This window comes from Pyrus communis, chromosome 1, assembly GCF_963583255.1.
Source record: "Pyrus communis chromosome 1, drPyrComm1.1, whole genome shotgun sequence".
Taxonomy (NCBI): Eukaryota; Viridiplantae; Streptophyta; class Magnoliopsida; order Rosales; family Rosaceae; genus Pyrus; species Pyrus communis.
This window is the reverse complement of record NC_084803.1, coordinates 18,522,609-18,594,697: the sequence shown is the minus strand read 5'-3', so window position 1 is coordinate 18,594,697 and position 72,089 is coordinate 18,522,609. Positions and strand designations below refer to the sequence as shown.

General features: G+C 37.7%; 3 protein-coding genes, 1 long non-coding RNA gene and 1 other non-coding gene across 9 annotated transcripts; 2 read left to right on the top strand and 3 right to left on the bottom strand.

The window, feature by feature from the left end:
* Positions 1–14,578: 14,578 nt before the first annotated feature.
* Positions 14,579–19,534, bottom strand: LOC137742182 (uncharacterized). Of its 2 annotated transcripts, none has more exons than XM_068481973.1 (10): positions 19,341–19,534; positions 19,160–19,261; positions 19,007–19,052; positions 18,673–18,748; positions 18,205–18,574; positions 17,235–17,484; positions 16,655–16,897; positions 16,456–16,575; positions 15,248–15,703; positions 14,579–14,862 (listed from the first exon to the last, which is right to left on the bottom strand). In XM_068481973.1, the coding sequence occupies exons 1-9, from the start codon at positions 19,410–19,412 to the stop codon at positions 15,255–15,257; spliced, it is 1,728 nt and encodes a 575-aa protein (XP_068338074.1). In that variant the 5' UTR covers positions 19,413–19,534; the 3' UTR covers positions 14,579–14,862; positions 15,248–15,254. The 2 variants fall into 2 exon arrangements, with proteins under 2 accessions (XP_068338074.1, XP_068338082.1); XM_068481981.1 differs by having other exon boundaries at positions 16,655–16,891.
* A 6,014-nt stretch (positions 19,535–25,548) lies between these two features.
* Positions 25,549–27,823, bottom strand: LOC137745639 (transcription factor HHO5-like). Of its 2 annotated transcripts, none has more exons than XM_068485638.1 (5): positions 27,372–27,823; positions 27,055–27,275; positions 26,547–26,958; positions 26,212–26,285; positions 25,549–26,108 (listed from the first exon to the last, which is right to left on the bottom strand). In XM_068485638.1, exons 1-5 carry the CDS (start codon positions 27,571–27,573, stop codon positions 25,821–25,823), a joined length of 1,197 nt encoding a protein of 398 aa, XP_068341739.1. In that variant the 5' UTR covers positions 27,574–27,823; the 3' UTR covers positions 25,549–25,820. The 2 variants fall into 2 exon arrangements, with proteins under 2 accessions (XP_068341739.1, XP_068341730.1); XM_068485629.1 differs by having other exon boundaries at positions 26,212–26,288; positions 27,372–27,821.
* Positions 27,824–44,863: 17,040 nt separating this feature from the next.
* Positions 44,864–44,936, bottom strand: TRNAK-UUU (transfer RNA lysine (anticodon UUU)). The gene has a single exon. It is a non-coding gene; the product is annotated as a tRNA-Lys (tRNA).
* A 203-nt stretch (positions 44,937–45,139) lies between these two features.
* LOC137711944 (uncharacterized) lies at positions 45,140–48,615 on the top strand. 2 transcript variants are annotated; one of them, XR_011065171.1, is made up of 6 exons: positions 45,140–45,408; positions 45,578–45,641; positions 45,940–46,007; positions 47,050–47,332; positions 47,821–47,904; positions 48,352–48,615. It is a non-coding gene; the product is annotated as an uncharacterized lncRNA (long non-coding RNA). The 2 variants fall into 2 exon arrangements; XR_011065170.1 differs by having other exon boundaries at positions 45,940–47,332.
* A 2,314-nt stretch (positions 48,616–50,929) lies between these two features.
* LOC137739860 (serine/threonine-protein kinase SRK2I) lies at positions 50,930–56,024 on the top strand. Of its 2 annotated transcripts, XM_068479600.1 has the most exons (9): positions 50,930–51,507; positions 51,941–52,015; positions 52,119–52,220; positions 52,317–52,370; positions 52,470–52,562; positions 52,995–53,087; positions 53,985–54,089; positions 54,170–54,268; positions 55,220–56,020. In XM_068479600.1, exons 1-9 carry the CDS (start codon positions 51,331–51,333, stop codon positions 55,499–55,501), a joined length of 1,080 nt encoding a protein of 359 aa, XP_068335701.1. In that variant the 5' UTR covers positions 50,930–51,330; the 3' UTR covers positions 55,502–56,020. The 2 variants fall into 2 exon arrangements, with proteins under 2 accessions (XP_068335701.1, XP_068335693.1); XM_068479592.1 differs by having other exon boundaries at positions 52,119–52,370; positions 55,220–56,024.
* The last annotated feature ends 16,065 nt before the right edge of the window (positions 56,025–72,089 follow it).

The window sequence follows — 72,089 nt, the reverse complement described above, 5'->3', positions numbered from 1 at the left end:
CCATTTGCCCACCCATAATCTCTGGTGTCAATGGCTGGAAATTCCCTATTATATTTTGACCAACCCGATTCCCTATTGGAAATGACAAATAATTAACCAAAATCAATGCTAACAACTGAGGGTCTGATACGAAAACCTATTCAAGTGAATTCCAGTTAAAGAAGGCAGTAGATTGCAGCATCCAGAATGGCAACCATATTTTGCCTAGCTTGCTCTGATAGGATTTGCACAACCTTATAATTGTTGGCGTATAACCCTTCAGCTAAGACTTGGAGGCAAAGAAAGAATTCAAACCCGTAGTTTAATATTTGTTTCAAGTTTAAATTAGAGCCGATCATAGTCCATATGGCAGTCTTTACTTGTATCTAGCTTACGTGATAGATTATAACAAGTGGCATCATCTCATAAGGTGATAGCAATCAAGGGCAGAGATTTAGTTTTTCTATTGATGAGTGAAGGATCTCCCTTCCTCTTCCATGTATAATGGTAACAACCTCACATGTTTGTTGTGAGGAATATTGCAATCAATTCGATCATCCTTCCATGAAATTCTCTCTACCATTTTCTGGTTTTCTCATACCTTCATCATGCTTTCATAGAAGCTTGTCAAATATTCCCATACACTAACATGGCCTCAGAGCCAGGTTCCATCATCTAAACTGGGCATGAAATCTGTGAAAATTACCTGTGTGTGATTGAGCTGAGTTTTGAGCTCAAATCAAATCTGGAAATTGTGCAATCTCTTGAATCAAGGTCTAACATGGCTAGATCAAGTACCGTTGAGCTTAGAGCTCTAGTTTTCAATGGAGAAAACTACGAGTTTTGAAGGATTCGTACGACGACTATATTGAAATTGTATGGTCTATAAGAACTGGTGGAAAATGGGTTTGAACCTCCAGATCTGAAGGATTCGAAGGGTGTGCTCAATGAAACGAAGAAGGAAACAATGAAGTTGGTGTCATTCAATGAGACCCTAATGAAAGATGTTTGTGAGCTTGGAATGATCCAAAGAGCAGTCTCGGATCAAATCTTCCCCATACACAACATGCATCCTTTTCAAGTGTTGCATCCTCAACGACACCAACGATGACTCAAAAGAAAATTTTGTAGTCACTTCTATATCTTTGCAATGACAGCAATGGTGATGTCGATTACCTTCAAGATCTCAACCTCAATGTTCCTGTTTCTTTAGGGCTACAACATGAGTATTTGAACATTGACCATGGTCATGGAATTATTTGCCTAACGGATTACTCAGAATATGCTTTTGTATGCAATCCGGCGCTAAAGGAATCCAAGCTTCTTCAAAAGTTGTGCCTAATAACTGAAATGTAATACAACTACATGTGGCAATTATTGATTGGTTAAGATGTAATAAGGAGAGATGTAGAGGATTGCCACATAAGCAAGTTAGTTAGAATTGTTGTGATATAAACTGGTACAATCTGTTGTAAACATTCATCCAATACATTTAAGTCTTTTCTTCTTCCGCTGCTAAGATCAATACTCTCGTAGTTTTCTTGCCTTCTTCGATCTCCATTTCTGGGATTTCTTTCATTCTTTCAGTTTAGTTATCATGGTATCGACTATCGAGCCTACGATCTTCCGTGGGTTGCGATTAAGCTCATCGGAATTTTTTTTTTTTTTTTTTGGAATACGATCTTCTCTGCTGCAATTTTTCTGGCGACTGGGAATTTTCTTGCGATGTTTCCTGCAATATCGATCTCAGCAACTATGGCGATCATCTCTGTCTATGCAACTAAAGTGGAATCAAAAGAAATTTCAGGTTCTCTATTTGAAGTTCTGCAGTATATCATATTTTCTTGAAATTTTGATGCAATTGAGTAGTTTGTGTTCTACATTCTTGATTTCTTTGCTGAGATAGTGTAGATTTGATAAATTTGTATATGAAATTGTGAAGGCCAATGTCATTTCTAGTATTCTTAAAGAGTTAATTTGCACTTAGTAGTTTGAGAAGGCCAAAGCCATTTACCTTGTGCTCAGTAAGAATCCAAAGGCCAATGCCAGTGATTCATGAAGCCTTTCATTTGAAGATTTGTTAAAAGTTAGTTTCTTTTTCGAAGAATGTTCAAAGATTGGTTCTTAGAGTTTATCAGACATGGCTTCTTCATCTGAAAATTGAGGGTTTACTGGGAATGTTGACTATGAAGCCGAGTGATCACAATTACACCAAATGGTATTTTCAATTCAAGTTAGTGCTTAAGGGGTATAAACTATTTGATCATTTTGATGGTTCTGCTATCTGTCGACCCAAGTTTGTGTTAAGTGCTGAAACTGAAGTTACCAAAGAAGTGACAGTTGCTTTTCAAGAATGGGAAACTATAGATTTGTCTTTGTTGAGTTTGTTAATAGCTACATTAATTGATGATGCTATTGAACACGTTATTGGATGCAAGGTTCTAAAAAGAAACTAACTTGTGTACATGTTGTGTATTTGATCAACAAGATGGTTTGTAAGGCATTACAAATGAATTCACTTTTCTTTTGTCTTTATGATAAACATCCATCACTGCAAGATTTGAAAGTATATGGTTCTGCAGTCTATCCATATTTGACGCATTATAATGACAGCAAATTCCAATCAAGAACTTCAGTTTGTGTGTTTTTAGGATATGCCTCAAGTTATAAAGAAGCTATATGTTATAACTTGCAGACCAATAAATTGATTCTATCTAGACATTCTTCATGATGAGTCTGTTTTTCTAGTAAAATGTCAACCTGCAGTGATTTCAAGTAAAAATCATGTACAAAATTTAGTACATTCAGCTCCAATTATTGTTTAGTTAAGAGTTCAAAGTATGCAAGACATAAGAGACAATGAAACAGTTCAGTCAATTTCTTATGATACTTCACTACTAGAAGCACCAGATGTTCCTTCTGCATTTACTGAAAGTTCACAAGCTACAACACAAACACAGGAATCTAAATCATAGTCATCACACTCATCTACTAACGTATCATCTGCATCAACCCTTGTTACCTATCCTGGATCCAACACAACTTCAGGTATTGCTTCCTCTCTCTATGACTGATTGGGATCAATCTTCTCATTCTACAACTAATGATGTTTCAAGATCTCACTCTATGCGAACAAGATTACAAATTGGAACTATTAAGAGAAGGGATTACACTGCATTTCTAGCAAGGTTACTTGAGTTACAATCTTTAAAAAATTGATGATGGTTCTATGTGTTATGGTGGTTTTTCATTTTTTTTGGTTGAAATTGTTGGTTATGAAGAACCAAAGAATTGTGAAGTTGCTGCAACCAATCCAAATTGGCAGCAAGGTATGTAGGATGAGTTTAATGCTCTTAAAGGGCAAGGGACAAGGACTCTTATACCTCAACCTCATGACAGAACAATCATTGGGAGTAAATGGGTGTACAAATTGAAGAAAATTCCAAATGGCAGAATATCTAGATACAAGGCAAGATTGGTTGCTCAAGGATATACACAGAAGCATGGGCAAGATTATTTTGAGACATTCAGTCATGTAGTAAGGCATAGTACAGTGAGATTAATTCTTGCTCTTGCTACAAGTCACAAGTGGGAGCTTAGACAATTAGTCATAAAGAATGCATTCTTACATGGTAGAAATATACATGAAACAACCACAGGGTTTTGTGGATTCAAAGACTCCAAACTATGTATGCAAACTTGTCAAATCCTTGTATGGACTCAAACAGGCTCCAAGAGCCTGGAATTCGAAATTCACAGGTGTGCTACCATCTCTAGGATTCACAATGTCTCAATCTAATACTAGCCTATTTGTTAAAACGGATGGCAAGGATATTATCATTCTACTTTTATGAGTAGATGATATTATATATCCTAACAGGTTCAAATACTTCCAAAATTCAAGCTTTTATTACTACACTTAGTGAAATATTTGATTTGAAAGACATGGGAAAGCTGACTTACTTCTTAGGGTTACAAATTTAGTACAAAAACAATGGTGATGTGTTCATTAGTCAAGCTAAATATGCAAAAGAACTCATTAAAAAGGCAGGAATGGAGAGTTGTAAGCCTGCACCAACACCTTCAAAACCACATACACAATTGTTGATGTTTGTGGGTCAACCTTTAGTTGATCCAAGCTTTTACACAAGCATTGTTGGGGCACTCCAGTATTTGACAATCAGTAAGCCTGATATTGCCTATTCTGTGAATTTTGTATGTCAATATATGACAAATCCAACTGATGCACACATGTTCTTGGTCAAAAGGATACTCAGATATCTCCAAGGGATTTTACAATGTGGTATTACATATTACTCAGCTTACGATTCACAAATTTTAGCATATTCAAATGTTGATCAGGCTGCTGATATTAATACAAGAAGGCCAATAACAGGATATGTGGTATTTCTTGGTCCTAATCCAATATCTTCACAATCTAAGGAGTAGTCCATAGTTTCTAAAAGCTCCACAGAAGCTGAATATAAGGTTTTGGTAAACTGTGTTGCAGATGTGTGTTGGATAAGGTCAATTATGAAAGATTTACATGAGTTCTTGAGTGCTCCAGCTTTGTATTGTGATAACGTCTCAGCATTGGCACTCAGCACCAATCCAGTGTTTCATTCAAGAATAAAACATCTTGATACAGACTACCATTTCATTCGAGAAAGAGTGCAAAAGAAAGACATCATTGTTCACCATGTTTCTACAGACAATCAGGTTGCTGATGTACTCACTAAAGGCTTGCATAGTCTTGTATTTGTCAAGCGTTGTATCAATCTCAATCTAGGAAATCCCAACTGGGGTTTTTGTTGTTGTTTGGGGGGGGGGGGGGGGGGGGTGGGTGGGTGGAGAGGGGGAGGGGGGTTTGGTGTGTGGGGTAAGATCAATACTCTCAGTTTTCTTGCTTTCTTCGATCTCCATTTCTGAGATTTCTTTCATTCTTTCAGTTTAGTTATCAGTGCCTTCGTCTCCTCCCCGAAAGAAATAAACATTGCAGTCCACAAGAGTAGCTGTGGGATTTGGTTACGATCGAAAATCGATTGCAAGGTTGTTAGATCATAATGCATTTCGAGGGTTTTTGGATTTTGTTTCACCCTCACACGGCAGAGTTGTATACTGTGAGTTCAAACTCTTGGAGAGAGGTCAAAGTTGATATGCCTAGTACTGTGGTTTGGTCTCCTTCTTCCCAAATGTACTTCAAGGGTTTTTACAATTGGTTTGCCCTAGAGCTAGACAAGCAAACCCTAGATGAAAACAAGAAAGTCATCCTGTCGTTCGACATGGATGACGAATTATTTTCTGATATATTCTTGCCAGATAATTGACAAGATACAAAAGAATTTTATGGAAGCCTTACAAAATGAGGAATGAATCTACTTCTTATGGTTGCCACAGTTGAACATGTAGTTTCCGATAATTTCGATACCAGAATGCTTAAAGAACTTCATAATCGTGGTGTGCTTATAGAACGTTTTCAAGCTTTTGTTTTTATGCATAGTCTCATTTCAGTTAAATGAGAGAATAGACTGATGGTAGAGCTAATTCTAGTAAATAGCAGTATAACTAATTGATAGGAGCATATTTATGCGACTTAAATGGCTTGTTCTCGTACATTTACGTTATGTTTCTTTAGTTATTTTAGTACTTTAAGCTATTTTCGTGTGTTTGTAGGTCCAAAGGGCTAAAGGAGCAAAAATATGCATTTTGGAGACTTTTGGAGCACTTTTGGGCTAAGGACGGATAGCTTATGCTTGAAGCCAAAGTATTGGACGAAATTGAAGACCTAATTGGAGCCAAAGTGTTGGAACCTTGTTCTCTTTAGTTTTAGGACATTTAAACCTTTCCTAATCCCAATCATGCCATGCATAACACACATCCATTCTAACACATTGTCATTGCACATGCATTTCCTTCATTAGTTAACCCACATGCACTTATCACTTATCATCACCACATATCATATCACTTAATCACTTATCACTTATCATCACCACTTAACCACTTATCATATCATAACCACATATCATATCACTTATCACTTATCACTTAACATATCATCCACCTACTTCACCTACAACATCCACCTACTTCACCTACAACATCCACTTCACCTACAACATCCACCTACTTCACCTACAACATCCACCTACTTCACCTACAACATCCACTTCACCTACAACATCCACCTACTTCACCTACAACATCCACCTACTTCACCTACAAATGACATAGCCATATGTTCCCTCCACTACTCCTATAAATACCCTTGCATTCATTCATTCATGGAGATCTCATTTCATACACAACACACCACAAACACATCCCTTTCTCTCTTAGCCGTGAGTCTCCCTTAGAATCCAAAAACCATCTTTCCATTTCCATCACTCCTCACTCCATTCCACACTTCCATTCCCCCAAACCAACTATCCTTAGACCTTATGCTACAATAAAGAGGAAGAGAAGAGGGCCTAAACGTTCATACAATTCAAGTTTGAGTTGTTGGAATGTTTAGGTGTTTCTTTGATTTCAATGTTTAATTTTAATTCTCTTTGTTTTGTATGAGGAACTAAACCCCCCCCTTAGCTAGGGGGTGATTCGAAATATATGTTTATGCTTGCATTTTGATTTGATTACTTCTAATTGCATTTCATAAGTTGTGAATTCAATTTGTTTAACTGTTTTATTGATAACCTATTTATGTATGTTTATTGAGAGTGCACGCTTAATTTTCATGCATGAATATGACGCTAGAATATAAGTGAGTTTCACCTAATAGTTATGAACTTATATTCACAAGTAGTGGAGGTTGCTTATAAACAATCGCGTTAAATCAATTCTTGGCACGAGTTTCATGTTCATCATAGTAACGAATACCTCGTCAACACTTATAGTTTTCATAATGCTTAATGATCTTTGATTGTATCTTTATTGTGCTGTTCACGTAAAGGACTTTTGGAGAATGTTGTGAATTGCGTTGCGCTAACCCATCCAATTCATTAACTTAAGGAAAACTTGACGGTTAATTTAAGCGGACCTAATTAACCCGGGGTGATGAGTTTCATAATTTATCGAAAGATCAACCGGAAATCTTTTTATTATGCAAGTGTAACATATGTGGAGATGACCCCCTTAGCCATTCTATCATCCATTCATTCCATTTCATCAATTTCATATTTACATTCTGTTTTAATTTGTTCATTTAATTTAATTTCGTATAAACTTAAATCCCCCTTTACTTTAATGTCAATTTAGTTAGAAATCATTTTAGTTTGTGTTTTTAAAAGCATTTTGAGTTTTTGGTTTGTTTTAGAGTTTTAAAGTTTAGTTTTACATTCTTTGAGTCTAATTTAGTGTTTTATATTGCGTTTTTACGTTTTTGAGTCAGTTTCCAAGAGATTAACAATCCCTCCTAATCCCCGGTCCAGAACGATCCCTACTTACACTTATACTACAAATTGACAAAAAGAGGGTTTAATTTGTGCGCGTGTAAATCCCGCATCAAATTTTGGCGCCGTTGCCGGGGATTAGAAAATTTGCTAATCCCTTGGATTGTTTATTTCTGTATTGTCTTTTAGATTTAGTTTTTTTTATTTGTGTTTTGTTTGTTAAGAACAAGATGGCACTTGATAATGCTTCTCTTTTGTCACAACTCATGGAAAGGTCCCAAATGCAAAGAGTTGATATATTTAATCTTCAATCAAGGAATAACGTGTTTTCCAATACTTACAATTCGGATTGGAGTGATCATTCAAACTCTATGTGGTGGGAACCTCAAAATGCTCAACAAGGAGGATATTGGCAGCCACCACAACCTCATATTCAATATGCCCAACCAAACTCAAGTTCGTCAATAGATTATAATCAAAAGCTTAATGAATTAATTTGTTTGGTGCAGGGCTCACAAATTCAAGACAATGAGGCTCAACAAGAAGGATATTGGCAGCCATATGAGGAGTTCTATTCAACGCCTATGCAGCCACCACAAAGGTTGGACCACTTGGATAAGCAAATTGGGCAGATCGCGGAGTTCGTAGGACAGTTTCGAGACCAAGGCGAACTCCCTAGTTCAACCATTGCAAATCCGAAGGGAGAATTTGAAACTGCCAAGGAAATCATGTTGAGAAGTGACAAGGAGGTTGGAACGGACCCTCAACCATCAAAATCAAATCACAAGGAAGAGGAATACACCCAACCCACGGAAAGGGTGGAAACACCTTTACCGGAGGCACCTATTGCTCCTATGCCATCTAATACAGGTATGGTTGTTCCAAATTTCATTATTTTTAACCCTGTTCCAAGATTCATGACTTCCAAGGAAGAAGAAGGTGAAAAAGACATCTTGGAAGCCCTTCCAAAGGTGACAAGTAAGGAATGTCATGAATTCATCAAAGAGGACGTTCTTGAAACCACAAAATCCAAAGAAGTTAAATTTGATGACATTGGACAAGTCATAACCATCACTTGCAATCTGGCCAAATCCAATATCCCGGAAACTTTCAAAGGAGTGGTGTTTGTCATTGAGTTCTCATCGAACAAAACAAGTAAGTTTTTTTTTCCAAATTCCATTAGATTTTATACTAACTTGCTATTTTTTTTGAATCAGGCACCTACACTAGAATTCAAACCACTGCCGGTTCACTTCAAGTATCACCTTCCTTTCAAGGACCAATTCCATGCCGTTTGATTTTATTTATGTATGTTAAAAAAAAAAAAAAAAAAAAAAAAAAGATACTAAACATGGAGAAAGGTGGAGCTTCACAAAGGTTGTTTGCGTGAAGCCCCACTACGAGGCGCAGAAGCGGAAGGCATAGAAGCGGGAGGCATAGAAGCGGGAGGCATCGGAGCGGAAGCCATCGGAGCGGGAGGCATCGGAGCTAGAGCATTCCAGGCCTCAATACTTGGCCAAGCGCTAGATGACCCAGGAAAAAGGTGCCTCTGGAGATAAGACGCAAGCCTTTGACGGTCACTGTGAATTCGACCCTCAGATTCTTGCAGCTCATCAAGCTTCCACTTCATCCCCGACGAATAGTTATTTGCAAGCACATGCAAACTTCTATTCTCGTACTTAAGCTGCTGGATCTCTTGCTTAAGTCTTTCCACCTCTGCCATCAACGATTCCACTTGGCGGGACCGAGCAAGCAGGCGTTGGCCCATGTTGGACACAGAACTCGCACACTGAACACTAAGTGCGAGGGACTCTTGAACGGCCAACTCATCGGACCGTCCTGACAGCAGCCTACTATCTTTTGGAGTGAGGAGGTTTTTAGCTACTATTGTAGCTGTTGTGGCGTCCTGCATCACAGAGTCTTCACCTGAAAGAGGACCGTTAGAAGATAAAAAAGAAGGGCGCCATACATTACCTTGACGGGGCGCAACCGGATCGCTGCTGAGACTCAAATCTAAGCTAAGGTTCGATGAGTTTGCCATTTTTTTTCAACGATGTTCAAAGAGAAGGGGTGGATGGAGTTAAAATTTCACAAAGGGCCGGAGTCGAGTTTCAGGAATGGGAAATCTTCAGAGTGTGTGTGTTGGGGTGATTGATAGCTCTATAAAAAGCCAAGACGACGCGTCCACCGATTCAAAGAGCCGGATTTTCCGGCGTAATTTAGGCGACGCCCCCTCGGCTTTTCAAGAAAATGCGTTCAACTTTGTCAAAAGATTTCTGACAAAGCTGAAAACACGTGGAGGCCATCATCGCATCTACACATCTTTAGCCGACAAGCGCAAAGTTCGGCGACGCTTTCTCTGCTTTTCAGAAGACGCGTGCAGCTTTGTCAAAAGGAGCCGCATCTGCACTACCACGTGTCGTTCAGAAAGCGAAGGGGCGTCGTTCAGAAATCGAAGGGGCGCCTGCTCAGAAATCGAAGAGGCGTATTCAAAGATCGAAGTGGCGCCACTATTTCAAAGAGCCGGATTTGCGGGATCAAAACGTTTGTCAACACGGGTAAAAAGTACCACCACTTGATATTATCTCTATATATGTCGACCTTCGTCTTTTATGGCAGGGCAAACCTGAAGAAAATGCCCAACTCTCCCTCACCTCTGAGGGCGCACTCCCAGCAAAGCCTTTCAAAATACTCAATTCTTTCTTCTTCCCCAAAGATGATACTAGATGCCTGGATTACATATGACCCAGGAGGAAACGGCGGATTGAAGCATGTGCTGATTCATTCACCGCTTCTTCAAAGCAAAGGTATCTCATATCATCAAGGTCAAAAGCAAAAGTATCTCATATCATGCTCTTTCCCTGTCTTTTTCTTTGTCCTTGTTCTTACTTGCATGGCAAAGTAAAAGAAGCAATCAGCCGGCACTTGGAGTCAGTCTTCCGATCTGGAGCCAACTGCCTGGAATCTATTCCTGATTGCTTACCTAGCGTTGCTCTCGAGTAGTCATCTTCAACGGTTGATACACTTCCAGAGAAGGGACCACTCCTGCAAAGATTGAACAAAGAAATAGATAACAGGAGGAAGCTCAGACCTTCGGGGGAAACCAAAAGAACCATCCTGCTGCCCAGTTCAAGAAGTAGCACAAAGGAAAATCAACGATGGGCAGAAACCAGTTCAAGAGTAAGCCTGTGGAATCACAAAGATCAAAGCCTCAATGCAATCACCAAGGAGAAGAGGGAATTTACACTCCATAACCAGATTTGCGTCCCTAAACTCTTCTCTTTGTTAATTACATTATGCCATGTTTAATATGCTTAGTTGCTTTTTGTGTGTTTACTTATGTTTTGTGTGAATCTATGCTTGAAACATTGAGGACAATGTTTGATTTAAGTGTGGGGGGGTAACTAAAGTGTTTTGATGCAAATTCGTAGGGTTTTATCCACCATAACTTCTAATGTTGTTCCTTGCTGTTTTAAGGTGTTTTTAAGTTGTTTTAAAGTGTTTTAGTGTGTTTTGTTTTATAATTCGAAAATCCCATAAAAATTTGAAAAATTGTTTTGAAAAACCCAAAAAGAGTTGTTTTAAAAGTCGTTTTTGTGTGTTTGTGTCTTAGGGTACCTTCCAACACAATGATAAGGATTTGGTTTATAATTGCATGACGGTTAGAAAGAGTTATAAACATAGAGAAAAGTTTGATTTACTCTTGGTATATGCTTGGTTATGGTTATAATGTATGACTTCACATGCAATCATAAAAGAAAAATTCGTTTTTGTAACATGCTTGAAGGAAGAAACTCAAACAAACGCTACATCCCTGTGAGACTCGAGCCATTACTTTCTTTGGAGAGTTATTTTCTGTGATTCTTTATTTTCTAAAGTTGTTGCATGATCTCATTATTCCTTGCTTGGTTGCTACTTAGAATGCAATTGTATCATGATAGAACTAAATGCTAGAACTCATGCCCATTTCATTCAAAGCATGTTATTGATTTGCATAACACATATTCAAGAAGAAGTTGTGTAGTGACCACCACCATAGCCAAATAGCCTTACTTCCCATACTTCGTATATGTTGTAAGTTTTAACCCCGTTGAGCCTTGTTTAGCCTTTATTCTTTGTTTACCCACATTTTCCTCACCTAGCCTAGTTTAGGACAATCCCCACCCTTGTTCTTAAAGTTTAGTGAGCATGACTTAAATGAATTCCTTTTGAGTTACATTATGCAAGAAAATGAGTGTGGGGGAGTAAAAGTTTGTTCTTACGTTTATATGTATGTTTTGAGATTTAAAAGAAAAAGAAGAAAAGAAAAAAAAAAGAAAAAAAGAAAAAGGAGTGAAAATAAGTAAGAATGAACTCACGAGCGTTGATGGTTGAAGAAAGGGTCCAAAAAGTTGAATATGGCCCTAAGTTTTGTGTGATTTTCCCTTGGGTGTTCAAAGTTGACTTCTGCGTTCTTAAGGGAATTCTAAGTGCCTAATTCAATACTTTGCTCACTATTGCTTTAAGAATGTTTGTTTATCCTTCACCTTTCATTGTTAGCCAATACCCTAGCCCCGTTACTACCCTTTGACTTCTATATTGAGTGTTATGTATTTCAATTGTGGAGTTTGAACTTGGTATGAGCTTATGGTGTCACTGGTTCTCGCGTCTAAGTAGTAGCATTCCATTCATGAGATCATATCTAAACATGCTTATTAACTCCAGAAAATGCTTTCCTTATTATAACATATGTGAGTGTTCGTCTACATGTTTACATCAATCTTCTCACATATACCTAGTGTAGGGTGTGTAGTCAGAAAATCTGTGTGAAAAACGAGAGTACATCTAGTAAGAAATTGAGGGAATTCTCTAAAGGCATGTTACTACATTTGAAATGTGTTTTAATTGCTTAATTGTGAACTAGTATGTGGTGACTATGATTAAGAATGTACTTAAGTGTAAAGATGGCTCAAATCTGTGAGAATAATGATTTTTAACTTGTCATGTGCATAGTCTCATTTCAGTTAAATGAGAGAATAGACTGATGGTAGAGCTAATTCTAGTAAATAGCAGTATAACTAATTGATAGGAGCATATTTATGCGACTTAAATGGCTTGTTCTCGTACATTTACGTTATGTTTCTTTAGTTATTTTAGTACTTTAAGCTATTTTCGTGTGTTTGTAGGTCCAAAGGGCTAAAGGAGCAAAAATATGCATTTTGGAGACTTTTGGAGCACTTTTGGGCTAAGGACGGATAGCTTATGCTTGAAGCCAAAGTATTGGACGAAATTGAAGACCTAATTGGAGCCAAAGTGTTGGAACCTTGTTCTCTTTAGTTTTAGGACATTTAAACCTTTCCTAATCCCAATCATGCCATGCATAACACACATCCATTCTAACACATTGTCATTGCACATGCATTTCCTTCATTAGTTAACCCACATGCACTTATCACTTATCATCACCACATATCATATCACTTAATCACTTATCACTTATCATCACCACTTAACCACTTATCATATCATAACCACATATCATATCACTTATCACTTATCACTTAACATATCATCCACCTACTTCACCTACAACATCCACCTACTTCACCTACAACATCCACTTCACCTACAACATCCACCTACTTCACCTACAACATCCACCTACTTCACCTACAACATCCACTTCACCTACAACATCCACCTACTTCACCTACAACATCCACCTACTTCACCTACAAATGACATAGCCATATGTTCCCTCCACTACTCCTATAAATACCCTTGCATTCATTCATTCATGGAGATCTCATTTCATACACAACACACCACAAACACATCCCTTTCTCTCTTAGCCGTGAGTCTCCCTTAGAATCCAAAAACCATCTTTCCATTTCCATCACTCCTCACTCCATTCCACACTTCCATTCCCCCAAACCAACTATCCTTAGACCTTATGCTACAATAAAGAGGAAGAGAAGAGGGCCTAAACGTTCATACAATTCAAGTTTGAGTTGTTGGAATGTTTAGGTGTTTCTTTGATTTCAATGTTTAATTTTAATTCTCTTTGTTTTGTATGAGGAACTAAACCCCCCCCTTAGCTAGGGGGTGATTCGAAATATATGTTTATGCTTGCATTTTGATTTGATTACTTCTAATTGCATTTCATAAGTTGTGAATTCAATTTGTTTAACTGTTTTATTGATAACCTATTTATGTATGTTTATTGAGAGTGCACGCTTAATTTTCATGCATGAATATGACGCTAGAATATAAGTGAGTTTCACCTAATAGTTATGAACTTATATTCACAAGTAGTGGAGGTTGCTTATAAACAATCGCGTTAAATCAATTCTTGGCACGAGTTTCATGTTCATCATAGTAACGAATACCTCGTCAACACTTATAGTTTTCATAATGCTTAATGATCTTTGATTGTATCTTTATTGTGCTGTTCACGTAAAGGACTTTTGGAGAATGTTGTGAATTGCGTTGCGCTAACCCATCCAATTCATTAACTTAAGGAAAACTTGACGGTTAATTTAAGCGGACCTAATTAACCCGGGGTGATGAGTTTCATAATTTATCGAAAGATCAACCGGAAATCTTTTTATTATGCAAGTGTAACATATGTGGAGATGACCCCCTTAGCCATTCTATCATCCATTCATTCCATTTCATCAATTTCATATTTACATTCTGTTTTAATTTGTTCATTTAATTTAATTTCGTATAAACTTAAATCCCCCTTTACTTTAATGTCAATTTAGTTAGAAATCATTTTAGTTTGTGTTTTTAAAAGCATTTTGAGTTTTTGGTTTGTTTTAGAGTTTTAAAGTTTCGTTTTACATTCTTTGAGTCTAATTTAGTGTTTTATATTGCGTTTTTACGTTTTTGAGTCAGTTTCCAAGAGATTAACAATCCCTCCTAATCCCCGGTCCAGAACGATCCCTACTTACACTTATACTACAAATTGACAAAAAGAGGGTTTAATTTGTGCGCGTGTAAATCCCGCATCACTAATTTCACACATCAATTTTAATGCTGTAAACAAAACCACTTAATATCGACAAACATATCGACTGTTAACATGCTAGTTTATTGATAGTATAGAATTGTCGATATTATGTCCATATACTTGTTCGTTAAAATGAAATTTTATATAAGGAAAGAAAACGTCGATGCGACGTCTTAGTATTTAGTCAGACAAGATACATAATATATTGACCCAAAACTGTTGGAGAGTTTCCATTATATCCACATCATATTAGAACCGAACGTAAAAACTACAAGATTTTACATAGGCACACAAATCTCTCCATACATAGTGGACCGGAAAACAAGACTGAAAGCTTAACTCAAAATCCAGCAGCATGGAAATCCATGCCTCTTTGGTCTCTCATCCTTCACCGGTTTGCCTTGTTTCCGAGTTTTTGAATATATATCTTCGACTTTCACCACAAATTACAGCTTGTACGGCGCTTAAACTCATTCTTTCCCCACTTCCACGTATCTCCACCTGTGTAAAACCGTGCATTAGTAATTGCTTTCCCAATGAAAAGAAAAGAGACTATTCAATCCTTCTTAATATGTTGAACCATATCCATACATCATTATCATTATAACTTGGTCGAATTTTCATATACATATGGTTGGTCATCTTTTCTTTCTTTTTCGATTATAGTAACTAACCGAATATTAGCAAAGACTAGGGCCCCGAAAGATAACCAACAGAGCAAGAGGGACTTGCCCTTTTTAATCACAATCTAGTGAACAAAACTAAGAGGTAAAGGAAATCCACTTAAGTAAAGGTCAAGGACTCGAGAGGTTATATGAGACCAACTACTGTCACTTATATAATATACAGAGAACAAATGGAAAGAGAAAGGCATAGAGACACCAACCGGAATATTAATCTGAATCAGAGGACATTTGAGAACGTGGATCTAGTGTTGCAATCATTTTCGACAGCATCTCACCCATGTCTTCCAATTCATCCTTTGCAAATCCCCAACTTCTAACTAGCTCCGCCCCAGGTGCTCCTCTAGCAATCCCACTGCTACGGAGGCCGCTCAATCTATTCTGTAAAAATGGCAAGACGGCACTGCTAGACCGTAGTCTAGCTGCCATGGGGATGAAATGGACATCAAGTGATCCCCTTGATGGGGAACCAACAATTGGCGTGCTCAAAAGTTCACCTTGTTGGCCAACAAGGTTGCCAAAGATTGAAGGAAAAGGCAAAGGTATTGGAAGAGGACATTGAGCCACTGACAGATGGCAGAACATAGGCCTTGTTATTGCATGCTCATAGGCAGCATGGACTGTGTCCTTAACTTCAGAAATTGATGCTCGATGACCTCCTGTTGAACAGAAACAATGAATTAAAATATAATAAGCATCCGGTCCACACAAGGTCCAAAAGTACATTTCATACTTTTATTCCTTCCCAAACTCATCATTAATTCTCAAACTAATTTGTTCGGATACCATGTCAAAAGAGTGGAAATTTTAAGTTTCACCCATGAAAGGCTTTGTAATTCCACAAGCACAAAACTAACATTTCCTCTAAAGTAACAAATTAGCCATCAATGAAATGCAGTACAGATTCAGAGTGTAATCAATGACAGTGAACGTGATAACAAGAATAAGATGGAAGAAGAGCGCAGTTATCACAAGAGCGACATTTTTGGAGATATTTTTTGCCAAGAAATATAGATGGATTTAAGTCTCTCCTTAGTTATCTTGTAACCTCTGATAGATGGTTTTAAGTCTCTCCCAAGTTCCAGTTAACAGATACCACTAGATTTGATTTCTAGTGAATAAAATGTCATGACCAAACAAAAAAAAAAAAAAAAAAAAAAAAAGAAAAACTTATAACCTTAAGATTTTAGATCTATTTAATGCCAACGCTCAAAGTTACATTGCTCTAGCCAGTAGCCACTAAGGCAACTAAGCGTTCATTAAATTTCATATTCAGAAAATATAATCATTGAACAATGTGCCAAAACTGCACAGTATGAAGTATCCTGAATGAGCATGTTTAACGTTCTCTAGGTACTAAAAAAAAAAAATAATAAAGAAAAACTGGTGCTTCACTGATCTAGAAAAGTACCTGATCCTAGGGCCCCATGGACTATCATGGATTCTACTGACTGTAAATCCTCGACATCTTCTGCTATCTCTGGTGTCAATGGCTGCAAATTCCCTGTTAAATTTTGACCAACCCGATTCCCTGTTGGAAATGACAATAATTAACCAAAATCACTGCTAACAACTGAGGGTCTGATACAAAAATCGATTGAAGTAAATACCAGTTAAAGAAGGGGATGGCATTGCAGCATCCAGAATGGCAACCATATTCTGCCTAGCTTGCCCTGATAGGATTTGCACAACCTCACTAATAGTCACAGCACCAGAAGCATAAGATGAGTCTGCAGTGGGCCCAAGAGGTTCCATTCGGAACGGAAGACTAATAGAATGTAGGGTAGCAGCATAAGCTGCACTGCAGTGATAAGGCTTTTCATCATTGATGCTGAGAAATCTTGAAGCTTTACCTTTCAAATCAAGTGAAGAGAATATTATTCCACAAGAAAGTGTAACTTATTCGAAACAGAGAAACAAGAGAGTATCTACTCTCATAGAAACTGAATAGCAAACCACTGGTTCAAATGAAGCTTTTAGACCTAGCCCCCATATCAATTATGCCAACACTCCTTTTGGTGGGCCATTTAACAACCTAAGCAGAGTTCCTGGCAAATAGGATGACACCAGATATCCAAGGGGAAAAAGGGCTCTAAAATCACAATGTTGGACCAACACGTAAAATGAATCTGAAGAGACTTGAAAATCAATTGAATGAATAATGCATTCAATAAGTGCAAGATTTCTTACTTGTACTCAATGAGGGTAACCCGACTGGAACAATCAATTTGCATAAGGATGATAGCTTTGAAAATGAAACTGCATCGTGAAGCTTCCTACTAACTCTCTGCTTCTGGCTTCTGGGGTCCATGGAAGAACCAGGACCACGCACAGCATAGAGCAACACTGGAGCATTTGTGTATTCATCTGCAATACTCTCCAGAACATCCACAGCTAGAGGAGAGAAACCTCCCGAGTCATCAACGATGAATTGAAAACCCTGCCAAAACACAAAGACTCAAGTTTATACATAAAAAAATTCATGTTGAACACCAACATTAAGAGGCTTATGCAAAAAAGGAGAGCTGAAAATACTGGATACTACTTCTACCCTAGATGTTCAGAAGGCTAACAAAGATATACTTACCAAAGTCAGTATTAGCCTGTGCAGCGTTCAGTCTCTAAACAATTGTCCATGTAAACACAGCTCATGTAGTTTGGACAGTGAACACAATTGTCCATAACTAGAAGGACACTATTTATACATAATCTATAGAAAGTACACGTAGAGTATATTTGACAGCAAAAGATGGTTTGTATGGCAGATGAATAATTAATACAACAACAACAAAGCCTTATCCCACTAAGTGGAGTAATTAATGAAGACCAAAAAAGGAGAGTAATTTCAGAAATATGTCAAGATCTTTAACACAATAACTTGAATGAAAATTTTAGAAGGACAACAAATTCACTCTTTGAATACTGTCAGCCCTTCCGACTTCAGTATCTACATATGTGAAATATGCATGTACAATGGAAAACGGGGTTGGTGTAGAAGCCGCTATACCAAAGTAGGCATCACACACTCCTTAGTAGCTCACTTAACTAGCACTAACCAACAGCTTTAGAGCGAAACTCAACCCCTCCACAAAACCAACTAAGCCAAGAAAAATGTAAATAGATCAAAGTAAAGGAGAATGGTTTGTGCGACAAAATATACCTGAATATGGTCGCACTCTTCTACGAAAAAGCGAAGCCTCTCACTAACTTCTTCTCCCTGTAAACCTGCTGATAAGGATTCTCTTCCAATCCCGTAATTGTCAAATTTCTGAGGATCCACCCACAATCCACTCAATTCATATAAACTCTGGGGATGATAGTGAACTTTTGAAAAGTCAGTCCAGTACTGGACCCCATTTTCTAAACTCTCCACTTTGTCACTGTCCTGAATTTCTCTTCGACAACTCTTCTCCCCAGCATTGACACCATTTCCAAGAGTCAAAAGATTCACCTGCTCTTCCTCATACAAACTTTGTAAGAACAAATTCTTCTTATGAGGCTTGGCGACTTGAGTAGTAACATTACCACCCCTACACATTGGTCCAGGGGATACTAAATTCATATAGCATCTATGGTAACACATTCAAATTCACAATTTTTTAAAGCCCTAATAAAAAAAGGGTCTGACCATGTGTAAATGTTTGATGATGCAAATGAACTCTCATCATACAACGTGCCACGTGTACTCATAGACCCGAGGGAACCTGCAACAGGCAAAAAGAATGAAAATTTACGACTTCCATACATTCTAGGGCTCGTTTGGAAGTGACTGAAGCGCTTGTAGAGAAAATGCTTTTGGTTCCAAAAGCACTTTAAGTGCTTTTTTAGAATTCACTTGCGTTTTTACTAAGAATTGGTTCCGAAAACATTTTCACCAAAAGAGCTTTCAATCTTTTCAAAAGCACTCCAAACGAGCTCCTAGGCCACCAAATACACATACCCAATTGAAGTTTTAAAAGTACCTTGAAGATCAACCGAAACGAGGCGGGGAGTGTAAGTCACAGTGCCCTGTTCATGTCAGAATTCACCAGTCTCGTAAAGATGAACCATAAGCAAAACAATTGGTTTAAACTGTCTAAATTGTATAAATTGAAAAACTAAAAAAATCTGCAAACCTGGTGCGTCTCACCAGAGCGGTAGAGCACGTCCATGTTCAAAGACTGATTCTTGAATACCGGGTCGGAGTAAGGGTCCTCCGCCAACCCAAGTAGTTCATCCTTCAAACATATATGAATATGCTAAGAAATTTGCAGAAAGAAACAGTTAATGGGTTTTTGAGTAAAGCATTACAAGTACCTGGAAGTTCCAGAAATGGGAGCCCACGAAATTTGCAAAGCTTCCAACTTGGAGAGTGACGAATTCTCTCATGGTTCCGGAACTAGAGCTGAGAAGGGGTCGGAGAGAGGGAAGGAATTTGGAGGCAACCCTCGGTGAGTCGGTTGGTAGGCCACGCCGCCACGCAGTTCTAAACTTGGACTATTTAGGTACTGAATTAACTGGAATTAATTCTCCTAAAATTTTGAAATTATATCAATTTGCATTTTTTATATATTTATCCATTAAATTGATGAGATTTTTAGGTTATATAATGCAAATATAGTTTACAGGTCAATCGAGTTACTAATTTCATGATTACCATGTCATCACTTTAATGAACTTTTAAATAATTCATTAGATAAAATGTGTAAATGAATACAATTTCAAAACCTTATTGAAAATATGAAAAAATTAAAATCTTGTGGCTTCTATTAAAAATATCCAAATTATGAAATGTGCCAAGTGCGGTTGGCCCATTTAAAATAATGAGTGCAAAAGTGTAATTTACTCATTTAGGCATTTTAACAAACAGGTTGTATGCATACATAAACAACTGTTTTCCTAGCTTTAGATTAAAAAGGTTTTCAATTCAACCAGTACAAATCCATATAGGAGATGTCCATGGAAGGAAGAGAGAAGAAAACAAATTAAATAAAGTCTGTAATTTAGAAACAAAAATGATGAATAAAGATTAAAGAACAGATTAACCCACCGAAAAGGTATGCTAAAATCAAAGAATAAGTAGAAAGTCAAGAGGTAACTTAGTACTATGGTTTAATGGTATTCTTCTTTAATTGTAAGTGAAAAGTTTTACGTTCGATTCTCGCCAAATGCAAATTTGAACCACATCATTGCTAGCCATTGTAAGGCCTTAGGCAGTGAAGGCCTCCCGCGATTTAGGGAAAATTGGTTTGGAGCTAGGCAGGCTAGATGGTCCTAGGCGGTTTTTATTTTTATTTTATTTTTTTATTAATTGTATTTTATTTTTTATTTTTTTGGTTTCATGGTGGTATACTTATGGAAATGGTGCACCGAATTTGCAAATGATGGATTTACTACAAGTTCATCCAATAGTGAAACAAATTGGAGCACTTTTGAGGGGATACATACAAAGAAAAGAAATAAAATAGATACAACAAGATTAAATAATTTAGTCTATATCCAATCCAATGCAAGGATCATAAACAAGAAGAATTTAGTTTATCATCCAAGAATCCTCCTCATTATGATTAAATGTTTACTGTTTTTTAAATATTGAACTTTTTGCATGTATATACTTTTTGTATTCTTCTATTGGCACTCCAAATTTGTGTATACTTTGTGTATTCTTCTATTGGCACTCCTCACAAGTATATTTTTCTTTTTAAATATTAATGTTTTTTAGGGAATTGTTATTGGCACTCCAAATTTCTCATTTTACACTCCAAACTTTCTATATTTAGAAAGAAAAATATACTTGTGAGGAGTGAAGAATGAGATTTTTTGGAGTGTCAATAACACTTCCCTTTTTTTAGGTGTAAATAGGCACTTATTTACAAGATATATAATAAATTTACATAAATCTGCCTAGGCGCCCGCCGCCCGACTAGCACATAGTGTTTTTTAGAACATTGCTTAGCACACTCTTCCACTCCTTAGTATAGATAATATTATTTGTTAAAAAAAAATAGTAGAAAGTTGGGATAGGAGGAGGGAAAAGGGAGAGGGAGGGGGTTAGGGTGCGCATTGAGTGGGTTGGTTGAGTTGGATTTCAACCCGTTAGCTAGTCTAATAGATTTGGGTTGCTATTATTGAAACAATTTTCCACCCAAAAGAAGGGGCAAACCTAACTCACCCAAACCACTCTAAGGCGGGTTATGTTGGGCAAGTTCTACGTGTTGGGATTATTGATATTCGCATTAGTTGGTTTTAATCGTGTTAATAATACTTACAACGCACCTATTAAACGAGTAGTCGAGTTTTCACCCAAAGTAAAATGTTAAAATTTACAACTCAACCCAACTAAATTAGCATAGTTTACTTGTATTATTATTTCGGTCTCGCTTTGTCCCCTCCAAAACCCCTTACCGCTTGTGACTTGTAATCAAAAGTGCGTAGCTCTCTGTTGAACCTTCCAAAGGCCTCAATGCAAGGTCTAACATCAATTGAAAGAATTAATTGATTAGAAAGTAAAGTGCTTAAAAAATTATATATGTTTAGTGCCAATCTAACACTTAGACCTTGAAAATTCTCTATATCCTTACTCATCACCTAGGCAATACAGGGTGAGACCACGCTGCAACCGAAACCACCTGTCATTTTTTTTTTCATGCTTTTCAAATCCATTTAACCCAAATTAAAATACTTCACTCTAATTTCTTCATCCTAACTTCCTTCCTGAATCCCTTCCATGCTACCTCATTAAGACCCGGCCACCAACAAGGTGACAATAACACCACACCAAACTTTTATACCTCGTCCACATAAAAATAAAAAAATAAAAAAATTTAAAAAAAAATCAAATCTGCCACTATATCCGGTTAACCATTATATTCCTAACAAACATTAATATTAACAGAGAGACTACAATTAACATGGCAGCATACACTCCATAAAGGAAAATTGGAACATATTTTATATAGAGATGTATATATTCAGCATGGTTTTTATCTGAAAAGGTTCCTCAAAACCAAATCATCTACATGATACTAACGTTGACGTAGATATTCACAATTTGACACTACAAGCATTTGTTTAACCACAGAAATCTCGATACAAGAACAATATCCCCCCTAAACATACCCGTAGATAGTGGCGAAACCAAGAATTCTCGGGAGCAGGAGCAAACTTATATGCGTGCAAGGTTAAAGAAAAATGGCAACAAGCGAATCTTTTTATATAGTAATGTCTTCCATAATTAATCAATACATATAAATTATAGTTGTTGTCGGTGATGTTTCATGTCATGAAAATGTCGCATAATAGGCTCATTATCAATAAAAGTAAATACATCTCTCTCAATGTAAACAACCATGTTATCACTCAACAATTGATCTCTCATTTTGTTACGCAATGATGTTTTCACAATCTTTATAGCAGAAAAAGCTCTCTCCACCGAAGTGGTTGCAACAGATAACACCAAAGCCAATGTAAAAAATTTATACACTAACATATAGCTTTCACGCCTCCCAGTTCATTTTGTGAGATTTAGGTTAACAAGGTTCATTTTGGAGGTAGTATCTACGAATTGCTTCTCAATAATTGGAGAAGGATTTAAGCACTTTTTCTTGTAGTATTGTTCCATGACGTAAGTGTATAACGAAAGAAAAAAAAATATCTTAGACCCTTAATCCTACAGTAGACTATAGGGTAATATCTAATCAAATCACGAATTAATTAATCAATACTAACAATCATATGAATAATCAAGAATTCAATTTTTATTCTAAACCACAATTAAAAATTGGATAAGTTGATTAGGGTTTATAGCAGTTACTGCAATCAATTTTATATACTTCAAGTTCATATGAATAATTTATAATGTATAATGTATAATATATATATATATATATATATATATATATAATGTGTATAATGTACTTCAAGTTCATATGATTATTATTAGACCATGTGCGATTCAAGTTCCTATAATATATATAATGTATGAATCCTCTTTTATGTACTTCAATAAAAAAAAATTAATAATCATAGTATTCATATGAATAATGTATAATCGATAACCATAAATTAAAAAAATTAAAAAAATTAAAAATTTACCTCAATTGGAGCGGCTAGCGTGGCGTCTGGAGCTTGGTGGCCAACGGAACAGGGTTTTCTTGTGTTCAATTCTGGGATTTAAGACAATTTTGAAAATTGAAATCTGGGAATGATGGTGGGGGGATGGGATTTGTAATTTATGGGCAGGGGTGGGGGTAATAATTGATACGAGTGGGAGGATTGGGATGGGGACTAGTGGCCCCTCCCTCTTTAAATTTTTTTTTATTTGACTAATGCAAAACTACTTCGTTTACCAAACAAAAATTAATTATTTTTACCAGGCCTAAAATAATGTCGTTTTGACCTGGATTTAAAGAAAAAAAAAAGAACCTGCAAGCTTGTAGTTCCTAGATTCGAACTAGGAACCACCGTGGATCCTAGATTCCGGCCGAACCAGAAGGGTTCAAGCCTTGCTCCTGCCTTTGTTTTCCGACGAGCGAAGGGGCGGTCGCCCCCCTTCACTCCTATGTAGCTTCGTCACCGCCCGTAGATCGTTTCTTTGCTAGTTTAAAAACTGATCTGTTACTTATGCTCCAAAAATTAGTTGGTTGAGACTTTATTAGTGGATTATTTGTTGGTATAAAACAGTGACAGTCCAAACATTTAGGCCAACCAATATCTTAAGTCAGGATTGTGCTCCCATACAATCTAAAGAATCCATAAACCCGACAAATAATAAAAAAAAAATGAAATCAAATAGTTGACATTCAAGATAATTAAAATATGAAAAAATTTGGTACTAATTAATCATCTTTTGAAATTTTGGGGAAAAAAAAATTGTTTGAAATATTTAGGGTATGTTTGGTATCTTATTTGAAATTTTTTATTATTTCTCATAACATTTTTTAAGAACATTTCTTGAAAACAATTTTCTTTAAGACTAAAAAAACTTGATTAGTTTGTGATTTAAAATTTTAAATCTTACGACTTAAATGAGACAAAGAGATCCAAAAAGAGGGGATCACAGAAAAGGGAGAAAGAGGAGAGAGGAGGAAAGAAAGTAAGAGATGATTGAAAGAATGAGAAAGAAGAGAGAGGATTGGATGAGATAGAGAGGTAGAAGAGTGAGAGAAATAACCGAGAGAATGAAGAGAGCGGATTGGAGGATAGACAAAAAAGATTAAAAAAAAAAAAAAAAAAAAAAGAGGAGAGAAAATGAAGAAAAGAGAGAGATAGATTTGGAGTGAGAGGGGTGGAGGGAGAAAAAAGAAAAGAGCGAGTTTAAGTTTAAAAACTCACTTTTTATGTTTTTAGATAATATACTATATTTTTTAGGAAAAATGTTATTGGCACTCCAAAAATCTCATTCTACTCCTCACAAATGTATTTTTCTTTTCAAATATAGAAAGCTTGGAATGTAGAATGAGATTTTTGGAGTGCCAATAACAATTCCTTTTTTTAGTTAGTCTTAAGTTCAGTTTTTTAAAATAGTCCTACCAAACAAGTTTTTAAGACCTAAAACTTGAAAATTGTTTTTGAATTTAAAAAGTTGGATTCAAGTAGAGTACTAAACATACCCTTAATTTTCTGAGCATAAGATTCTTGGAGGCTCACTCTCCTATCAACTCTTTTGAGAGATTCAATAGAAGAAAAAAATTATTTTGCGATCTTGAAGGTGACTGCTTTGTCTTTACATGGTCCTAGCTGTAAGATGAGGATTATTCGGATGTTAATTTAAATGGATAACATTAAGTAATGTAACCCATTAATTAGTCTGAGAGTAGAAATCGATTATACGATTAGTTAGGTCTCCAGACTTCATTTGACAGTGACTCTGAGAAATTGACAAATACCTAACCGTGTACATGACCAGAAACGAAGCTATTGCTTCAGTGAATACCATGCCGTTTTGTTTGGAGAGTAATCTGGGGCAATCCATTAAGATTGAAAATAATAAATATAGTAGCGTGACATTGGTTTTGCAACAGAGAAAATGCTAGGATCGATCGCTAACACGCTTCAATTACATCTAACTGTGAATACATTTTGGCCTCCACATGCATCATGGTCGGGATCAGTCGGTGGACGTGTGCCACTGACCCTAGGAATTTTCTTGCGGCGGAAAATAAAAGTAGTTTGGTGAAGCGAGAGAGAGAGAGAGAGAGAAGCTGGCATGCTACTAAGAATTCGAGGACAATGCAGGTGCAAAGGTTAACTGGCAAATCGACGAGATTTTTAGAATTCAGTTCAGTTGGACAAAATTTTGATCTCAGAGCTTGTTGACAAGCATTAACACAAGAAGCAAGGCAAGCCCTCTATTTTGGACATGGAAAGGGGAATTGCCTGCATTTGTACCTATTCTCCATTCAGGATGGACTCAGGTTTTCATGTCGAATCCTACGATGAAAGGGTTCGATCTCTTCCAAGTCCGGAACTGTCATATCTGCGACCGCGATGTATTTCCAAAGGAAAACAGTATGTAGCAGATTTCTTCTAGTCCATAGATCTCAATTTGAATAACACATTAAACTGAATAACGTCATGTTGGGAAACATTAACATGTTACTTCCTACATTAATCAAGGGCACATTACATGATAATAAACCTGTATAAAAGAACCAGAGGAAGAAACTTGCTCTACAATGGCAAATTCTCCGCTTATTACTACTATACGCTCATAATTCCCAAATCCAGAGACTTTGATTTTTCCCCATGGATATTTGTATCTGCAAAACTCATGCGGGATGATGATTGTATGAGACTCTATACATCTCCAGCTCCTTGGTGGTGGTGGTGGTTGTGATTCCCACTTGTCCAACTCTGTCCATCCGATTTCTCATCCTCTTCACCTTCCCTGCTGTCACCCGACTTGCCTCCAGTTGTGGATCGACCTTTGCCAAACCCTCCTGCGAGGAGAGGACCCTGTGGAGAACCAGACTGTACGTTGTTTGCCTTAGCATGCTCTCCGCTGTGATCCAAGGGCACGAGTAAGTCATTGCCTTGGCCAGCAGCCGAAGAAGGCGGGAGCTTTCGGATGTGAAGGCGGTATTTCTGCACAGATATCAGACAAAAATATGAGCAAACAATCATCCAGTACAGTCAGAAAAAAGAAAATTGTGATTACAGATGAGAGAAACTTGAGTAATTAACCAACCTGCAAGTGGCTTTTAACTTCATCATTGGTGAGACCCTCCACCTGCATAAGTTCTCTTATCTGCTTAGGAGTGGCTACTACAAAAAACAGACTACACAAATTAGAAACAAGCACATAAAATCTAAACATAGAGGAGAATTCGATTCGAATAATTCAAAAAAAAAAAAAAAAGGACTAAATTCAAGTAGTTTGGCAGCATAAAGATCAAACATTTTCTCCAAAAACCAACAATAAATCTTGAAACTCATCAAATTTTCCAATTCTTAGTCCGAGAATTAATGTCAAATTTTTTCAATTAGCACAATTAAAATATTTTCGGGTCATAAAGCTCCAACCTTGTGTTCCTCCAAGCTGCTGAAGGGCATCAACAAAGCGGCGGTGGAGCTCCGCCGACCAGCACCGCCTTTGTTTCCTTAAGGGTTGCTGCTGCTGCTGCTGTGGCTGCTGTTGGGGTTTGTTCTGTAATTTCAATTGTCCTGCCATACCAGAACCCGAACCGCCACCTCTGCAGCCATGGTTGGTCTTAGAGTTTGCATTTGCAGAACCAGCCAGTGTTTCAGACATCAATGGAGTCATAAGACAAAGGTTTGGAACCACGGCAACCTCCTTGTCTCCCTTCAAACATGGGTTTGCAAAACCAGACAACTCATTCTGACCCTTGAATGCCAGTAATGCCCCTCCCACGCCTTTCTTATTACTCAGCTCAATTGCGTTCTCCGCCGCCGACCGATCATCTTCCTCATTCCCCTGTAAAAACAAATCCAAGAAAATATGAAATTTCAGAAAACCCCCAATAAAGTTTCAGTCTTAAGAAGAAAAAAAAGGGGAAATTTAGAAATTAACCAGTTTAAGTTCAGAGTCGTGTTTGGTGTAATCAAAAACATTGATGCTTGTGCTCCATAGCTGCGCAGAGCTCATCCAGTTCTTCTTGTCAATATTTTCCTTTCCCGAAACTGCCCCTCCGTCCTCCTCAGAATTACCCTTCAATGGTATGAACTCCGCCATCACCGGCCGCTCTTCCATTCGCCTCCACCGCATTCCTTCCTCCTTCAACCGCTCAATCACTGCATACCCATCAAACCAAATCAAAAACCCATCTCAAAAATATGATCAAAAACCAAATCCTAGAGAGAGAGTTTAGAGAGAGACCAAAAACCCACCATCCTTCAGGAGAAGCATGCAGAGAGGAAGCTCCCGCTTGAAAACTTCAATCTTTCTGAGTTCGTGTTCCAGTCTCTTCACGTACCCATCGAGCTCTGAAGACCTCTGAGAGCCGTCTTTAATGGCGGAGAGCTGAGCGAGAAAGTCGGTGATTGTTTTCGGGACGAACAGAGGACTGGAGTCCAAGCTCAGCAGGTCCATTTTCTCTCTCTCTCTCCGTTGTTAATTTTCTCCCTCAATCTCGATTTCGAGCATTGCCCAGATAAAAACCTGATAAGGAACAGAGAGGCCAGAATTTATATGGAATATGAGATTCAGGACACACAAAGATTCAGTGGTTCGCATAAGCGGATCCTCGCGTCTCCGGGTCAACTCGGTGACTCAGTTCCTTAACTCGGGAACGAGTTTTCACGGTTAACTAAGGGAATCTTTGGAATCCGTACTCACGCGGCGAAAATGTAATTATAAATTAGTATTTATTATTTTCCTTTTTCTTTTACTTTCGGTTGGTATTTTGTGGGGTGTTTCTTCGAGATTCTTTGTTACGTGGGCTAATATGAATAGTTGACCTTGTTGTTTTAATGCGAGAAGAATAAGGGCAATCCAGTCATCTTCTGAGATTTATGTTTTTATTTTTCGACAAAAGAATATGATACATCTGAATTTCATCTAAATTGTAGAGAATGAAATAGATTTGGATCTAGTTTAGAAAGACGCGAACCACTAACGCAATTTATTGTTATTTTGCTCAAACACTCTTAAAAACACTGTCAAAAGAAAAAGCAAACTGCAAGTGGCTATATACCATAATGATGAAAAGATGTTATGCATTTGCATAACGACGTGAGTTTAAACTCCGTCTATAACTAATTTAATATGTTAACGCTACTGCTCGACTCAAAAAAAGAAGCAAAAGAAAAGAAAAAAAAAGCAAACTACCTGTGAGAAAAAAAAATTTGTAACTTCTATTTTTAATATCAAACAAAAATTACACAAATACTTCACTTCCCCTACTTGTACAACATTGTAAATGAAATAAATCAATGCTTCAAAATTTACACAATACATGAATATGTAAATATTACAGAGGAAAAAAATAGCATGAATTAGAGGAAAATGGGCATCCACGTATAAGAGCATCTCTGATGGGCTCTCTAAATGAGATCTTAACCAAAATATAAAAAGACAGAGCTGATCTTTTAAGATCCTTATTTGAAGACCTGTGAGGTCTTTTTTCATATGAGCCCTCAGTTTAATCTTAAGTAGATTAAGCTATCAATTTAAATAATTCAAGTTACACATAAACAAAATATTAATTGATAAAACAAAAATAAAATAAGAAGAAAGAAGAAGGATTGATGTCATGTCTAATCCTTTCTGTATGCAAAACCTAGTCTTCCCATTGAATATATCTAAACCTAAAAAAATCCAATTGCATAAAACCCTACTAACTTTACATGTCCAATTTCATCCAATCTTTTATCAATACTACTCAAACCTAGTTACAAGGAACCAAAAAAAATTGAGATTTTGCGGTTATGAAAATTGTGATCCCTTTCTTCTTGAATGCATGAACCCTTTTTTCTTATGAAAATCTTCGAAGATGTTGAAAATTTTGAAACAGATCATTCTCCCTTTTTCATAAGCAAAAAAAGGGAAAAAGCAACTCAAGAAGAGAAAAGGGAAGTGACCAATTGAGAGAGAGATGGAGAGAGGAAGGGAATGTGAAGGAGAAAGACGGTTGGGGAAAAAGAAGGTAGGATTCACACAAGATTTTTTTTTTTAATTTATTTAACTTTTTAGAATTATTGTGTTTCAGTGTGACATAGATTATTTATGTTGATAGCTTAATTGTAACAACCCGTCCCCAAAAATTTTAGTTTTTATAGTTTTAAAATGTGAATTTATGAAAATGCCCTTCGAGGTAAAGACATTGACTTTTGTTGACGGCCTTGTCATGTCATGTAAGATCTGTTTTCCTGGCGTATTTGGATAGTACTCGTTGTTATGAATGCGTGGGCGCAAACAGAACGCAATTTAGAGTTATAACGAAGGAGATATTAACGTTTAAAGTCGAGGACATTTTAGTAAATTGATTAATTTCAAGAAAGCTCCAGATTTTTGGAGAAAAATCTGGAAAGCCACATGTGTGGCCCAAATTAAAAGGAAGAAAAGATGGGCAATGAAGATGATAGATAAAGGAGGGAAATGAGGGGCGGGACACCCAATTAGAAAGAAGAGAAAGAAGGAGTGAACCAATGAGAGATGAGAGAAATAAGGGGAAAGGAGAGACTTGAAGTGTAGCCAACCCGGACCCTAACCCGTTTCCAGTTGAGACCCGATCTCTGACCAGGCATTCTGCGACTTTTCTGACGCCTTTCACGGCGTTCTCCGAGTTTTTCACGACCAGACACCACCTAGGAACAACTCCACAGTCTTCCCTTTCCCACTTACACCTAGATTCCAGTTCGTTTGACCCTCAAATCTATAAGAACAAACCATATGGTTACTGGGTACACGACGGCGAATCCGCCATTCCTACAATGATTTCATTTGATCTCCACAACCATTGGACTCACCTTGAACCCAGGAACAAAGCCCAAACAAGTTTGGGGGCGTCGAAGTTCGAATTGAGGTTGAATCAAGAAACACCAATTCTAGGGTCCCGGCAAGTTCATGGTGTTTTGAGGCTTTTCCCGGCCAAATTGGACTTGGCCACATGTATAAAACTTGCTCTACTAATTGAGATCTTCGTTTATGTGAAGTTTGAAATTTTTTAGAAATAGTTGATTTTTCCGGCAAGTCGGGATGGCCAACCACCGTGTACGGCGACGCGTGGGCCGAGGCATCCCCTGACCTTTCCAAACTAAATTTGATTCTTCAATTCCATATGTGAAGCTTGATTGATGAATTTCCGTCGTTTGAACCTAGTTCTATTAAGGTCCATCGCTTGATTATTATAGCAATCGATGATCTAACCGTTGGATCATCACCAAACTTTGATACGTTATAGTACGTAATATTTGAGGATATTAAACTTATGGATCAAGAATCCGACGTACGGATCTTTCCGAATTGGATTTGTTAGTTCATAAAATAAAATGTTAACCTTCACTTGAATTTGCAATTGGCGAAGATCCAACCGTTGGATTGTAATGAAACTTTAGTATGATGTTTTAGAAGCATAATGTGGATCTTTAGAAGTTACGACTTGGAAATCTGATATATTGATCTTTTGGATCGAGTTACGTAGCGTTGTGGTTCCTACCGTCGATCTTTGACCGACAATTGACTTTTGGTTAAGGGGTCTTAAATCATTCTAAAATGTCCTTGGGCATGTGTTTTGTGTAAGTTACGTGTTCTATTGATAAGAATTCTGAGATGTGATTTGATAATTGTTTTAGACGACGATCGTTTGTGACGACTTGATATTCGTGCTAAAGAGTTGTAGCGCATACTCTAGGTGAGTGGGTCTTTTTCCTTTTTATAGTATATATATATATGTGTGTGTGTGTGTGTGTGTGTGTAAATTTTATAGTTTCCACAAATGCTTTGAACTGAGTTATGCATAGCATGCCATGATTTAAAATATGATATAATTTTAAATAATTGCATTGTTATGCTTTTGTGTGTGCTAAATGATTATGCGGAGTCACAGGTAAGTCAGGTAATTTATCATGTAATTGAGTTGGTTGCATTGTATGTGAGCATGTATATATTCATTTAGAGCTCATCATGGCTGCACCTCGGTATTAGTGCTCCCGCTTGGGGCCAGGGCACAGCCTTCATGTGATTGTTCACCTTCTGCACCGTAGACTCACCTTGGATCCAAGTTTGGTGCCAACCTGTCGTACAGACCACAATAGGTGGTTCTGACTCATAGGTGACCCGTAATTTATCGCACAGCCTTCACATGATTGTAGCACTTGAGCGAACATATTTATACCCAGCCTGTCGTTCAGGTCACACTAGGTGACTCCGACTCGTGTGCTAGCCTAGATTGATGAGCCATAGGTGCAGTCGTACAAGTCACATTAGGTGACTCCGACTAGCATGCTAGTTAGATTGATTTCACACCTAGCTTACACTTATTATTGCTGAAAAGACTACATGACTATAAAATCTGCTAGTCGTACATCCTACACAATTTCTATGTGCACGTAGGAAGTTGTCCAACTACATGACTAGTATCTATAACTAATTTGGGATCTTCATCAACCAATGGCCATGATTGTTTAGGAATGAGAGCTGAGTGGAACGAATCTCGAAAAGCAAACTGTTATAATAGACACACAATCATTATGATGTTGCCAAAGTTGTCCAAAAAGTTAGAATTTATAACAGAGAAAATAACAAACTCTTGATCGTCAACTCGATTAGTGCAAGAATAATCAAGTTGACGATCAAAAATTTGTTATTTTCGCAGTTATAAATGCCGAACTTTTTGGACAAATTTGACACGCTGTCGTTATTAAATCTATGAAATGATGGATGACTCGAGTAATGTAGTAGATTTCTTTGATAAACTGAGGATAGAAAAGGATGTGAGAAAGTAACTAGTATTTCTTATTTTTTAAAGAAATCATATTCTGATAGCCAACTATGCCCTTGCCGCTAACATGAATTGAATTCTTTTATCTACTTTTGCTCAAATGACCTTTTGGCAAAATTAAAAGTAATTTTATTGGGCAAGTTCTTTCTATGAGATTTTTTTACGGTGCCCTTATTGATAGTTGATTGATTTTTCTTCGTTGGAGGAAGGCGTCGTCCGTATTTTTACACATTTTTTTTCATATTTTACACGACTCTTGACTTTTAAAAAAATGAATTGAACGACTTAAAAAAATTAAGAATCATAATTATTAAATAAATAACAGAACGCGAAATATAAAAAATGTGCACCTCAAACGCAATAGAGAGCCTCATGTTTAACAGGAGATGAAAAACCAAAGTAGCCAAAACTATCATGTGAATGGATCGTGTTTTTTTTATTCTCTTTAAGCGAAGCAACTTTTTCTAAACTGTTTATGGCACTTCTAAAATCACAAAAAGAATAAGAACTGTGTCACCACCAACCATGTACGGACACATGGTGCACGATCCTTGTATCCGGAGCGGTGAGATTCTTCGGTGCGCTATCGTCCATTAGTGCAAAATCGTTTCCAGAATTTCATGGCTCGGTGCACAATCGCCCAGGTAATTTTAGATTTCTATCGTAGGATTCCACGCCGTGTATCGACATGTTCCCAGAGCATTAGTGTGTCCTTCCAATAAATTAAATCATAGTACAAGTGAATGAATATTTAAAAAATATATATAGAATAATTTATATAAAATTACCTTAACTATTGGACCAGTCACAGTTTCATACCTTATTTTGAAAAAATTTCAATGTCATACCTCACCTACGAATTTGTTACAATTTCATACCTTTCGTCAGTTTGTATGTTAATTCTTCCGTTAAATAGTGACGTGGCTTGAGACGAGACCTACTATGTATTAAAAAATTAATTAAATATTAACAAATGTTAATCTATGAAGCAAAAAAAAAAAAAAAAAAAAAAAAAAAAAAAAAAAAAATCTTTAAAGAACAGTGGGCTCACCCCTTACCACTTTAGTCATCTTCAACCTCCTCACCTTTGTTCCTACCCTTCCAACCCTACCTGTCGCCACACCTCCCCTCCATCTCCTTCCCCGTTGTCGTAGATTGAAAACCTCGGTGAGCTCCGCATATTCATCATCGCGCCTTCAAAGTTCACCAGCATAAACACTTGCGCGTCCCGCTCCTCTTCATCATCATTGCGCTGTCGACGATAATTTGAGCAACCAGCTCCTATGCAAGCTAACTTCCAAGATCTCATAAGCCGTATCCTTCGACGCCGGCAGCTCTGGCAGCCACGTCCAGGTCTTATGCTTCAACCACAAAATCCAGCTCCTTACCATCGGCAAAGATCTCAAGCTCTTTCTTCAAGTCAAGCCTGGCCTCTGCAGTCGAGTCCCTCACCGGTCTTCTCGATAAGGCTGAGAGCCAGTTTCTAAGGAGCTTTTTCACTCTCGTCCGCATTGCAGCTACAATTAACCTTATGGATTTGGAGGGTGATGCTTCAGACTGCATTCTCCGGGACGGGATGCAACTGTTTCTTGTTTGGAAATTGCAGTTTCGTTAATTTTTCGAAACTCAGTGCACAATTCCATTCACATCACATGTTTGCTTTGTTTTCAAATTTCAAAAGGTTAGGGGCCTGAAAAGGTTAGGGATTTGCTAAATATTCTTTAAAAAATGGGTTGAAGACAAGTTAGTGGTAGGGAGAGGGAGGAGCGACATGGGAGGGAGGTGGAGATGGAGGAAGAAAGGGTGGCAGGGGGTTCTGGTTTTGGCGCTGAAGGGAGGTTGAGGGGACATGAGTGGATGGGGAAGAAAGGGCGAGGGGGATAAGGGATGGGTCCCCCATGCAAAAAAAAAAAAGATTTTCTTATTTTAGTTTTTAATATTTAATTAATTTTTTAATAGAAAATGGACCCCGTCTTAACCCACGTCACTATTTAACAAAAGAATTGGCAGACAAACTAACGGAAGGTAAGAAATTGTAACAAATTCGTAGTTGAAGTATGACATTGAAATTTTTTAAAGATGGGGTATGAAACTGTGAATGACACAATAGTTGAGGTAGTTTTATGTAATTTACCCAAAAATACAATACTTATATTATAGGGTTAATATCAGTTTATTACCTTGAAGTTTTTTAGTTTTCAAACATGAAGTTTTTTTCGTCCCAATTTGGTACCTAAAGTCATAATTATGGGACACTTTCATACATCCTTTAAGTTTTATGTCAGAACCTTTGTTAACTGATGACGTGGCATCCATGTAGATAACGAATGGGCGCCACGTGTCATTATGGAGCCATGTAAAAATTTAAAATTAAAAAAATTAAAATTTTTTATTTCCTCTTCTAACCCTAGCTATTAGGCTCCAAAACAATTTTATTTTATTTTTTCTTTTTTTGGGCTGCTCCTCATCCCCACGACCTCTTCCCTCCATCCCTTCTTTCATTTCACTCCTCTGCACCCACCCTCCCCGCACACCCACCTCTCCTACCTCACCTCACCCCTCGTGTTAATCTTGCACTCGCTCTTTTGTCTCACCTCTCTTCCTTATTAAGTCGGCCGAAAATAACGCAAGCAGTAGGGTCTCAAAGCTGCGGCACGGCTCTCGATGGTGATCCTGCTGACAAAGTGCAAGCTTTGGCTGCTGAAGCTTGAGAGAATATCTCCTAATGGAGTAGGAGTTCGTCACAAACCAGGGGCAATTCAAGCCGCATGAGGAGAAGGTCAAGGAGGACATATCTAAAGTCAACAATCTCCGAGGCTCACCGATGAGCGTGGGGAATCTGGAGGATTTAATTGATGAGAATCATGCAATTGTTTCGTCCTCCATCGGTCCTGAGTACTACGTTGGGATATTGTCCTTCTTGGATAAAGACCAATTAGAACCTAGCTGTGCAATTTTGGGGATTAGGGTTTTTGCAAAATGTGGAGGTGAAAAGGGTGGAGGAGAGAGAAAGGAGGGGAGGTGAAGAGGGTGGAGGTGGGTCAGGTATAGAGGATTGGGTGGGCGCAAAAGAGAGAAGAGAGGAAGGGCCTAAAAAAAAAAATTGTTTTGGGGCTGAATAGCTAGGGTTAGAAGAGGAGATAAAAAATATTAATTTAAAATTTGTTTTTAATATTTATGTGGGCCCATAATGACACGTGGTGCCTAGTCATTGTCCACGTAGACACGTAGATGCTACGTCATCAGTTAACGGAGGTTATGACGAAAAACTTAACAGATGTATGTAGGGGTGGAAAATTTTGCCATAAACCGATTTACCAACCGAACCATACCGGTCGGCTCATAATGGTATGATATAGTTTTGACATTTTTTCATAATCGGTTGATATTTTACCGAACCGACAATTAATGGCATGGCTTTGGTAATTGATTTTGTATGCCAGCAATATGCCATACCTACCTATATATACATATATATATATATATATATATTTTTTTTTTTTTGCTTTTCTATTTAGATATTTTAGGCATTTTTTACATGCTTGACTGTTGACTCCTTAGTTTTAGGGTTTAGAAAATAAATGACTCCTTAGTTTTAGGGTTTAAAAAAATATATGTATATGTATATGATTCATGCCATAATAAATATAGAAAATATTGTTAACAAAATTGATAGCATGATGATTACTAATACTATATATACACGTACATATATATGATTTTGAATGTATATGCGTTGCTTATGTTTAGGATGATGGAGTCTAGCCAATCAACCGCTAGTGCACAACATGGATTAACCCAAAATGAACCACACAATGCAACCGAACAAGCACCCCAATCTAAAAATCAAAATGAGCCCTTGGAACTGGAAGATAGCGAGGAAGAAGTGGAAACCACCGGTTGTGCCATTTACCAACCAAACCAACCAATAATTTTGGCTGAACCGATTTTTGGCAACTGCAAGAAGACGGTTGACTAGCGGTAATTGATTTTTGGTAATTATGTATATGTGGCTGGCAGGTGGCACAAGGAATTTGGCATGGTTTGCCAACTGAACCCAGCCTTAAATGTATGAAAGAATCCCATAATTATGACTTTTGGTAGCAAACTGGGACAAAAAAATCTTCATGTACCAAATGTTGAAAATAAAAAAACTTCATAATAGTAAACTGAGATTAATCCTATATTATAATACATGGTATACTAAATTCTGTTTTTGGCGCACTAAAGAATTTATTTGGATTTTTTTTTTCGTGGTGACCTATTGCATTTTTAGCTTTTCCGTTAAGGGATAAGGATTCTTTTGCGACCATGGGCTTTTCGAGGGCTTTCTTTGAGGACGAAAAAAAATGAAAAAAAGATGCTCACCTCTCATTTAACGTGACAACTATATTTGGAACCATCTATGGTGTTTTAAGTTTTGTCAATTGTTTTTATAATTTCTTTTATGCTGTCTAAGGTGAAAAATGACGAATCCCTTGACTTATTTTTATGTAAATCAAACTTTTGGATCTTTATTAAGTATAAGAGTAATGCTAGAGAAATTAAATTTTAAAATTAAATTTTGTAAACTAAATAATGAGATTATTGATGATTAGATTATTACTCAAGTGTTGATTAACATGTTTATTTTTTTATTGGTGACACTGTGACATCCCACATCGCCTAGGGGTGTGATCCTTATATGTATATTCTCATCCCTACCTAACACGAGGCCTTTTGGGAGCTCACTGGCTTCAGGTTCCATAGGAACTCCGAAGTTAAGCGAGTAGCGCGCGAGAGTATTCCCATGATGGGTGACCCACTGGGAAGTTCTCGTGTGAGTTTCCAGAAACAAAACCGTGAGGGCGTGGTCGGGGCCCAAAGCGGACAATATCATGCTACGGTGGAGTTAGGCCTGGGAAGTGGTCTTGCCCAGGTCGGGATGTGACAATTTGGTATCAGAGCCTAACCCTGGCCGCGTGTGTGCCGATGAGGACGTCGGGCCCCTAAGGGGGGTGGATTGTGACATCCCACATCGCCTAGGGGTGTGATCCTTATATGTATATTATCATCTCTACCTAGCACGAGGCCTTTGGGAGTTCACTGGCTTCGGGTTCCGTAGGAACTCCGAAGTTAAACAAGTAGTGCGCAAGAGCATTCCCATGATGGGTGACCCACTGGGAAGTTCTCATGTGAGTTCCCGGAAACAAAACCGTGAGGGCGTGGTCGGGGCCCAAAGCGGACAATATCATGCTACGGTGGAGTCAGGCCTGGAAAGTGGTTCCGCTCGGGTCGGGATGTGACAGACACGATCTGTCAATTTAATTTAAAATTTTGGTGTTCCTAGCATTATTTAAGTATAAATAACAAGCTTTCAAAAGTAAATTTTTTTTTTTATCAAACGATATTATCTATACTAAGGAGGTGGGGGAGTAGACTAAGCCTCACAATGGGCTAGCAATAATGTGGTTCAAATTTGTATTTGACAAGAATCGAATATAAGACTTCTGAGTGACGAGTGAAGAGGAATATCATTAGGCCTATAATTAAGTTGCTTCAAAAGATGATGATTAGTTGTAGGACTTGCTCTACATCGAATCAACGATCTGAACGTCTATTTCGTAAGTCTCGATTTATAGATTATCCTTGCAAAAATTTAACTCAAACCAAAATTATTTGTCTATTTAATTATCATAAGGAAATTTCATTGTTTCTCATAGAACAAAGTGTTCGTCAATTTCTTTGAACTCAATTAGATATTTCAAATATTTCCTATTTAACTAATATTTTGCACGGATGATCTACGAGGTGCAACTTGACAAATAGACGATTCAAATTGTTAAAGTTCGATATACTGTGAGTCCCACAACTAATTCCCATTTAAAAAAAAAAAGAGAGATTTCCTTTCCTTTCCTTAAATGCCTCCTATTTTATCCCTTAATTTCAGAAATGCTCTCCTAGTTGGCAGTGCTTAAAAAATGTATAATTACTCACCTTCATATATTATATGAAAAATAAATAATAAATAAATTATGCTTTTACCGTTTTGATTTGGGCCTTTAATATCAAATTTGATCATGAATCCATAGTCGCAAAGCGACAAAAAAGACGTGACTCCATTTTTTATTTAGTGTCCAGAATTTTCAATGGTAGGCCTTTGTTTTATAAATAATGGAGTTAATTAGATTTAAATGCTTAAAATTTAAATTTTTTTTATTAAGCATTCATGCCTTTTAGAATTTTGATCAAAGGGTTTTGGTAAATTAGGTCACATCAATATTTCTTATTTTTTAAATTAAAAATAATAATTGTATTTTTTAAATTAAAATTTTACATATTAATTTCTAAATTTGTCCTTTTAATTAATTAGTTTAGAGAATTTTTTTTTATCCGGCCATTTTTTTATTCATGTATTTTAGGAGTTGTAGACTCTTTTTTAGGAGATAATTTTGGTTTTTTCACTCAACATATTTATCCAATTATCTCTTTTAATTTTTGTTTTCGTTCAAAGCATTGTTTTATCCTAAAATTGAAAAAATAATTGAAATGATGGACGCTTAGATTTTTTTGTTTGTTTATTATTTAGTATACTTTTTGTTAGATAATTATTATACATTTGAATTTGCACATGTTGTTGATTAGTGATAATGGTACGTTTATTGTTGGTTATCATATATTGGTTTTGTATTGATTGGTAAGTTTATTTTTAATTTTTGGGTGTACATATCGTTGATTGGTACGTTTTGTTTTAGCTTTCGGTACGTTTAGTTGTAGCTTCCGGTATGTTTAGTTTTGTTCTCATTGATTGATAGGTTTTTTTTCACAATTTTGTTACCATTGTTTTTGTGACATCCCACATCGCCCAGGGGAGTGATCCTTAAATGTATATTCCTATCCCTACCTAGCACGAGGCCTTTTGGGAGCTCACTGGCTTCGGGTTCCGTAGTAACTCCGAAGTTAAGCGAGAAGGGGGCTAGAGCAATCCCATGATGGGTGACCCACTGGGAAGTTGCTCGTGAGTTCCCAAAAACAAAACCGTGAGGGAATGGTAAGCCCAAAGCGGACAATATCGTGCTACGGTGGTGGAGCGGGCCCGGGAAGTGATCCGCCCCGGGCCGGGATGTGACAAATTGGTATCAGAGCCAATCCCTGGCCGAAAATGTGCCGACGAGGACGTCGGGCCCTTAAGGGGGGTGGATTGTGACATCCCACATTGCCCAGGGGAATGATCCTTAAATGTATATTCCTATCCCTACCTAGCACGAGGCCTTTTGGGAGCTCACTGGCTTCGGGTTCCGTAGTAACTCCGAAGTTAAGCGAGAAGGGGGCTAGAGCAATCCCATGATGGGTGACCCACTGGGAAGTTGCTCGTGAGTTCCCAAAAACAAAACCGTGAGGGAATGGTAAGCCCAAAGCGGACAATATCGTGCTACGGTGGTGGAGCGGGCCCGGGAAGTGATCCGCCCCGGGCCGGGATGTGACAGTTTTTGTATACATTATGGATTGTACCATTTAGTATCATATGGGTACGATTAATATTATACATATCGTTGATTGGTACATTTACTTTTGTCCTTCAACGTTGTTTACTAGAAAGTTTATTTTCAGTTTTAGTAGGTTTGTTTTCATACATATATTTTTTATTGGTATGTTTGTATTATTCTCAATGTTATTTTCTTATTTGAATTACTACAAAAATTTATATATGGATTACTACAAATATCTTAATTTGATTTCTTCATTGAAAGTAAAAAAAAAATAAAAAATCAAACTGCAGGGTATTTTATTCCTTAATAAATTGTAGCTAATCATTTTCTTTTTGTATAATTATCTTTAGAGGGAATCAAAGAGCTAGATTGTAGAACATTTGTTTCAATATCTCTGCATTTTTTTCCCTGACGTGAAGAATTTAGGCAGTGGTAAAATCTGTAATTTTGGTACAAATAAAGGATAGTTATGATAGATGAGACTCCACAAATTTGTAAGAAAAATGTTTAATTAAATCTCCAAAACCAATAAATATTTAGTCTATAGAGTTGAAAACTCAAGCACTTATATCAAAACGCCCCTTATAATGTGGTTGTGGATAGAGAATATGAATATATAGGGATGATTTGCATGGGTTTAATTTCTTTAGAATCTATATATCTACGTGAATGCATGTTGTACGGTGAAGGAATATGGTTCTCACGTAGACATGCATTTGTGGATCTGTCTACGTTTAAAACAGTAGTTGTGTTTCTCTTTAGATGAATTTCGAGTCGGATAATAACCTTACACAAATTATGAGAAGAGTGGCAATTTATTAATAAAGGAAAAAGAATAAAAAATTCATCTTCTAACGAGAATTGTATTGCTACTTAGTATTACGGTCTAGTGGTATTCCTTATCATTTGTAAGTGAAAGTCTTATGTTTGATTATCGTCAAATACGAATTTAAACCACATTATTGCTAATCAATTTTAATGCTAAATCCACCTCCCCTTTCTTAATGTAGATAATATCTTTCATTAAAAAAATAAATACATAAAACAAGATGCGTATTAGTGAATTAATTAGCACTCATAACTACGCAACATTACACTGAGTGCCCCTTTAATTTGTCTGTTCAACTATCGAGTCAACTACATTTTCGTGCTTCTTCTGTTTGTTAAGCTATCAAGTCAACTACTATTTTTTGACGGGACAATCAGTGCATTCATTCAGTACTTACATCAACACTATATTCTCTAAATACAGTACATAACTTCTTGGAAGTGATGAAAAAATGACTCACGTGATACCAATCTAACATGCATGTAAACATACAATAACCTTGTTGCACCAAAACATAGTAGTTAACTCGTTAGTTTGGACGGAGTAGGAGTCAAGATTGTAGAATTTTGTAACATTAAGAGTTTCTATTTACCATGCATATATAGTTAACTATATACACAAATTGCAACGCAGGTCACTCTCCTAATCCCTCGTAGGCCTTATCTTTTAACTATAACCATGCTAATTATTCTCATATTCTGTTTGCGCATGCAAATGTAGCTTGCTTGATCGAGCCCAGATGTTTTAGGCATGAGAGCAGCTGTTGCTCAACGGTCTCGGTTGGAATTTAGTAAGTCGATAATGATGTGTTTAAATTGGAACATTATGTGTGGTCCACTTACGTATGTTTCTGGTTTTTATATTGCTGTTAGCTAGCTGTATGCAAATTTAGATTCATCGAGTGCTTATCCATTTAAGGATGTTTGACTTGTGTGCTACGACATATGGGACAGTTTGATCCTTACAATCGATCACTAGCTAGGACGATCCTTATCAAATTTGGGACAATATTATTCTGTTAATTAGGTAGGAATAGAGTACGTAAGTCCCGCTTAACACTATTGGATTAGTTGCAGCTGCGGATTCATGAAATATTATAAGAATAGTGAGCATAGCACACAAAACTTTTTGGACGGTATAGCATGAAAATTGGTATTTTATCGAGTCTTGGTAGGCCTCAGGTAATTTGCTAAGTCATATTGTACGCTTGTCGATAGATGCCAATAGGAGCATGTCGACAATAGATTTTGAGCGAGCATGCCGACAAATGTCAACATATGTCGAGTAAGCCCATCGAAAGATGCCCGTAACAAAGCATACAAAGGCATGATGCTAGCATCTATCCTATCCAGTGCCCCTAGGGGCAATTCTTCTAATAGTTGGAGGGTAGCTTTTAAGGGCAGCTTAAATTTTCAAAAGGCAGCACCCAGTTTTTCCACAAAGAATTTCTGAGTTTAGGGGGTAAGCTGACCCACCTTGTCTCAAGGTGGGCCGGCCTTTGATTAGCTGTACGTTATCCAATCTTAGTGGATAGGTGTTGGGTTTCTATTCATGCATCAATTCACTTTCTAGGACTCGCTAGAATCAATTTGTATAAAGACCTTGTTGTTGTTGTTGTTGTTTTTTTTTTTTTTTTTTTTTTTTTTTTTTTTTTTTTTGTAGTGGTGTTGGTTAGGTCATGAAGAGAAAGGGAGAAGTTGATTTCTGGTTTGATTTTGGCAAGGGTTGTTGAAGATTTGAATTGAAAATTGACTGCTGAAATCTATATTGGCATTAAGTGGAGAGGGATGAAGGATAGTAAGTTCATATTTGTTGGGCAACCCCCAAAGTGGTAAATATTGCATTTCAATAAACGACAAAAATATTCTTCCACAAGGGGCACGTGACATGTTTTAACGGTAAAATGGATTAAAAGTAACGTAGGTGATAGGACCTAACAATTAAGAGAGTCCGTCTGGTAAAAAATAAAGGGACATTTTGATATAAGTGCCTTGTTTTTTAATTACTTAGACAAAACATCTGTTTCTTTTAAAATTTTGATTAAACATTCTCCTATAAATTTGGGGATTATTAATTTCATTTTATATTATTTCCTTTTGGCAAATTATCTCGTTTTCTTTTCATTATTTGTGCATTTACAATTTTAAAAATTGTCATTAGTTCATAAAATTATGAAAATCTGAAATCTTCCAATACTCATACAACATTGGTGTTTTATCTTAACTCATAAAACGTACCTAAAAGACAACTTGCAAAAGTTTTTTTCTTTAAATAATTGGAAAATACATAATGGACACATATAAAATGTAGATACAAACAATAAAATAGAAAGTTACTAAAACATGCATATTGGTACATTTAACATAAATGTACCTAAAATCCATCTGTCACATCCCGACCCGGGGGGGACCACTTCCCGGGCCCGCTCCACCACCGTAGCACGATATTGTCCGCTTTGGGCTTACCATTCCCTCACGGTTTTGTTTTTGGGAACTCACGAGCAACTTCCCAGTGGGTCACCCATCATGGGATTGCTCTAGCCCCCTTCTCACTTAACTTCGGAGTTCCAACGGAACCCAAAGCCAGTGAGCTCCCAAAAGGCCTCGTGCTAGGTAGGGATGAGAATATACATTTAAGGATCGCTCCCCTGGGCGATGTGGGATGTCACAATCCACCCCCCTTAGGGGCCCGACGTCCTCGTCGGCACATTTCCGGCCAGGGATTGGCTCTGATACCAATTTGTCACATCCCGACCCGGGGGGGGGGACCACTTCCCAGGCCCGCTCCACCACCGTAGCACGATATTGTCCGCTTTGGGCTTACCATTCCCTCACGGTTTTGTTTTTGGGAACTCACGAGCAACTTCCCAGTGGGTCACCCATCATGGGATTGCTCTAGCCCCCTTCTCGCTTAACTTCGGAGTTCCAACGGAACCCAAAGCCAGTGAGCTCCCAAAAGGCCTCGTGCTAGGTAGGGATGAGAATATACATTTAAGGATCGCTCCCCTGGGCGATGTGGGATGTCACAATCCACCCCCCTTAGGGGCCCGACGTCCTCGTCGGCACATTTCCGGCCAGGGATTGGCTCTGATACCAATTTGTCACATCCCGACCCGGGGGGGGACCACTTCCCGGGCCCGCTCCACCACCGTAGCACGATATTGTCCGCTTTGGGCTTACCATTCCCTCACGGTTTTGTTTTTGGGAACTCACGAGCAACTTCCCAGTGGGTCACCCATCATGGGATTGCTCTAGCCCCCTTCTCGCTTAACTTCGGAGTTCCAACGGAACCCAAAGCCAGTGAGCTCCCAAAAGGCTTCGTGCTAGGTAGGGATGGGAATATACATTTAAGGATCGCTCCCCTGGGCGATGTGGGATGTCACACCATCGGTACACTTTGATTTAACATGGGTACATTTTAATTCAGCATGGTTACATTTTAATTTAGTAATGGTACATTTTAATTTACTATGAAGACTTTCAATTCTGCATAGGTACGTTTTAATTTAAAAATAAGTTGTGATGGTGCATTTTAATGTTTTTGTTAAGAAATATGGTAGGTTAATTTCACTTGAATCATAGTTCAATTCTAACGAAGAAAATAGAGAATGAGAAAGAATATTAACCCTTACCGTAGTAAAGATTGTACCAAGTTAGAAACGATTTATATACATCATCCTATTGAAAATTCTTAATAATTTAAGTCTCTGGGTCCTCAATTAATTTGGTTATTATCTATTTGGATATTATTGAATTTTTAAATTGAGGAAATCAAGGATAAAGATAATAAATTAAACAAATATTATTTGAAGAATTTCAAATAAATTTGAAAAGCATGTAAATCAGGAATATACGTGAAATAGATGGTTTAATCAAAAGTTAAAGCACCTAAATCTAAAATTAAAAAGGAATGAATGTTTAATCTAAAAATGTTTAAAAGGAGGCAACTAATTCTAATTTTCTAAAAAAGGGAGGTGGGGTTGTGGTGGAATCATCGCACCAAGTTTACAGCCCAATGCAGCATTTGAATCCAATGTAAAAATCATAACCAAGAAACAGACAATGTATTGCTACGTTTGAATCCAAATAAAAAAATCAGGAGTCATGTAAGGTGTGAAATATTTGAAGCATGTTAGTGATGAAAAAATGAAACAAAAAAACGTATATTGTAACACAACATCTAAATCAAAAGAGCAGAATCACGAAGGAAAAATGTTGATTAATTGACAATGAGGATCCTTTTTGTAAGGATCTCGTGGATCCTCCAATCATATCCGTTTATCGTACATCGTGTGATAAAAAATTATTGTAAATTTTTTTTATTTAAAATTAAATATAAATATTACCTGATAAAAATTGGCTGCACGATATACAGCGAACGTAATTGGAAGACCCAAAGAGAATCCTCATTCCAAACATTAACCTAATGTTTGAACCTGTTTGGTCAGTGTGGTTTGATTTGATGATTGACGTCGACGATGCCACTTGCTACGTATATTGACAAAGAAAAGAAAAAGGGGATAAAAAAGGATAATGGAAACTGAGGGACCAATTAGATGAAGCGGTTCGCCGCATACGAACTGAGCGTACTTGGTCTAGGGCAAAATGGCAGAAAAAATTTAAATTTAAATTAAGAATAATACGCCGTCTGTGGGAATCGAACCCACGACCACGTGGTTAAAAGCCACGCGCTCTACCAGCTGAGCTAAAACGGCTCGCTTGTCGGGATTGCCTCTCTATCTTAATATAACAATCAAGGAAAGGAGGGGATTATTCTTCTACGCTTCGGTACGCATATGTTTGTTGGGCCTAGACTTCTGATCCAGGTCTATTCATAATCTGGCCGGTCTCAACTCTGAAGCCCAGTAACGCAACATGGTCCATTCCAATTCTCAATTAAGGGAGATGATGCAAGCCCAGAATTTCTTCGTCAGTTGACTTCTCCTGAGACTATACGGGTATATTTATTCTGGGTGCCTAAGGTTTTGAGTTTTGAAGTCTGTGTATGACTAATTAACCATTGAGATAGCCGTCATATATGACACCGCCAAGATTCTCAATTCTTAGTCTTTCATATTTGCAATTTGGTTTGTGGTCTTTTGACAACTCTGCTGCTCTACCCATTACCAAGCACAACTCAGCAATCCCCAGCATTAGCAACTATCAGGGTCCTGCAAAAATTACAAAGTATGTAAGACTAAGACATGAAACCTAATTAAGATTCACAACTTCTAAATTCCAAGTATTTAGAAAGAAATTCCATACAAACTCAATGTTCATCGGTCGATTTCTTTCTCTCTTTCATAATTTAACTTTTGCTTCTTATTGCCTTTGTTTTTTCTTTTCTATCTTGCAGATACTCTTGATTTTGCAGCAATCACTTCTTTCGCAGCTGGTCGGCAAAAGTAACAGTCAACCCAGTAAGAAGTGACATAGATTTTTCTTTGATATGTTTGATAGATATAGCCTGAATTGATATTTCTCCCTTAGCTCCCTACGGAATCCATATTGATTATATGGATTAATTATGCAACTTGATTGAAGTTTGATGTAATTTCGTATTGTTAAACCCTTTTAACTGGATCTGAAAATATTGTTAAACCCCTCAAACTTTATTTGAGCTCTACTTTCAATTTAATTTCATATCAGTGAGAGAATATAATTTTGTTCGAAAGGTTGGAAAAAGTTAATAACTCTTGGTAAAATGTCTTTATGCAGATCGCAGACAAGCAAACATTATCAAAACTATGTGTTTGAGTTGCAAAGATACATATGCAAAATAATAGGTGACCTCTTTATTCTATATTTCTAACGATTTTTTTTTTTTTTCCAAAATCCATGATGAGTAATTTATGTTTCTCTTTCTTTAACATTTTTTTCCTTTGGTTTTGCTCACTTAATAATTTGATTGACACCTACTTTTTAGATTTAGAATAGAATATGGTTATAATTATCTACAATTGTGGGGTAATTGGCAAAACTCGACACCCTTTTATGCCTGTTTGAAGGAACAAACAGAGTTTGTAAACCCCTGCCTTTCTCATACATGTTATACTGTTTCATTGGCATTTAATTTATTTTCCTGTTTTGGTTTAGGCTTTTAGTTTGGTTTGATTTGTTGTTAACTTTGTTAATTTGGTAAGATTTACATTTTTCTAATGTCTTGGATTTAGAATTTCGTTATAATTTCTTCTTTTTCAACGTAATGATTAATCTGGATAAGGAGGTAATTTGCATTCAAGTGAGGTGGGGCAGACTTTTTTGAGAAAAAATCTCTTGGTGGAGTCCCCCGGAGGACAGAATAGTACTATTTACTGACCACGAGCGGAGAGCCCAATTTCATTACAATTTCTTCTTTTTCAACGTAATGGTTATCAAATTAACTGTTTTTCCTTTAAGGGTACCAACAGCAGGCTAGACTCATACCTTTAGATTTTTTTCTTCTGAATTCCCCAAACAATACCAATGTTATTTCCTTTTTTTTCAATTTATAAATTTTCTACATGGAATCTTATTCACAAGTGCAGTGTTTTCTATTTGTTAAAGGCATAATAGTATTTCCATTCAGTTTAATGTCATTTTAACTCGGTGGTGGTTTACACATAATTTTCAGCATTTTCCACATAGGTTCTGATTTTAATTGTTTGCTAAAACCTATAGATTGTTAAACAAATGACAAGCTATTACTATATATTGTTCATCTCGAGGAGGGAGACATTTTTAGATTACCCTGAAATATAGCTAGGAAACATCTGTTCTTTTTTATTACGGCAGACATTGGTGCCCTGCAATGTTGACTTTCTTTAATGCTTGCTCTGGATTCTACAGTTTCTTTTTAAAGTTTATTTGGTTGCTGGAAAAAAAAAAACTGAGAAATGAAGGGCTTTAGAGTTTGATCATTTGTGCCTCAAATTTGGTACGGTTTCTTTCCCCTATATAATTTCGACTGGTAATATAGATTTTCATCATAAATTATTGTATTCTTTTGCAAAGTTGTTCACTTTTTACACTTTTTTTTAACTTTAACACCACTTCACCTGAGAACTCAACTTCAATTAGAGAAAGAGGAAGAGGAGCATAGAAGTATGTCCAGTACTCCTCTGTTTCATTGGTAATATCTCCAAACCCAATTCTCAGTTTTTAGGTTATTTTCACATCAATTAATTTTGCCTGCAATGTTAGGGCATGATATTTTAGGGAATTTTTTGCGCACAATTTTTTGGGTTGAAATAAATAGATGTGGGTCTTCAACAAGTTATTTTTATGTATTATAGTTTATTATTTCTCAACTAAAATTTTTCAATATTAATGGTAAAGCTTAATTTCGGATTGCATGTTTGAAAGTTTAGCCTTTTGTTTAGAATTTGAATTGCGTGTCTCAAAATTTATAGTGTTTTCTTTAAGCCCTTTGTTTCGTCGGTAATCGGGTAAAGCTCAAATATTTCGAGCATGTTTAATTTTAGACTAGTCTCTACATCTACACACATACAAAGAACAAATATTCACTGGCCCTTTACAATGACAATTCAGTGGTTATGAATTAGTGTAATTCATGGATATAATGGATATATTGACAAGGGGATATATTGAAATATGCAGGAAATTGTTCTCTATAACACATTATGAGTCGAGGAATCTCTTTCTTTTGAGCTGGCCATGTCGGAGGATATTTTTACTAACTTGGTATGCTATATCACATTCATAGACTCTTTTACGTGCTCTTTTGTATTTGTGTTTGGTAAATATATAATATTTGTCGGAGTATTTTGTATATAGTTGAGTCACATGAAGTTCAAGATTCTAGTTAGTATATCATTTGACGCGTACCATCATCTAATCTTTGGCATATATAATCCATGTGGTTGCTTAACAAAATCTGTTCGAATAATCTCCATTCAATGACTTATGTGTTTGTGACCTTTTACTCAAATTTTATATATTTTCTCCTTTCTAATTTGTGTTTTTGCTTTGTCAGAAGATTATTTTTGTATAAAATATAAATCTTAGAAACATTCTACCCATTGTTTAGTTTCTTTGACGAATTTTGTAGTGTTAGTTCTACACCATGTCAGTTTGGCTTTGATTGGATAAATAATAGCATTGTTTATGCTAATTTGCCAATTTCCTCAGGGCGGATTCTGGGCCTTTTATTCAGGGTTTTGAAGATGTTGGGGACTTCACTGTGACAAAGAAATTGAAGATTTAGGCCTTGTTTGGCAGCTCGGACTGTACTGATTATTTCTATCGGATAGAATAAATAGCCACCGGATAGTATTGACTAAATTAGTCGGGTGTTTGGTGCAGTATCGGATTAATAACCGTATTATTTATAATGTGTTTGGTACTGAACCGGATAGGACAAGAGAAAAAAAAAAATTTAACAAATCTTTCTTTCTTTGTTGAACTTTTCTCATATTTATACCTATTGAAAACTATATAAATTTTCAAATAACAAAGAAAAATAGTAAATTTCATACATCAAATTCAAAATATTTTCTAATAACATAAAAGAAGGTTCACAAAAAACTATAATCGTTAGGATATATAATCCAACCACATATCTAAGTTCATAAAATATACAAATGCAAGGTGGTTTCAGTAAGAAACAGTTTGTCCAGATAGCCAAAATATATGCATGCTACTTTTAACAAAATATATTGTTGTTGGTTTGAAATGTCAATTGGGGTTACTTTGTCCAAGTAACATGAGTACAAAGCTTTTTCATTGCATCATCCAAAGACAAGAATGTCCTCTCATTCTATGACTTTTTGAAAAGGATATTTAGTGTCTTGATTTGATCCTCAACAGACAAATCCATCTTTGACAATTATGAAACAATCTCAGGTTTTGAATCCACTACTTTCCCAAAAGCAACTTGAAAAACTTCACCCAACTTATCAATTGATTCAGAAAGCATTTCTTTAAATGCGACAACAAGATCATTATCATTAGTAGCTCTCTTCCTTTTCCGGGTACTTGAACTACTGAACCATCGAGCAACAAAGGGAGAACTATTCTCTGCCTCATCTTCATCTTCATTAATGTGCTCAGGCTCATTCATCATCTCAGTAGGAGTTGCAAAAAATAACATTATTAGATAGTGGCAAAAAATTAAGTAACTGGAGCATGAATGCATAATAACATTGAAAACGGAAGGGAGCATGTTAATAAGTCCTACCAAAAAATGTCATAGGCAGATAATAAGTCCTACCAGAAAATGTCATAGGCAGATAATCCAAAAAATGTCGAAATTTTTCACACACACACACACACATAGAGGAATAAGGATTTCGTGCCCCACGGTATAATATCTGTGTCTAATCTAGAAAACCCAGGGAGCCCCAAGCAGCTTGCCTATTCTTTTCGCACACCTTTGAATGGAATAAGCTGTGCACGTTGGCCTTGGTTTTCTCTTGCATTGCAAGCACATGTGCGCGCGCACACACAAACACACACACACAAGCTGCGCACGTTGCCCTTGGTTTTCTCTTGCATTGCAAGCGCGCGCGCGCTCACAGACACACACACTCTAAGGTAATTACTTTACAAAGTGGAATAAATGCCAATCAACAATTCAACAACCCTAGTTCGAAATTTTTTACACACACACGCACACACACACACAAACACACTCACGGACAGAGAGAGAGAGACACACACACACACAAAGTTAAAATTGTAAGTTCAACACCAACAACAAACCCTAAATTCGACCCCAATAGCAAACCCTAAAATTCAAAAATTCTAATTAAAACACAAAATTACATAATCAATTGCATAATTAGAGAGAAAATGATAACTAGATTCAATCAATTGAAAGAAAATTGCAAGAAAAATAGGAGGAGAGGGAAGAATAGAGAGAGGGGCGGAGTCCTAGAAGAAGAAATCTAAAAAGACGAACTGTGATTCAAATGAAGAAGAAGAAGTTGAGAAGACAAACCTGGGATGAGAGGAAGAGAGAGCGTCTGGAGAGCACCTAGAGAGCGCCTGTAGAGGAAGAGAGGGCGCGGAAGACTAGTCTCTCCAACCGAAGCCCGACTAAGTTGTACTGTGCATTTGCACGGTATTAGTAAGCGGGTAAGTGTAGGGTAAAAAAGGTGGGCCCGGATTATTTAATCCGGTGCCTATTTAATCCAAACGGTCACCAAACACGGTACACCGTATTATTAGTCCTATCCGGTACCTTATATTGTGTGCCAAACAAGGCCTTAGGATTTAAATATATTTTTACATGTAAATATATATCTAAAACTATCTATATGGATCATACGATTGCTAAACCCCCGCAGCATCGCGCGGGCAACCTTTCTAGTGTATAACTAAACTGTAATACAAATGTAAGAGTTTATTAAGTAACCCACCTTGCATCTCTTTTAGTGTCTGATCGTTTTGTGATCGGTTGTTATCTAATGACGACATCATCAGAAGCTGCCTTAGATTCCACCGAATATCCTCCACTCTTTCAATATGATTGGCGTGCTTTCACACGATTACTGACCCCTTTCACTTGATTGGCTCTCGCTAGACCCAAGACTAAACACCCGCCGTTCGATCTCTGTCCAAACTTTTCTTAACCCGTGCCGCGAAGCATTGGATCTTCACCAGCAGCAGAGTTATCCGAAACAGGGGCATTTTGGTCATTCAGCGGAAGCCGGAGCCAATCACAATCGACAAAAGCAGACGTGCACACCAACCAACCAGCCGCCAGGAAAGTGAGGGAACCCATGCGGCTAGGAAAGCAACTAAGCAACCTCCACCCTCAAACCGGCGTCGTAATCTAAGAAGCCTGTATCACTTCACCCCCCACTTCTCCTTGTCCCATTCACCTTCTTATGTCATCGCCAACACCGTTTCCCTCGCCCCCAAGTCATCTCCTTCACTATTTCCTCAGACAGCAATTCACCGTCGACCGGAAAATTCACTCGACGACGGCTCCGCCGAATCGCAACGGATCTTATTGAACTGAGCCACCGATCTGCTCGCTGAGTTCAGCTGTTGATTGCGGTTAACTAGAATCTGAAGCTGAGAACGACGCCGTTTACTCTCCCGATTCTTCGCTCTCTAATGTGACCGGCTCTGGTCGAGGGGCAAACTCGTGATTTCATCGAAATGGATCGGCAGGCAATGACGGTTGGGCCGGCCATGGATATGCCGATCATGCACGACAGCGACCGGTACGATTTCGTCCGAGATATCGGGTCCGGAAACTTCGGGGTCGCCAGGCTGATGACCGACAGGCAGACCAGCGAGCTCGTCGCCGTCAAGTACATCGAGCGCGGCGACAAGGTCAGTATTGGAATTCAGTTGGTTTTTTTTTATCGGTGGTTTTAATATTTTAAATCATCCATTTATGGAAATATCGGATAGCTATTTTCAAGTTTTTAGTTTCAAAATTTAGTAATTTGATCGATTTTGATAAATTTTTGCCGCGGTTTTACCATTTTTTTTTCAAGTTTTTAGTTTCTAAATTTCGTAATCTAATCTTGTAGTTGATGTTGTTTGCATTAATTAATGAATGATTATTAAGTGTTTGAAAAGAAAAGATGGTATTTTGATTAATTCAAATTAAAGCATGGAGAGCTGGGTTAAAAAAGATATTGAATTATTTAGTGTGATTAGACTTGCAAGTTTGCTTCTAACGATTTATAGCTCTTTTGGTGATGATTGAGTGGTGAGATTTTGGAGCATCTGTTTCTCACCGTGGTTTTCGGTGTTGTAGATTGATGAAAATGTTCGAAGAGAGATAATAAATCATAGGTCTTTGAGGCACCCGAACATCATTAGATTCAAGGAGGTTAGTTTAGACGTGTGTTGACGATAAGATTTGGATTTCCGTCTTCCTAGTGATGTTAGGCTAATTGGTTGCTAATCTACTCTGGATTTTACTATGCATATAGGTCATTCTGACTCCTACCCATCTGGCCATTGTGATGGAATATGCTTCCGGAGGAGAAATGTTTGAGCGAATATGCAATGCAGGGCGGTTCAGTGAGGATGAGGTCCTCAGTTCAATCTCTATAATTCCTCCCTATCTTTCGGTTTCTTTTACTGTTTTACTTTACATGCTGAAGATGTGTTTTTCATTTTTGGTCCAGGCCCGCTTCTTTTTTCAACAACTTATATCTGGAGTTAGTTATTGCCATGCTATGGTATTCAAGTCTTTCTTTTTTGACCATTTTAAGACTTCATGTATTTTTCCTGGATGCGGACTAGATAATTGATTTGAATTACTACTTTGCCTGTTGAAGCAAGTATGTCACCGAGACTTGAAGTTGGAGAACACTTTGTTGGATGGCAGTCCAGCTCCTCGTTTGAAAATATGTGATTTTGGGTACTCAAAGGTACTAGTAATGTTTCGCTTTCTTGCTAATTCGGCTTATGCGTTTGTGTTCATTTCATTAATTAAAATAAGGGGAACTGTCAAGGCTAACTTGAAATGAACTTCTGATCTAGAGCTTTTGTTCTAAGATTGTTGCATATCTGTTTTCTTGAATTTTGATTTGATCTTAGGCTAGTTTGACCCAAGACCCAAGGTTTTTGTTTCAGAGACTTGTTTATAGATAATTTAAGAAGGATTTGGTCTCTCAAGTTAAGAACAATTTCATCAATGATATGGTTTCTAGTATAGTTATGTAGCCTAGTTGGTAGTAAGGTGTTGGTCCTCTGACGCTGCTCGGGTACCTGTATGAATGGTCAAGAGTCAATTTATTTTAAGTTCATTGTATGCTATATTGGGTCGTAGCGTTCTATATCTGATTGTGGTTATTTGTCAGTCTTCAGTGCTTCATTCACAACCAAAATCTACTGTGGGAACTCCTGCATACATTGCTCCAGAAGTATTACTGAGGCAAGAATATGATGGAAAGGTATAAGAATTCCTTAGTTTGGTTAATCATTTATCAAATTATAATGCCATTGGTTTTAATTTACTGTATGGATATCCCTGATTGTTTGGACCAAGAAGTTTTGTTTAATAATTGGTTAGCATTCTGTTCTGGAGTATTTCATGAAGCTGAATTATAGCAAATGTTATTGGCTAGTACTTTCTATGCTTTCCCATCAAAGTTGTTTGAACTTTGACAAACTGTAATTTGAAAATCCCCTAAGATTTCTCTGTCTATTATATTCTCTCACCATTCAAGCTTTGCGTTTGAATTCCAAGTAACATTTTAGCACAATGAATAAGTTCATGGTCACTTCAAAATATGAAATACTTTTGCTGGCTCGTTCAAGTTTGAACTGCAGCTGAACATTTGCTTGACCAAAAAAATAAAAGAAAAAAGAGCAATTACCTTGTAGCCCTAAGTTCCTAAAGTTATTCTTTTTCCATGAACTGTTAGTTCTCAAGAATCAAGGGGTAAAGTTATTTTCTATGACAAGTAAATGATAAAGTTGGGACTCATTATCTCTTCATGTTGGATAATTATTCATGAGTTTTCATTTTTTGCTTTTATGCCTTTAGAGATAAAGCGTGTGATAGGTACTGACTTCACTTTATGCCTGCCTATATGCATCCTCTAACTTCATTTTAGGCCTGCTTATATGCATCAGCTAATTTTATCTGTATTGGCTTTACAGCTCATTTCTGGACTTGGAGCATGAAACCAGACATACAAACACTTTTTCTTGCATTTAATATTTTTTAAACCAGTTTTGTCTTTCCTTTCCATATCATGAAGTTGAAGTTTTTATTAGTTCCAAATAATGTAATCCTGTTTATTGAATTGAGAAGTTTGTATGTTGAAAGTGTGTTACAACATCAGATTGCAGATGTATGGTCATGTGGGGTAACCTTATATGTGATGCTGGTGGGAGCATATCCTTTCGAGGATCCTGATGAACCGAAAGATTTCCGGAGGACCATACAAGTATGTCATTTCACCTTAGCACAACATAAAATTTGTTAACGTAAATTGCCTCACTCGGGATTGTTATTATCTTCCTGCAGAGGATACTCAGCGTCCAGTATTCCATTCCAGATACTGTTCAAATATCTCATGAATGTCTAGAGCTGATATCGAGAATTTTTGTCCCAGATCCTGCTGCGGTTAGTATATTTTTCCTCTGAACTCTTGTTTTTTCTTCTACACTTTAGCTTGAGATATATGTTGCACTATATTTGGCTCTTTTTTTTTTTTTCCAAAAAAGAAAAAGAACTTGGGTGCTTATGGTTCTCAAAATTGTCTCGGTTCACACGTGCACACACACACACACGTATTTCTTTTGACCTCTTCTTCTGTTGCTGCACCTTTTGTTTTGTTCTTTGCATTTATGTAAATGATTAGAGTTAATAATGCTTCTGTTAAGCCCACCAGGGAACGTAAATTGTTCAAATAGCATACTCTTTTTATAGACTTGAGATACTATTTTTAAGGTCAAAGACAGAAAAGCGATTTGGAATAAGATTCATAGGAGGAAAGTGGCCTTAACCACCTGGAACATATGATTGAGGCTACTTACTCTTATAATCTTTCAATATAATGGGACGACATTGAAGGGTAATTGTGGGAAAGAAAGCCAAATTAAATTACTACTTTCCCATTTGTATTAATTTGAGCCAGCCAATATAATTAGATTCCTTATTACAGTATAACCAAGTATAATAATCTTATTCCAAAAGGAAAGGTAATATCTAACTACTTATGATGTTCCTTGGAAAGCCTCACAAAGGGCATTTGTGTGTGTGTACGCTGGGGTATGCTTGTATACTTCCTTGAATTTCTTGGTTTTTTAGACAATTCCTTGAATTTCTTGTCGCTTCACTGCTTTTATTCCAGGGTGAGGCCCTTTATTTTTCATGGAAGCTTTCAACAGTTCTCCAATTTCCCATTACTGAGCACTTAACGCAAGAACTGGAGGAATAAATGGACTTGTTACTTTTGAAAGTTGTTGCTTTTGGGGGATTCTATTTGTCGAGAACATAAGAATCTGCTTTTTTCTTTTCCTTTATTTGTTGTTTTATTGTGCGGGTACTTACGGATGTGCATGCGTGTAACAGAGAATTAGCATTCCTGAGATAAAGAGCCACTCGTGGTTCTTGAAGAATCTCCCTGCTGATTTGATGGACGAGAGCAACCAGTTTGAAGAGCCAGATCAACCAATGCAAAGCCTTGACGCAATCATGCATATAATTGAGGAGGCTACCATACCAGCAGCCGGAACCCTTGGTCTGAGCTCTTACATGACAGACAACCTTGACATGGACGATGATATGGATGACTTAGACTCAGAGTCTGAACTTGATGTTGATAGCAGCGGGGAAATTGTGTACGCAATTTAATTGGAGTACGTGATGTGGTACTTGTTAGTGGGTGAGAGTTTTTAGTGGTGGTGAAAAACTAGCAAAAAACAAAGGGAATGTACAATAGTGCGTGATAGACTATTAGCATAGAAAACCAGATAGGGGGATTGAAGGCTCTATATTATCTCATATAGTCTCGTTGGAGGTTATAGTTAGATTCATATATTTTATAAACGTAGTTGTATATTTTTACCGTGGAGTTGAACCTTTACACTAAGAGGTGGGGTAGTAGGTTAAGACTCACAATGGACGAGCCATAATAATGTGGTTCAAATTTGTCTTTAGCTAGAATCGAATCTAAGATCTTTCACTTATAAATGAAGAATATTACTAGATCGTAGTAGTAAATGGTTGTAATTAAAGTTTTTTTTATTTATAACTTTTATCTATTTATTGGTTTTGCATTGGTCTTGTAATTTCCTTTTTTGTTTTGCTCGACCATTGGATACTGTATAACTTTTTATACCTTCCAATCTTTCAAAATGTGGGCTAGGCCTTGACAACGCTTCATCAACAAAATGGCACATTTTTTTTTTTTTGAGAACTGGAAAATATCGTTAACTGGGGTTGGAGCCAAGAAGAGAAACAAAAAGCCACATAGGCTAACAACATTACAAAAGAATGCAACACAGAACCAACATGTCACCCTTACATCTTCAAACTAAGCTACAAAGTGGACGGAGGACAAGGAAGACCATCTTTGTTCAGGATACAAACAAACGAAGATGAGGGTTTATGGACCCAGACAAAGTCACACATCTCCGCCCCAGCATGCGAATGCCACGTAATCCGTCGCTTCGTTGGTTGATCTTGGAACCCAGTCACATGAATCAAAAGTTTCACCTTCACACCTCATCTTACAAAGAACAGGGAATAACTCCCACACCCTTGACTCAATACACCCGTTCAGCCAATCAATGATCCCTTTTAAGTCCGACTCAATCACAATGCGGGAGAACCCCCGCTGCTGTGCCATGGAACACCCTTCCAACACTCCCCATGCTTCCGCCATTTGGGCATTCATTACTCTGATTATTCTCTTCCTAACCACCAAGCATCGGGAATCAGAACCACGAATCACCAACCCAATATGGTAGAAACCATCTGCCCTCTTCCCGCTAGCATCCACGTTTGCCTTTATGATCCAAGATGAGGGTGGTTCCCAACCACATGCATTAGCCCCCCTAGGACTTCGTTGAACTCGAACCTTAGGATATGCCTCTCGATAACCGGAGTGAGCCGTTGCAATAGCTCTAACAGTACGGGTTAGGGAAGGGAACTGAGACTTGAAAACCCCCATCCCCCCGGCATCTTGCCTTCTATATTTCCCAGCACGCAAAGGCCATGTACGACATGGTTTCCCTTCTAACCTCCCCACCCCAAGGTAAACTCCGCTAGATTGAAACCAACCATGAATGAAAAGAGGTTACCCTACTTTTATCCACCCTTAAACCCAATGGGCCACAAAACCACACATGATCCACCCATGGGCATATAATCAGTGCATGTTCGATCGTCTCCTCATGTTCACCACAAAAGGGCACAAAGGCGAGGACACACATCGCTGTTTACATAATCTCTCTTAGTAGCCGTCGCCCCCCTTAGTGCCCGCCACATAAAGTTCTTTATTTTTTGAAACCCCTAAGCTTTCTATGTAGGGTCGATAGTTGCTGGCATGGCGGTTCGCTACGTGGATCCAATGGCATCCAGATTTTACAGTATAATGCCCCATTCTATTCATTGGCCAAACTATCCTATCCATGCAGTCAGCCCCGCTAATTGGCGTATCGAGGATTGCTTGATGATCTTCAACCGAGGCCTCCCTATCGATAACAACATGAAGCCAGGACTGGGTAGATGAATAGATTAAATTTGAGACTCTTAAGTCAGGGTTCTCCATAACCCTCTGAGCAGGGGTAGGATGCCCCGATTACAAAGCTGGGATCCACTGATCAGCCCACACCCATGTATTTTCTCCATTCAAAATATGCCAGTGCGCACCTTGAGTGATAATGTTCCTTCCCATCAACATGCTAGCCCAAGCCTAGGACAATCGACCCCTCTTTTGAGCCTCAAAGAATGAGCAATCCGGGAAGTAATGCTGCTTGATTACTTGGGCCCAAAAGGAGTCCGGGGACTGAATAAGACGCTAACATTGATTGGCCAATAGTGCCAAGTTGAACTCCTTTAGGTTGCAGAAGCCTATGCCGCCCCCTTGCTTCGACATGCACAAATTTTTGTAGCTCACCCAATGTATTTTTCTCTCCCCTTCCCTTTGTGCCCACCAAAATTTGGCCACCGCCGCATCAATATCATTACAAATATTGTCCGAGAAACAAAATATGTTCATTGGGTAAGCAAGGATTGCCTGAGTCATTGCTTTTATCAGAACTTCCCTACCGGCCTATGATAAGAAACCCTGTTTCCACCCCTGAATCTTCGCCAGAACCTTATCTTTAACAAAAGCCAGTGCCTCTCGCTTCGATCTTCCCCACACAGTTGGGATTCCTTAATAGTTTCCCAGATCCATAACTTGCGGTATACCCAAGATGTTCACCAACTCGTTCCGGAGCTTCCTCGGGGTGTTGGCACCAAAGAAAACTGACGATTGCTACATGCTACTTTTCTAGCCCGAGGCAGTGCAGTAGGCCTTAAGGAGGTGGGTGATGTTTGGACAATTGAGCGGTGTTGCATGAAGGAAGATAAAGGTATCGTCTGCAAATAATAGATGGGAAAAACACGGCCCATGCATGCTTAACCGAATACCTTCAATAAAACCACCTTCCACCGCACTATTGATTAGCCTTGAGAGAACATCCTTGATGATGAGGAAGAGGTATGGAGATAGGGGATCGCCCTGTTGAAGCCCTCGGGACAGCTTAAACTTTCTCCCCGGTTGTCCATTCACTAGAACTGAGAAGTCCACAGTGGAGACATATCCCAATTACCACCTTTATCCATCTCCCACTAAAACTCATTCGGATCATAAACGCCTCAAAGAAATCCCACTCAATCCTATCATATGCCTTGTTCATATCAATCTTCATAGCAAGCTCAAATTTGGTTTTCACCTTTCGAAGCTTTAGAAAGTGGAACACCTCATGGGCCACCAATATATTGTCCTAGATCTGCCGGCTCTTCACAAACGCGTTTTGGGTTGGGGAGATGAGTTTAGGTAACCAATGCTTTAATCTATTGGCCAGCAATTTAGAAAAGATTTTATAAGAGTAATTACATAAACTTATTGGCCTAAATTGACTCACCGAAGAGGGGTTCGCTATTTTTAGGATGAGAATAATGTGAGTGGAGTTTAACTTCCTCGGGACCTCACTTCTAGTTGCAAAATCCTCCACCAACCCATTCACCTCTTCCTCAATAATATCCCAAAAAGACTGATAGATACCTCTTGGAAACCATCTGGGCTGAGAGCCTGCATCCCACCCATTTGGAAAGCCGCATCCTTAATCTCAGACAAAGTGAATAGTTCACAGAGATGATCATTCATTTCCTCTGAGACTGAGGCATGGATGCAGTTAAGGACCTGTCCCCACTCCCTTCTGCCCCCTAACGTAAACAGTGAAATGGTCGTTTATCACCCGTTTGATTCCCTCATTATCCTCTTGTCACACCCCCTCCCATCTTGCAGCTTAACAATTTTATTAAAACGTCTCACTAAATTGTGGTTTGGTGAAAGAAACGAGAGTTTGAATCGCATTCTTTGAGCCATTTAATGCGGGATCGTTGCCGCCAGATTAATTCATCTCATTCATCTAGCCTCTCAATAACAGCAACAATGGCTCGAATCTCTTCCTCGTTCTCTTTCCACTGACATTGAAGATTTCCCAATCAAGTTGACATAGTTTCAATTTCCTCACGAGCACTCCTAAATCTACTTTTACTCCACCTGTTGAGGTTCCCCTTACATGAGTTTTGATGGCGCAACCATCTCTCAACCCTACTGCCCTCACCTATCCTAACCCAACTTTGTTCTACCACCTCCATACACCCATTCTCCTTGGTCCAAAACGCCTTAAACCTGAAAATCTTTTTCCACATTTCAGGAGCAAGCTCAGTACAAACAATGAATCAGACCCCCTCACATTACCATGACTGACAAACGTCTCTGGCCATCGGACTTGCCAGCTGCCATTTACTAGTGTAGTATCCCACATCGGCTAGGTGAGGGTTGGTCCCTGGCCTTATATGTACATGCCCCTGTCTTCCTAGCATGACACGTTTTGGGTAGTGAAATTCTCTTGCCCAGGAACAAATCCGTGAGGACGTGCCCGAAGCGGACAATATCGTACTACGGCGGAGTCGGGATGTGACAATTTGGTATCAGAGCTAGACTCACCGTCCGTTCGGATGTGCCGACGAGGACATCGGTCTCTTTAAGGGGGTGGATTGTAGTATCCCACATTGGCGGGGTGAGGCCTGGTCCCTGGCCTTATATGTACATGCCCCTCTTTTCCTAGCATGACGAGTTTTGGGTAGTGAGGTTCTTTTGCCTAGGAACAAATCCGTGATGACGTGGCCCAAAGCGGACAATATCGTGCTCTGGCGGAGTTAAGATGTGACAACTAGCCCCCTATCTAACCTTTCTTGCACAACGCCATTGCTTCTATTCCCTTTCCACATAAATTTTGGTCCACTAAACCCGAGATCAATGAGTTCCATATTCGACATAAACTCGTGAAAGAACTAAGGTCTTGTGTGAAAATCTTCGCTCCTGCCCTGCTTTTCAAACTCCCACAGGATCTCGTTCATGTCACCCCTACAAAACCAAGGGCTCCCTAATGGGGTCAATACGGACGACAACTAACTCCAAAAATCTCGTTTCTCAGCTCTATACGGGGTCCCGTATATCCAGGATGCATGGATCCATTCCCCTCCATCCGTACCCCGTATCGTGGAATGAATAATGTTTTTTATTGCAAATAAAATCTGCATTTCAGTTTACTCGTGCCACCATAAGCTCAACCCCCCTACAACACCCACTGGAGGGACATTAAATCCCCTGTTAAATCCTAATCTCCTTCTTATTCCTTCTATTCTATGGCATTTCATTTTTGTTTCATATAGAAATACCATAGAGGGTATGTGTTTCCTTATCAGCCCATGAAGAGCCCTAACCACCGTGTCTGACCCAAGACCACAGTAGTTCCATAGTACATAACTCATGGCGATTCTACAGCTGCATTGGGCCAGTTGCTACCACTTTGGGGTTTCTTCCCCGCTCTTCGTGCCTTGAGTTCCTCCATTTTGACCCTTGCTGCCCCGTCCAAGAAATCCCAAATATTGTCTTCCGCTATAATCGGGACATCTTGTATATATTTCTTCGCCAGAATAAACTTCTTGATCGCGGACATTATTCCCTAAGTGGCATACCATGGAACCTACTTTTCATCCTTATCCCACGTACCCCCAAGCCACTCTCAGCCTTTGTCATTTTCACTGGTCGCTATCCTCCTCCTTGTTCCCTTACCTCATCATGATTTCTCTTTAAATCCTTCAAATGAACATCTTGTCAGTTGGACATTTGGGCCCAATGAGACACGGGGCCCAATTGAGCCGTTGTTTGCTTCTCCACCGCTTGTTTCCCATATGGTTGGGCTTCCTACTGCAAACTGGGCCAAAACGACAAGTAGACCCCGAGCTCACCTCAGTTTGAACTTCATCTTGGCTTTATCTATCTCCCAATTCCCCATCCTAGGCCGGGTACGTGCCAGCAACCCATTCCCAGTCATCGGGTCCACCTTCTCTAGCTCTCTGATTATGACGCTACTTTCCCTCTTGTGAAGCGACTGACTTACCACATGTCCTTCCCCTGCTACCAAAAATTGCTTGGACCTGCTTGGGATAAGACCACCTAATGAAACTTTTAAAACCCCTATTTGTTGTCTGACACCAAGGTTTCCAGCAAGGGGATTTTTAGTATCTATGGTCCTTGTATTGTGTGCCACCCTACTTCCTTCCCTTTCAAAGTTAGACCCAACCCTTCCCGACGTTCCTTGCCTACGCGTCGTGGCATTTCCTTTTACCTGAGAATTCATCCATCCCGGCATTCTTTCACGCACTGCACTGGCACAACGACGTTCCTGAAGGAAGATTTGTAAAAAAAACAAGTTCATTTGAGCAACATCAACAACATGCAATTAACAATTAAAAGGCGGAATCATGTTTATATGCACTAAAAAACAAAACTTAACCCATGAACTTCAAAGCCTAGTAGATAGGTGAACCAAGACTCAACTCAAAAACAAAGTGAGTTGAGAAATCAATACCTTTGTAGATTCCTCTTTGCATAAGCAAAGGCTAATCACCCAAAGAGAGGGCCTTCATTCCTTGCATCTTAGATCCATGGATTTGGATGGATGAAAAGGTTTTTTCCAAGTTCCCAAAATTGAGAACCTCTAAGTCTCCACACCAAGGTAAGATTGGAGAAGAAATGAGTGACCTTGAGGAAGTAAGATTGCTAGATGTTTTCCTCAAGAGTGGCCGGCCATTTTTGAGAGAAAGGAGAGTTTGTTCTCATCTTTACTCCTTAGAAAAACCCTAAGGATGAAATGGCTATAAAGATGTCTTTATACCACCTCACAATGGAGTGGCAAACTTGCAATTAAGCCAAGTTCACTACCCTCCTCTAAATGGCCGAATTTAAGGGGATTTATTGGGCTATTTGGGCCTTTGTGAATCATTATTCATTAAGTTGTCATACAACTTAAGTCAATGGACTTGACGTTCGAAGCCCATTGGGCCTTAAGGTCCAAAACTATCCCGAGGTCTTTTAACGAACTTATTCGTTTGATTAATAATCATATTAATTAATCCTTGCCATAAATAATTAAACCATTTAATTATTCTTACTCATCTCCGTTGAATCTTCAATCTCTACCTTACACGGTGTACGATCCATTAGGTTCCTTTTAGCGAGGTAGTGGGCGATTCAAACTCTTTCAAATCGATTGTGAATTGAAACTTACTTTCAATTCTCCCGTTAGTGATAATACACTTTTAGGGCTTCCACAAACCATGGTTGACGCCTAGCAGCATGTCATGGTTACCCAAGCTAATCAGAAGAGGTGGAGAACCTATTCAGTTTTAGGATTACAAATGCAATACGGTCTTTCTCTAATACAATACTCTTAACCACATTGTTTGGTTTGATAGTTTATTCATGTCTACTATCCAATGTGAGTCTTGTGCTTATATGATTACCTTGAATGTGATTTGGAACACATTCCAACATCTCATTCATACTTTGGCCAGAGATTCTAAATCATATCATAGAGTATTCTCCCTCAAACAGTTTGAAGGTTAGAGATCCCTTGTTGCGCATTCACTTGCCTCCATGGCTAAGTGGCTTAACCCCAACGATGTCGTGGACACCCTCCTGATGGAGTGACTTTGACATAATCAAAGATTAAGGACCTAACCACAAGACAACTGTGATGCCTCAGGTCAAAAGACTAATTTGCATTATCCCAACCATGAGTTCTCATGTGACATGAATATGAGAACTCTTCGTTGATCGTGTTCAGTGAACTCATTCTCTATTGAGCACCTACATGCTTGTCTTGATGTCACACACACCAATGACTCGAGACTAGTCACTCTCCCTGAGAGAAGACATAGCACGTACTGATCTTAACGGACTGTCAATGCCCAATTGACAATCCTATGATTAGGAACGTTTAGGATGTGTCAACGAAAGAATGGTCTCATGAATCTAACTTCTTTAGATCGCATTCTTCCAATCACATATTCCTTGGACTTATCGTTTAAGCATATAACATTTATATGAGACGGCTCAAACAATAATCTTTGCCCTTAATATTAAACTAGATTAGTTTAACATGTGAAATGTCCATAAAGTATCATCATATGATTGGTTTTAGGGCACATTTCCAACAATCTCCCACTTGCACTAGAGCCAATCAGCTTAGTCATCAGTGATGATACCTCTTCTGTAGTAATTTCATAAATGGCTGAGTAGTAGGCCTAGACAATGGATATCTATATGTTATCCATAGAAGCAACCTTGAGAATAACGACGTCACCATTATACATGATTCTCAATCATGTGGTTCAGTCTCTCATTTGAGTTCGGACCTTGATGAGACCTTGATTCCCTGGCTTGAGCTATCGCCCTATTAGTGTCATACACTTTCTGGTTGGAACCGAATGGAGAGTTCATAAATGAACTTTCCCATCCAAACAACAATGTTGTAAGCTTCTATATGGCAATATATTTTGCATACATGATGGAACACATTAAAGTCATTACTTTTAAAGTTTCCACCCAAATATCTCTTTAGTCATAATAAAGAGATATCTCATTATCACTTCATTCATAATGAAGAGATATTCTATGATGGATTAGATTCATAATCTAATACATTTACGCTTCCATTACGTTGCTCTAATTCTTCCTCATTCTTGAGGAATCCATCCTTAGTATTTCTTAAATACCTAAGGATTCACTTGACAGTTGCCATGGTTCTGATCCTGGGCTTGCACTGATATCATCTTGTACCATTCTAGGTACAACTTATATCAATGTTTTCATACAATATGAAATACATAAATCACCTTTCTGCGTATGCATAAAGGATTCTATTTATTTCTTTGGGAGTCAAAGGGTACATTCCCTTTGAGAAGAACAACTTCCTAGTCTCACTAGAATTGTCATTCTAATTGAAGTTTATCATCATATGAGAAACTTCCTAGCATCTCTTGTCTATTTTAGGGATTGATATAATCCAATTATATCTTGAAATCTATCATTATAGATTTCCATCCCATGTATGTAGACTATGTCTCCCATATACATTCTATCATTACAGAATGTTTAAAGTCATAACTTTAACGATGAAGAATTCCTTTCATTTTCAAAATTAATATATATCATGTATATATATATATTCAAATTTAGGAATATGATTAACTCTCACTAATCTTTTGTAAACCTAGTAAACAAAAGATTCATTTACATCTTTATGAGAAATCAAACGATTTGATCCTTTTTCTCATAAGATGCTTGTAGCTCCCACTAAGTGTAGTCATAAGGATTTTCATTCTTATTTCTTTCGAATTAAGAGGTGTAACTCTATGACATAGTCATAAAGTTCAAACCATTCAACTGAGACGATTTATAAATCCTTCTCGACTACCTTGGAGCTTGTGGTGTAGGAACTAGGTTGTTATATTTGTTGATCATATCAAACAAATATTGCTTATTAGCACACAACCCCAAATCTTAACATGTTTAAGATTTGTCTTTCTTTCCAACTACATTTTATGGAGTTATGAAAATTTTGGAAGATCTTCTAATTGACAATCATATTGTTTTAGAAGTATATATATCCTATATATGGGTAATAGATAACATCCAACGAACTAAATCTTATTCAAGTTCGTTCTTCTCCTAATGGAGAAATACATTATCTTATGATGCTATTTTCCTTGATATCTTTCAAGGAAACTCATCTAAAGTGTTACTTTTCCTTGGATCAAATCTAAGGAGGTAAATTCTTTAGACGTCTTACTCATCAACTTACATTTCTTGAATTCTTTGAAACCTTTTGCAAAGTATTCGGAATTGTGTTTATTCAAAGTAAACTATAGTCCAACCGAAAGCGATCTTCGGTGAATGTCATACAACATGAGTAGTATTATGTTGTGGACAAGTGCCACTAACATCTAAGTGAATTATCCTTAACAACTTTGTGATTCTTTCTTCTTTCCAAAAGAATAAAGATTCGAACATTTCGCCTCTATACAATATAACAAGAAGGTATTGGATCCGGGTCTAACGATCCAATGCATCCATCTATTACCAACTCGTAATTTATGTTTTAGAGGTATCACAACTCAGTTGGGATTAGTCACTACCTTGCAACCTTTTGGGTTTTAAGCATCGTTATATTCTTAAACAGTTAACACTACCACATCATCTCTACTATAGAGACAATTAATTAGATTACCATAATCTAATCATTCATTAATAAAGAACAATGTTTTGTCAAACAAAACATTCATCCATCTCTACAATAGTGACGAAATTAAGTTCCTTAAAATTGGGACGTAAAGACAATCTTTGGTTTTTCCAATTTCTTTGGTAGTTCATATGAGGAAGTAAGTACAATCCGCTTTCGCAGAGATCTATATTTGATTCACGTTTCGAATGTGAAGTACTTTCTCTTCTCTCATTTATCTTCTACTTCTTATTAGCCACACTTTTACAACGATTGTAAAACATAGTTGCTAATACAGAATCATGTATTCAAGTAGAAGAACCAACTGTTTTGAATTATTCAAGAACATTTTACAACACCTTCGAAAGGTGTGTTCTTGACACTTGCAAGACATTTCTTGCAAATACCCCTTCCAATGTCCATCCTTTCATAAAGAAAGTTTGTTCCCTTGGAGTTATTTTGCCTTCTTCATTTGACTTCCCTTTTGACTACAATAGTCATGGTCCCTAAACTCCCACTATCTCTCTTGAAACTTATTTCAAATGTGTTATACACATCAAACGATTTGGAGAGCGTGCGGTTATTGTTCACTATATGGTTTACAATAAACTTAGTGAACCATTAGGATAGGGACACAAAGGTGAAGTCCTTACCTAGTTTCCGTCTCGTTAAGTGGTTTAACACTTCAACACTCAATGATTCAAAATCATCATAAGTCCATATAAATGAACTATTTTTGTCAACCAACCATTATGTTCTAAACATAATAACAAACTTTCAAGAGTTGTTCAAGGCAACTCTCATTTCTTCATACAACAATTTGTAAGTGAAGAATCATGGCACATAAAGTGTCCATGCCCTTGTGCTTACTTCTCAAGTTCCTTGTTCGTGTAACAAAGAGACAAGCACTAGAGTTTGCATTGTCCTCTTCATGGTAGACTTATCTAACATGTTCTTCCATTGATACATTATCAATAGGAAGATTGTGAGGATGAGACTACTTAGGCACTTTTACAATCCATTCAAGACAATCTATGGGATTGTGGTACCAAGTTCGGAAACTTAAGCGTTCGGTTTTTCTTTGTCAAGTTTTGGATAGCGTTTGCAAATATATTGGTAAACAAATACATAACAAATATAAATTGATTGATTTTAAGCTATTTGATCCGGGTCTTTAAATCAAAATAGCACTACCCACTATTTTTGGCAAATTCCATATCCCTCATCGGAATTCGAGAGTTTTGTTGAACTCTTAGCGAGGTATGGGAGACTCACCATTACCAAGCCCACCTCACGATGATACGATATCGGTTAGCAAAAATAATGATGAGAGAATAACACTTTACTCATTTACAACTCTTGTAATTACCCATCTAGTTTGGCCTCTAGAGAATGTGGCCTCACGATGATACGATATCGGCACCATTGCACTTAGTTAAGTTATTCCCACCATGCTTAGTTCATGAAGGGGTTCAAGAATAGCCTCACAATGATATGATATCGGCCATCCTCGTTGCCTACACTTACCTCATCATATGTTTATGGACTCCTCCTGAGTGTAAGCATGCACTTTGTACTCCCCCATGATAGGGTGAAGCCGGTGTACAAGTCACAAACGATTGGAGCCCACCACGGTGGAAGGCCACGAAGAGATATTCAAAGCATCTCTCGCTTATCAACTTAATAATGGTTTGTTGAGGGTTTTAGGTCTCATCACATATAAACATACATTTTAATCCAATTAAAACATTTTGGTCCTATTACAACTATTGGTCCATATGATTGATTTAATAGTATATAATACTCCCACTATGCTTTTAAAACGGTTTTTAAAGCAAGACTATATGGTACTACTAACATAAGATTTGCATTCATTGATGGACTATATAGTTGCCTTAGGGTCTTAGGATGACTATGAACCTTTGATTCGATTCAACACGAGCCTAGTGTTGAATCTCGGTCTAGGGATGGTGATTGATTTTAGTTACGCGTTTAATCACATTAAGGCGTGTTGTCTTATTGGGCGTTGGACCCAACTACTCCAATTTCATGCATATCGAATAAAACAAGAAATGAGTACTTCAAAGTAAATAAGAGCTTATGCTCTTTTACAACAATTGATCAAATCAAATTACTTTAAAGTAAAGAAGAGCTTATGCTCTTTTACAACAATTGATCATATCAAATTACAATCAAAATTTAATCTACACATTCCCATGGTTCAAACAAATTTGAAACGGCCTTTCACATAGCTCAATTATCGTAGGCTTAGGTTCATAATCACCCTTTCTTTAATTAATTAACGCTTTAACTAATTAAACTTGAATGCAACATTTTCATTTGGTTTTTGTATCCATAGAATTGATTTAAATGGAGCTAAATGAAATGAAAATCCAATTCTCATTTAAAGAGACAAAACAATTTTGTTCTCTACCTAATTTGGGCCAAAATGCTATGACCTCAACTTTTGGGCCATTTTGCAAAACTTAAACTTTTGGGGTCACTTTGTAAAAACACAAAAGTCCACTACTTCATGTAATTACAACTAGAACCCAAAAATTTCCACAAAAGCTAAAACTTCATTAAAGGAGCAAAACAATTTGTCCTTTTAGTGATTTTGGACCTTTACGTAAAAACGTAAACTTTTGGGTCAAACTACAAATACACAAAAGTATCAAAACTTTATGTAATTGCATAAAAGCCCCACAAGGACCCTAATTGAGTAGGGTGGCCGGCCATTGAAGCAAAGTATTAAAAAAAATTTCAAAGTTTTTTGTAAGTGGGGTGGGTGAAATGGAATAAATCATTACACACCTACCCACTAAAATTTCTTTAATTTTTCAAAACAAATATCTAAGATATTTAAACATAAGAAATATTTCAAAACAAAAACTTTATGAAATAAATCAAAACTTTGAATCAAAACACCAAACCTTTTGTTCTTGGCAAGAACATATCAAGAACAATGAAGAACATCCATGAAAACCCATAAGAGCTCCATGAACATTCTTCACCCAAAAACATACCAAAATCACTCAAACTTTAGGGAAATAACATACAACCATACTAGGGTACATAGGGGGTTCCAAAAGTCACTTTAAAACACTTTTAACAAGTCAAACAAGAACCCAAAAATCCACCCTTTGGATTTGGCCGAATTTCCCCAAAAACATGGCACCAAATTTTAGCTCCAAAATTCATGCTCATATGAACTACATCTACAACATTTGAGATGGCAAATTTTCTAACAAAATTTACATTCAAAGAAGCAAGAATAAAGCTTGTAACAATTACAACATTCAAATCACAAACTATGAACTACAAAACCCAAAAGGATTCACCAACTACTAGACCTAGGCTCTGATACCACTTGAAGGAAGATTTGTAAAAAAAACAAGTTCATTTGAGCAACATCAACAACATGCAATTAACAATTAAAAGGCGGAATCATGTTTATATGCACTAAAAAACAAAACTTAACCCATGAACTTCAAAGCCTAGTAGATAGGTGAACCAAGACTCAACTCAAAAACAAAGTGAGTTGAGAAATCAATACCTTTGTAGATTCCTCTTTGCATAAGCAAAGGCTAATCACCCAAAGAGAGGGCCTTCATTCCTTGCATCTTAGATCCATGGATTTGGATGGATGAAAAGGTTTTTCCAAGTTCCCAAAATTGAGAACCTCTAAGTCTCCACACCAAGGTAAGATTGGAGAAGAAATGAGTGACCTTGAGGAAGTAAGATTGCTAGATGTTTTCCTCAAGAGTGGCCGGCCATTTTTGAGAGAAAGGAGAGTTTGTTCTCATCTTTACTCCTTAGAAAAACCCTAAGGATGAAATGGCTATAAAGATGTCTTTATACCACCTCACAATGGAGTGGCAAACTTGCAATTAAGCCAAGTTCACTACCCTCCTCTAAATGGCCGAATTTAAGGGGATTTATTGGGCTATTTGGGCATTTGTGAATCATTATTCATTAAGTTGTCATACAACTTAAGTCAATGGACTTGACGTTCGAAGCCCATTGGGCCTTAAGGTCCAAAACTATCCCGAGGTCTTTTAACGAACTTATTCGTTTGATTAATAATCATATTAATTAATCCTTGCCATAAATAATTAAACCATTTAATTATTCTTACTCATCTCCGTTGAATCTTCAATCTCTACCTTACACGGTATACGATCCATTAGGTTCCTTTTAGCGAGGTAGTGGGCGATTCAAACTCTTTCAAATCGATTGTGAATTGAAACTTACTTTCAATTCTCCCGTTAGTGATAATACACTTTTAGGGCTTCCACAAACCATGGTTGACGCCTAGCAGCATGTCATGGTTACCCAAGCTAATCAGAAGAGGTGGAGAACCTATTCAGTTTTAGGATTACAAATGCAATACGGTCTTTCTCTAATACAATACTCTTAACCACATTGTTTGGTTTGATAGTTTATTCATGTCTACTATCCAATGTGAGTCTTGTGCTTATATGATTACCTTGAATGTGATTTGGAACACATTCCAACATCTCATTCATACTTTGGCCAGAGATTCTAAATCATATCATAGAGTATTCTCCCTCAAACAGTTTGAAGGTTAGAGATCCCTTGTTGCGCATTCACTTGCCTCCATGGCTAAGTGGCTTAACCCCAACGATGTCGTGGACACCCTCCTGATGGAGTGACTTTGACATAATCAAAGATTAAGGACCTAACCACAAGACAACTGTGATGCCTCAGGTCAAAAGACTAATTTGCATTATCCCAACCATGAGTTCTCATGTGACATGAATATGAGAACTCTTCGTTGATCGTGTTCAGTGAACTCATTCTCTATTGAGCACCTACATGCTTGTCTTGATGTCACACACACCAATGACTCGAGACTAGTCACTCTCCCTGAGAGAAGACATAGCACGTACTGATCTTAACGGACTGTCAATGCCCAATTGACAATCCTATGATCAGGAACGTTTAGGATGTGTCAACGAAAGAATGGTCTCATGAATCTAACTTCTTTAGATCGCATTCTTCCAATCACATATTCCTTGGACTTATCGTTTAAGCATATAACATTTATATGAGACGGCTCAAACAATAATCTTTGCCCTTAATATTAAACTAGATTAGTTTAACATGTGAAATGTCCATAAAGTATCATCATATGATTGGTTTTAGGGCACATTTCCAACAGTTCCCTCAACATTATCAAGCTTCCCCGAACATTTTCTAGAGCATCGCGGAGCCGCTTTGCTCTCGTCCAGTCTCATAACCCCGCTCCGCTGCTCTTTGATTGTGGGCATGAACATTCGATATTGACATGCCTGATTCGCCCACATTTATAACAAAACTCTTGGAGGCGTTCATACCGAAATTTTATCCAGGAATCGATGTCCCTCGCTCGAGGCACCCAGCATCCCGCCACAAGAGGTTTCATAGTATCCACCTTAACTTTTACCCTCAAAAAGCCTCTGCATGGTTTAGGTTCTCCATCTCCAAGAATTCCCCAACCTCGTTTAACAGTTGCCGTGCACTAGTTTCCGTACACAGGTTTAGGGGAAGACCACTGATTTGGACCCAAAAGGGTATCAGCTCCATTTTGATCTCCTCCAAAGCTAGATTGTTGGGCCACCACTTGACCGAGAAATTCTTATTCATCACCCCCAAGGCACTAGATCAATAATGTGATTTGCAATGTCTTCGTCCTTTACAATAATAATGAAGGTGTTCCCCTGGACCTAATTTATTTTTACTTCCCCATATTCTTTCCAAACACTGCTCAGAGTGTTCTTGACCCCTCACTTGTTCAAGGGCTGATCGTTAAAGACTACCCCCACCAGCTTGACCCCTTGTTCCATACTCGATATTTCCAACGTATCTTCCAATCGAACTACCAGCTGATCCATCTTTGACTGAGCCATCTTCCACACACTATCCCGACTAAAAAGAGTAAGCCGAGTGCTAATAGTACAAACCAGAGCCCAGACTCCGTACACCCCCGAACGATGAGATGAATCTTTGTACGCTCCCAGGATACACCACCACACCCAAATACCTAAACAGAAGCCCCACATCCAATCTAGTTTGTCTGCCTTAGCTTTAAGTGCCTAATCATCGCAATAAATTCCATACCTATGTTTGATCGCCTCTTCCACCACCAAACCCTCCTGCCAGGTAGTTGAGAGCAAAAATCCTTATTATGCCTCATTAACGCCCAGACACTATAGCTCTAACCAAAAATCGCTGAGAATCCTGCCACCAGACTAAGTAGCTCAAATCAAACGAACTCAATTAATGGGATTATCAGGTAAGTGAAGGGTAATAAACTTAGAGGATTAAACGTTCACAGAGGAGGAAAGACTCTCACGAGGGAGAGAAAAACTCTCACAAAGGAGAGAAAATTCTTATCATTTTTTTGTTTGTTTTGGAAAGTTTTCACAATCATGGCCGAAATGGAAATATGGCACATTGTTAGTAACGATGATCCTAGAGCTTCCTCTGCCACCAAAGATGCCACTGCCTTAATCATACAAACAAATTAACACCAACAATACATTAGAAAAAAATACACTGCTTTCTTGTATTTTGTTTCCTGGTCG

Bases quoted from the DNA above. Each gene is read 5' to 3' on its own strand.
- LOC137742182 (XM_068481973.1), bottom strand. From the start codon at position 19,412: ATGAGAGAATTCGTCACTCTCCAAGTTGGAAGCTTTGCAAATTTCGTG. The intron at 19,053-19,159 runs GTTTGCAGATTT...TGACATGAACAG, and splicing joins GCTCTGGTGAGACGCACCAG to GGCACTGTGACTTACACTCC. The intron at 18,749-19,006 runs GTACTTTTAAAA...TGCCTGTTGCAG, and splicing joins CGTTTCGGTTGATCTTCAAG to GTTCCCTCGGGTCTATGAGT.
- LOC137739860 (XM_068479592.1), top strand. From the start codon at position 51,331: ATGGATCGGCAGGCAATGACGGTTGGGCCGGCCATGGATATGCCGATC. The intron at 53,088-53,984 runs GTATAAGAATTC...TTACAACATCAG, and splicing joins GGCAAGAATATGATGGAAAG to ATTGCAGATGTATGGTCATG. The intron at 54,090-54,169 runs GTATGTCATTTC...ATCTTCCTGCAG, and splicing joins ATTTCCGGAGGACCATACAA to AGGATACTCAGCGTCCAGTA.
- LOC137745639 (XM_068485629.1), bottom strand. From the start codon at position 27,573: ATGGACCTGCTGAGCTTGGACTCCAGTCCTCTGTTCGTCCCGAAAACA. The intron at 27,276-27,371 runs GTGGGTTTTTGG...ATGGGTATGCAG, and splicing joins CATGCTTCTCCTGAAGGATG to TGATTGAGCGGTTGAAGGAG. The intron at 26,959-27,054 runs GTTAATTTCTAA...TTGTTTTTACAG, and splicing joins ACGACTCTGAACTTAAACTG to GGGAATGAGGAAGATGATCG.